Below are 72,089 nucleotides of genomic sequence, written 5' to 3'. Positions count from 1 at the left end.
CGAGGCCGCAGCAGGGCCCGCGTCTGCCAAGGCTCCACGACCTTCCCATGCAGCTGCCAGCTCAACCAGCTGGGACGAGCTTCCTTGTCGTCCCCGATAAAGCGAGAGGGGCACGTCGGCAGTGCATTAAATGCGTCTGTCCAACGGGGCCAGGGGATAGACTCATCCACTGTACACCTTTCCACCTCCTGTGTGCCACTGTGGCGACCCCTTTTGTCTATAAAAGGAGGCCCAAGGCGACCAGGAGAAGGATTCGGATCTTTTGGACTAGGGACACACCGTAGCTAGTTCAAGAACTCAAGAACACTCAAATACATACACCAAAGCAGGACTAGGGTTTTACGCGTCCTCGCGGCCCGAACCTGGGTAAACGATCCTTGTGCTGACCGCCAAACCCGCTCTTTGCAGAACCCCGCGCCCGCCAACCGTAGAAGGGATTCCAGTGATCCCATAGGTGTCATTTCCACCGACATCTTTGGCGCTCCAGGTAGGGGGCGCAGTTGTGGAAATCTGGTCTAGCGGTTAGCCTAGAAGTTCCTCATTGCCATGCCTCCCAAGAAGAAGATGACCACGGTGGTCGGTTCATCCGGAGCCGGACGGCCCGTACCGGTGCGGGCGAGTAGCGGGCCGGTCGCGGACAGAACCTGAGGCGCGGCCCACGAGCACCAACATCGCTCTGGCAGTCGGAGCCTAGCGAGTGGCGTCGTTCGTGCGAAAGACGACGGGTTGCACGTCGCCGAACCCAAGGACAGAGCTGGGCCCCCCGCAGGCGGCACGGGGCCCTCCAGGGGTGGCGCCATGCCACCTACGGGCGGCACAGCAACCTCCAAGACGCCTACGCCGGCGCCCACAATGCGCTCTTCCCAGGGTGTGCGCGACGAGTAGCGTCACCACGCTGGTGACCCCAGACGCCGCTGTGAGAGGAGTCATGTGCATCATTCGCGGGAGGAAGGAGGCCAGCATGCCCGCCGAAGTGCTAGCAAAAATGGCGCGCAGCCGCCAGGCCATGATAGAGCTCCTTCTAACGTGGTTAAAAGTCGGAGCACGTCACGGTCCACACAGCTTTCGCTGCCACCCACGCCAGCAGAAGCTTTGGCGCGCGTGCATCTGCTCCTCGACTTCCCTCCTGCCGCGGCAAAGCTCAATGAGTGGAAAGCCACCATCCAGAGCCTCGTCGGCGTCGCCAACAAAGATGAACCGCGACCAACAGGGCCCTCGGGCCGACGCTCCGTCGAGCCACCACATGCCAGCGGTGGAAGGACCGGAGGTGTTGCAGCCACGGTGCACTCTCCTCCCCCACGCCAGTTGTGGCGGGTGCCGGTCCGTCATGATGACGCTTGTGATAACATTTCCATAGCGTCGTCCGACCCACGGACGCACCGCGATTAGCGCCAAGTTCTTCGGGAGCGAGCCCATGAAGACGCTCGAACCACCATTGAGCGCCAGCGTGATGCGCGCCACCAGTCAGATAGGCGGGCAGGGCCCACTATGGACCACCCAGCGCCGGGAGGCTCCGGTGGCCTACCCTACGAGGTGGGTTGCCCTGGCTTCACCCGTGAGCTGCGGTAGTTCCAGTGGCCGTCCCACCACACGTTCAAGCCCAACGTCGGCGAGAAGTACAACGGCAAGACCCACCCGTCGGAGTTCCTCAGCATCTACACCATCGCGACGCAAGCCGCTGGAGCTCGCGACGACAAGGTGCTAGCCAATTACTTCCCGTTGGCACTGAAACCCAACGTCATGTCTTGGTTGATGCACTTGCCGGCGGATTCCATTTCTTCTTGGTCGGATCTGTGTCATGAGTTCGTTGGTGCCTTCACTGGAGGCCACCAAGCTCATGGCCAGGCCAGCGATTTGCATATCGTTCCCCAGAAGGAAGGTGAAAACCTGCGCAAGTACATACAGAGGTTCAGCCGGGTGCAATACAACATCCCAGATGTTCACCCCGCCGCTGTGATCAGCGCATTCCATCAGAATGTGCGCAACTGCAAGATGCGTGAAGAGCTGGCGATGAACAAGGTTAAAGATGTGGCCGAACTTTATGTTTTGGCCGATAGATGCGCCCGAGCTGAAGAGGGAAGGAAGTACCCCGGCGAGGATGCCGGCGCGGAAACCGACTCTACGGGCGAAGACACTGCTGCCCCATTGAAAAAGGGTCGGCGCCGCAACAGGAAGCGTAAGGGCAAGGCCGTGCTTGCCGTCGAGGGATCCGATGACACCGGTGCTGCCAGGAAGTCCAAGGCAGACGACCCCGGCAAGGAGATTGCCGGGTGCGCCGCTTGCCGGGCCTTGGCGGCTGCCAACAAGCCAGGGGGCTCCGACAAGCAGTATTGCAAGATCCACCGCACCAAGGGCCACGACCTCCAAAATTGCCGACAAGTTGAGCTGCTTGCTAAAAAGCAAAAAGCCGAGTACGAGAGGTGGGACAAGGAGAAGGGTCAGGATGGTGCCGAAGGATCCGGAAAGAAGCATGGCAGCCAAGGAGGCCGCGGCAGCAAGGATAACCAGCAAGAGAGGCCCGCTTGGGGCCGCGACAAGAAGCAGGAACACGATGATCATGATGAGGACGACGAGTCCGGCGAGCATGAGTTCCAGAAGGCTACAGAGGCCATGTGCGTCGATGGTGGTGCCTCGCTGCATACTTCTCACCGCCAGCTCAAGCAGTGGGCGCGTGAGATCACAGCAGCGGAGCCGTCGTTCGACGCTCAAAAGCCGCTGAAGTGGTCCAGCACGCCTATCATCTTTGACACCGAGGACCACCCTGATCGCACAACTGCAGTCGGGTGTTTGCCGTTGTTGGTTTCACCAACGATACGCAACCTCAAGGTGACAAAGATGCTAGTTGACGGCGGGGCCAGTCTGAACTTGATCTCGCCCATTGTGATCAAAAGGCTGCAGATTCCTAATGGAGACCTCATGGAGACGGGCACGTTTCAAGGGGTCAACCCGAGAAGAAGTCAGCCAAAGGGTAAAGTCACACTGCCTGTGACATTCGGAGGCGAGTTGAACTACAGGACGGAGAGGATTGTCTTCGATGTAGCCGAGATCGCCTTGCCTTACAATGAGATCCTCGGCCGCCCGACACTAGCCAAGTTCATGGCGGCGTCGCATTACGCCTACAACACGCTGAAGATGCCTGAGCCGATGACCATCATCACCGTCCCCTGCGACAAGAAGGATGCGCTGATCTGCACCAACCAACTCTACCAGGAAGCAGTTGCAGCGACTGCCGCTAAGGCACTTGCTCCTGCCGCTGGAGCTCCGGGAGGGAAGAAGAAGACCGGCAAGACCTCTCGCAGCAACTCCAGCAAGCGCACCTCTTTGGAGTGTTGTGCTCCCGTCGAGGACGTGCCAGAGAGCTCCACCGGCAAGAGCAAGAAATCCAGAGCTGCACCGCCAGAGACCAAGAAGGTGTCTATCAAGGAGGATGGCACGGGAGGGGCTTGCACCTTAAGCTCCACTCTCGACAGCAAATAGGAAGGTGCGCTCATCACCTTCCTGCGGGGGAATGTCGATGTGTTTGCGTGGCAAGCATCTGACATCCCCGGCGTTCCCAGGGAGGTGATTGAGCACCACCTTTCTGTCTGTCCTCATGCGCGGCCCGTCAAGCAGAAGGTCAGGAAGCAGGCTTTGGAAAGGCAAGAGTTCATCACAGAGGAGATCAAGAAGTTGGAAGTGGCAGCCTTGGTGAGAGGAGTACTCCATCCGACATGGTTGGCCAATCCGGTGGTGGTGCGCAAGGAAAATGGGAAGTGGAGGCTGTGTATTGACTACATAGGTATCAATAAGGCTTGTCCCAAGTACCCTTTTCCGTTGCCGCGCATCGACCAGATTGTTGACTCCACGGCCGGGTATGATCTGTTATCATTCCTTGACGCCTACTCAGGATACCACCAGATCTTCATGACAAGAGAAGACGAAGAAAAGACAGCATTCATCACCCCATGTGGTACGTATTGTTTTTTACGGATGCCTTTCGGGTTGAAGAGTGCTGGCTCAACGTTTGCAAGAGCAGTCCAAATTTGTTTTGAGCCCCAGCTACATAGATATATGGAAGCATATATGGATGACATAGTGGTCAAAACCAAGGACAAGGCAACACTTGTCCAAGACTTAGAAGAGACGTTTGCAAACCTACGCAAGATCAACCTCAAGTTGAACCCTGAGAAGTGTGTCTTCGGTGTTCCGTCCGGCAAACTTCTCGGGTTCTTTGTGTCATAGCGTGGGATCGAGGCAAACCCAGACAAGATCAAGGCTATCGAGCAAATTGAGGCGCCCAAGCAGATCAAGGATGCGCGTCGGCTCACTGGCTGTGTTGCCGCCATGAGCAGATTCATCTCCAAGTCTGCCGAGTGCACCATTCCCTTTTTCAAAATCTTGAAAAAGGCGGGACCAATGGAATGGACCCCAGAGGCCGAAGCTGCGCTACTAGATTTGAAGAAATACCTCTCCTCTACGCCGATATTAGTTGCGCCTAAACCACAAGAGCCATTGCTGCTGTACCTAGCGGCAACGAATCAAGTGGTCAGCGCCATGCTAGTGGCACAGAGGGAGGTCGATGAAGAGGTAGTGGCAATGATAGGACTGGAGGATGGCGAGCCAGGCGCCCCCCCCGGCAGGGCTTGGTGCCGGCAAGGCAAGGCCCTCGGCAGAGCCTGATGCCATCAGGACGGGGCCCGCGCAACCAAATGAAGTGGTGCAGAAGAAGAAAATGATGCAACACCCGGTTTACTTCGTCATCTCCCTCTTGCAGGGGGCTAGGTCAAGGTACTCCGGTGTGCAGAAATTGCTCTTCAGCCTCCTTATGGCCTCGAGGAAGCTGTGTCATTACTTCCAAGCCCACGAAATCACCGTCGTCACCCGCCACCGATTGCAACTGATATTGCATAACCCAGACGCAACCGGGAGGATTGTGGAGTGGGCCTTGGAGCTGTCGAGCTTTGGTTTGAAGTTTGAAAGTACTTCGACGATCCAGAGCAGATTCTTGGCAGAGTTCATTGCGGAATGGACTTCAATGCCCGATGAAGAAATTCAGGAGACCACTCTCCCCGGCAAGGAAGCAAGTCGCAACTGGATCATGTACTTTGACAGGGTTTTCTCGCTGCAAGGCGCCGGTGCTGGTGTGCTGCTCGTCGCACCCACCGGAGAGCACCTCAAGTATGTAATCCAAATGCACTTTCCCAGGGAGATGTCCACAAACAACACTGCTGAATACGAGGGGTTGCTTGCCGGTCTCAGGATCGCAGCAGACCTCGGGGTTAAGAATCTCATCGTCAGGGGTGATTCACAGCTTGTCGTCAGGCAAGTCAACAAAGATTATCAGAGCCCGTTGATGGAGGCCTACGTAGATGAGGTGAGGAAGCTGGAAGAGCGCTTTGACGGTATACAAGCAGAGCACGTTCCCCAAGCGAAGAACGACATCGCCGATTACCTGTCGAAGCGCGCTGCCTTCAAACTACCTATGGAACTAGGTACTTTTGTGCTTCGGTTAACTCAGCCATCCGTTGAACCATCAACAGAGCAGAACAAGCGGAGGAAATCAGGCCCCGGCAAGTACTTTCCCGCCGAGCTCCCAGGAGCCGCCGGCAAGGATGCTGCCGTGGACGTTGAGCCTGCCATGGGGCAACCGACTCCGGCAGGGCGTCAAGCCGTGGCCGTAGAGACAGCCGCTCCCATGGCGGAGGAAATGCCTTTAGTCCTTGCCGTCAAGCCCCAGGCTCCGGCATGGGCACAGCATACCGTCCCGTTCCTCCAGACAAGGTAACTTCCTGAGGAGCAGGAAGAAGTGGAGAAAGTAGCCCGTCGGTCTGCCATGTATCAGTTCGTCGACGACGTCCTGTACAGAAAAAGACCGAACGGTGTGAAATTGAAGTGCATTCCCAGGGAGGAAGGACTGGAGCTGTTGGCTGAGATACATGGAGGCATATGTGGCTCCCACATAGGGTCGAGGGCCCTTACCGGCAAGGCATTCCGGCAAGGTTTCTTCTGGCCCACTACCCTCCAGGATGCAACGACACTAGTAACCAGGTGTGAAGCGTGCCAGTTCCATTCGAAGAAGCTTCATCAACTAGCTCAAGCCCTTCAAACAATTCCTCTCTCCTGGCCATTTTCGGTCTGGGGGCTCGACATACTGGGCCCTTTCCCCCGCGCTGTCGGGGGCTTTGAGTACTTGTACGTTGCAATCGACAAGTTCACAAAGTGGCCGGAGGTGGAGGCAATGAGGAAGGTGACAGCACAGTCAGCCGTCATGTTCTTCAAGGGGCTAGTCTGCCGTTTTGGTGTGCCAAATAGAGTCATCACCGACAACGGCACGCAGTTCACAAGCCACACCTTCATGCAATACATCCAGGACCTCGGCAACAAGGTCTGTTTTGCTTCCGTGGCACACCCACAGAGCAACGGCCAGGCGGAGAGGGCAAATGCTGAAGTACTGGGAGGCCTGAGAACAAAGACTTTTGACAAACTGCACAAGAGTGGAAGGCACTGGATTGATGAGTTGCTGGCGGTTCTTTGGTCAATCAGAACGACACCAAATCGAGCCACCAGCCAGACACCCTTTGCCCAGGTATACGGGGCAGAAGCAGTTCTCCCCATGGAACTCACATACGGGTCACCTCGAGTGCTCGCTTATGACGAGTTTGAGCAAGAGCAATTGCGGCAAGATGACGCAATGCTCCTCAAGGAAGATCGTCTCCGGGCGGCTGTGAGAGCAGCGCGCTACCAGCAAGCCTTGCGCCGCTACCATAGCCGCAAGGTTCATGCCCGAAGCTTTGAGGAAGGCGACCTTGTTCTTTGGCGCGTTAAGTCGGCCAAGAATTCCAACAAGTTGACGCCGAAGTGGGAAGGCCCTTATCGGGTAATACGAGTCATCAGGCCTGGTGCAGTCCGCCTGGAGACCGGAGATGATATTCCAGTGAGTAACTCCTGGAACATCGAACATCTTCATAAGTTTTACCCATAAGGCGCGGTTGCCGGGGCCCCCGGCAAACCACCTTTTGTACAAGCCTTGCCGGCGAGGCATGTAACCCTCTGTACAAAGTCAGGCGCAGACCCTGAGCATAAATAAATGAAGCGCTGGCGCCCTAAGTTTTAGCATGCATGCTAGGTCAGGTCTCTCCCTCGGTTAGGGTTGATAGTGCTTAGCGGCGACTAACCCATAGCATAGAGGTCGAGTGTCTCTGTTCCTTTCCGTCCCCTTTGGTTCGCAGGGTACATGGACGTTTCTGCTGCGCTGTTTGGAAGAAAGAGAACGAGCCGGCGCTCCGGCCTCGGCAAGCCAAGGTTGCCAGGGGCTGCGGATACAAGAATCCAACCACGGCAAGCCAAGGCTGCCGGGGGCTGCAGATTCAGATAAGTCTTTTGTCCTCTATTGTGCATTTCCGTATGAAGTTGGGACATATGAAACCTCGTTTTGCTGCTAGACCACCGTGCTCCCCCTTTTTCCTGTACCCAAGTCCCTGGGTCGGAACCGGGTCGTAGTCGCGATGGCAAGGAAATAAACGAAGGGCCTAACTCTACTTCGCCCCTGCCTCCGCCAAGAGCATGAGAATGGTCGACTGAAGTAAGGGGATGGCAAGGCTTGTTGCCGGGCGACAATGTTTATCTTAAAAATAACAAGGATTCATTCCTTGGCATGGGCCTCGCTCACGCACAAAGAACCCGGCAAGCACCCTTTTTCATTAAAAACATCCCATACAGGTACAGTTTATACGGAATAAAAAACATGAGCAAGGGGATTACATGTCTTAAAATTAGCAAGTGCCCGCAGGCTTACAACCTAAGAAGAGATAAGATGCCCGTAATCCTTTTCTTATCCCTCTCTTCAGGAGGTGGAACAAGATAGCAGGAGGGCAAAAAGAGCGCCTAGGCGAGGTACGAGGAGCAGAAGGCACCAAGGGAACATCCCGGTGCCGGGAGGGGAGCTGGAAGATGAGGCAGCGGGCCAACAATACGCGACGAAGGTGTCGGTGCCCGCGTACTCCGACTTGATGGCCGCCACCCGCCTTCTTCGCCTTCTCCGACCCTCCTACGCCAGCCGCCCAAGGAGGCGACGGGGAACGCGCCGATGGAGAGCTTGACGTGGAAGGCCCTCGGCAGGGCGCGTGGCCGAGGGAGGGACGACGCGGTCAGTCGGAGTCGAGGTCAGCGTCCCACCGTTCGACGCCCTCGTCGTTGTTGTCGCTGTCCTCCTCGTCACTCCCGCTTGAGGAGGAATCTTCATCGTTGGAGGAGCTCTCCACGCAGCACTTTAGGCGAGTTCCAAGATCTCCAAAGACCTTGACGGAGAGCAGGCCATTCTCCATTAACTTGAAATAGAGAACGAGCCCCGCCGTCAGGCTGTGGACACGAGCGAACGTCTTCCATCCGCGACAGAGGTACATGACGGGAGGAGCGGGGAAGTCGATGTCGACCAGCGTGCCGCCGTTCCCGCTGCCCCTCATGTGCAACCTGAGGGTCTGGGGCGGATCGAGCTCCATCTCCTGAGAAAATGGGGTAGGGAGACGAAGTCGACGACGCGGTGGCCGGCGCAGCCTGATGAAGAACTCACAGGGCTGGTCCCCAACATGGCCCTCCATCGGGGGAGGCGTCGTTGGCGGAGGCAAGGCCGGTGCGCCGCACCGTCCGCCTCTTCCCCGAGCGCCAGGACAACCTCGGCCTCGCCCCTCCCCTTCCTCTCGTGGCCGGCTTCGCCGCCGCGAGCTTTTGGGAAAGAGGGACGCGCTGTCAAGCAGCGACCCTCGCCGCCACCATTGAAGGGCTGGCGCCCCCTCTCACCATGGCAGATGGAAGAAAGAAGCCGAAGTGAATGGAGGCGGATGATGAAAGGATGTGGGATGCCATCCCCCTCCCCCTTGTTATAAAGGGGCGGGGTCGGGGCTCGGCTGCCCCACTTGGCCAATCCGGACATCGGGGGCGCAGGGAATCGAGACTGACCCGCTGCCCCAATCAGCGAAGGCCCGGTTTCCCGCCTCCACCGCCTGCCACCTGCATTGGGGACACATGGCGAGCAAGCAGAATCGAGGGGACGGGTGAGGCAACGGTTCCCCACCCCGTGATCGTGGGGCGCGGACGCCTTGAAGGCCACAACCCGAGTCCACTAAGTAAATGAGCCGCGCCTCTGCGTATCCCTCTTTTTATGGGGAAGGCGCGAGCCGCCTCTTTACCATGATGTGACGCATATGCGGGAACCGCCCCACGCATGACCCCCACGTCACGCACGACCCCCCACGTCGCGCGTTCAACGCGGGTCGTGGGGAAGCGCAGCGGACGAAAGTTACTGCGATGAAGAAAATCCGCCCCACCTGCCCGCGCACCGTTCTGGGCCTAGCCCAACAACGCGTCGCGCTTATGTGTGGCCCGGGCCTGGGGGCTCCTGTCGGTGTACAAAAGTAGGGACTCTCCTTTTGACCCCTTTACTTGTGCACGGGCAGTCAGAGCCGCGCCCGCGGCCACACTGAGTAGGTCATGAAAAGGAAGCCAGGGCACAAGGCAATCAGAGCAACGCCAAGACCAGAGACCGCAAAGAGCAAAGGGGCGAGGCGGACTCCCCTGGCAAGACCCTTGCCGGGTGGCTCCATGGCCCCGGCAAGAGTCTTGCCGGGGCAACTTGCCCAATGCCAGCGGGGCGCGCCACCCTTGAGCCCAAGCGTTTCTGACAACCACATTGGGACCAGGGCTCGGGAGGCACTTCCGTGGTGGCATGCAGATCTTCGTCAAGATCATAAACACACGAGATCAGATGAGGACCAGAAGACGACGATCCTCGGCGGGATCCTAGCCAAGGAAATCCACGAGACCCCCGCCAAGATGCTTGCCGGGGAAGATAACGATGCCACGGTAAGACCCTTGCCGGGGCCCCGGCAAGGCCCTTGCCGAAGACACCTACGGGGCCGCAGCAGGGCCCGCGTCTGCCAAGGCTCCACCGCCGTCCCCATGCAGCTGCCAGCTCAACCAGCTGGGCAGGCACCTGCATGGCGATGGGCGGCCTCCATGACCGACTCAGCAAGCACCTGCGTGGTGGCATGCAGATCTTCATGAAGAATCCACTACCGCGCTAGCCCAGCAGCCAGCCAACGTAGCGCAACGACGCCTGGTCAGCTCGGACGCGTGTCGAAGCCAGGCGAGGCGGCGACAGTTGGGACGAGCTTCCTTGCCGTCCCCGATAGAGCGAGAGGGGCACGTCGGCAGTGCATTAAATGCGTTTGTCCGAAGGTGCCAGAGGATAGACTCATCCACTATACATCTTTCCACCTCCTGTGTGCCACTGTGGTGACCCCTTTTGTCTATAAAAGGAGGCCCGAGGCGACTAGAAGAAGGATTCGGATCTTTTGCACTAGGGACACACCGTAGCTACTTCAAGAACTCAAGAACACTCAAATACATACACCAAAGCAGGACTAGGGTTTTATGCATCCTTGCAGCCCGAACCTGGGTAAACGATCCCTGTGCTGACCGCCAGACCCGCTCTTTGCACAACCCCGCACCCGCCAACCGTAGAAGGGATTCCAGTGATCCCATAGGTGTCGTTTCCACCGACACGGTGGCCTCGCCGTAGTCTAGCACATCGGTTAAATCATCGACCGTGGCGACTAGGTGGGTAGTGAGTGGGATGTAAATTTCCTGATCGTCGGCTTTAAGTCCGACCTGATCATAAATCGAACTCTTATCGTCCGAGATGGACATGCTCTGGATACAGTCAAGCATTTCATTGAGGTGAGATAGCTCTTCGGGGTTCATCACTAGTTCATAAGCGGGGCTGACTTGAAGTATGCCTGGCGTGTAACTTGACGCATCTTCGGGGCGAGGGCGCCTAGGAGTGATTCTGGATTCTACGCCGAGGTCAGTTCTAACCCTGACATAATTTCAAATGTAGCAGCTGGATCTACGTCCGGACTGGAGATTCGAAGGAGACTGGCCGGAGCGGTTATGTTAGGGGTCTCTAGTGACGCCGCGGAGGAGATCGGTTCCGGAGTCAAACCTCCAGAGCCGAACAAGTTCTCAATTTGGCCGGGGGCCCATTCCGACAGGACAAGCTCGCCGCGGGAATCCATCATGTACTCAAGGCCACCGAAGGTCACGATCCGACCTTGGACATAGTTTTCGACACAGATCAGATGGCCCGTCAAGTCGGTGCAAAAGACCATGCTCCCGAACACAAAAAGTTGGTCGGGGGAGTAAAGCTCCCGTGGCTGTTGGCGCAGTTGATCTGCAGGTGAGCCATCGATCATTCTGGTGATCACACAATGGAACTCTCAATGAAAGCACCAGTGCCGATGTCAAAACTGGCAGACCTCGGGGTAGGGATCCCGAGCTGTGGATCTCGGGCAGATGGTAACAGGGAGCAAAGAGACGATGTTTACCCAGGTTCGAGCCCTCCTGATGGAGGTAAAACCCTACTTCCTGCTCTTGTTTATATCAATGGAGTTATATCAAGTATAGAGTTGATCTACCTCGAGATTGTGTGGTCTAACTCTAGAGCTAGGTGAATGACTTTGCGTTGATATCTCCCCCCTCTACGGGGTAAACCCTATGGCTTATATACACGCCAGGGAGGGTACCTAGGGTTACATGGTTGGTATCTAGGAGCTAGGCGGCAGCAGCAATCTCGGAGTATACGTCAAGTCTTCAGAGAGGCAGTCTTGATCATGCCTCCTGCGTATGGCCTCCGGAGTCCATCTTGACCATGAATGAGGGCCCATCATCCCAACTCAAGGAGAATGGGCCACTGGGTTAGGACCCCCTAATCCATGACACCATCAGCATCGTCGTGCTAGCCTGATGATAGGCACCATGCAACTGCTCCACCTGTATGTCGACGGCTGCCAACATGCGGCCAAGGCGACCCTCGACCTCGTCCTGCTCGGCCCGCTCGCGCTACAGCCAGCTCACCATAATGCCAACCTTCTTGCCAGGCCAATCTGTCACGGCCTCCATCGTCGCCTTCTCCACCCGGAGCTGCTCGGTTGTGGATTCCAGCCACTCTCGTAGCTCCGCATTCTCCTACTGATGGCAGAGGAGCACATCACTTGTCCACTCCCTCAACTCATGCAGCTGATACGTCTCCAATGTATCTATAGTTTTTTATTGTTGCATGCTATTATATTATCTGTTTTGGATTTTTATAAGCATTAATATGCTATTTTATATTATTTTTGGGAGTAACCTATTAACCTAGAGCCCAGTGCCAGTTTCTGTTTTTTCCTAGTTTTAGAGTTTCATAGAAAAGGAATACCAAACCGAGTCCAAACGGAATAAAACTTTCTCGATGATCTTTCTTGGACCAGAAGGAAACCAGGACACTTGGAGATGAAGTCGGAGAAGCCGCTAGGCGGCCATAAGGACGGAGGGTGCGCCCAGGAGGTAGGGCACGCCGCCCACCCTTGTGGGCCCCTCGTGCACCCCCTGACCTAATTCTTACGCCTATATATACTCTCATATGCCCAAACCACCAGAGGAATCCATGAAAATACTTTTCCACCGCCGCAACCTTCTGTACCCGTGAGATCCCATCTAGGGGCCTTTTCTTGCGTCTTGCCGGAGGGGGATTCGATCACGGAGGGCTTCTACATCAACACCATTGCCCTTCCGATGAAGCGTGAGTAGTTTACCACAGACCTACGAGTCCATAGCTAGTAGCTAGATGGCTTCTTCTCTCTCTTTGATTCTCAATAGCATGTTCTCCTCAATGTTCTGGGAGATCTATTCGATGTAATACTCTTTTGCGGTGTGTTTGCCGAGATCCAATGAATTTTGGATTCATGATCAACTTATCTATGAATATGATTTGAATCTTCTCTGAATTCTTATATGCATGATTTGATATATGTGCAAGTCTCTTCGAACTATTTATTTGGTTTGGCCAACTAGATTGGTTTTTCTTGCAATGGGAGAAGTGCTTAGCTTTGGGTTCAATCTTGCGGTGTCCTTTCCCAGTGACAGTAGGGGCAGCAAGGCACGTATTGTATTGTTGCCATCGAGGATAAAAAGATGGGGTTTATATCATATTGCTTGAGTTTATTCCTCTACATCATGTCATCTTACTTAATATGTTACTCTATTCTTCATGAACTTAATACTCTATATGCAGGCAGGAATCGGTCGATGTGTGGAGTAATAGTAGTAGATGCAGGCAGGAGTCGGTCTACTTGACACGGACGTGATTCCTATATTCATGATCATTGCCTTAGATATTGTCATAATGATGCGCTTTTCTATCAATTGCTCGGCAGTAATTTGTTCACCCACCGTAATACTTTCTATCTTGAGAGAAGCCTCTAGTGAAACATATGGCCCCCGGGTCTATTTTCCATCATATAAGTTTCTGATCTATAATTTTAGTTTCCTATTTACTTCCTTTGCAGTCTTTTACTTTCCGATTTATAAACCAAAAATATGTACTTTACCGTTTATCTATCTCTATCAGATCTCACTTTGCAAATAACCGTGAAGGGATTGACAACCCCTTTATCATGTTGGGTGCAAGTTGGTGTTTGTTTGTGCAGGTATTCGGTGGCTTGTGCATTGTCTCCTACTGGATTGGTACCTTGGTTCTCAAAACTGAGGGAAATACTTACTCTACTTTGTTGCATCACCCTTTACTCTTCAAGGGAAAAACCAACGCAAGCTCAAGAAGTAGCAGGAAGAATTTCTGGCGCCATTGCCGGGGAGATCTACACCAAGTCTAGACATACCAAGTACCCATCATAAACTCTCATCTCTTGCCTTACATTATTCGCCATTCACCTCTCGTTTTCCTCTCCCCCACTTCTAAAATGATTTTCAAAAATATTTGCCTTTTCTTCGCCCCTCTTTCGTTCATCTTCTTCGCTTGCTTTTTGTGTGCTCGTGTGTTGGATTGCTTGCTTTGTCACGATGACTCAAGAGAATACCAAATTGTGTGACTTTTCCAACACCAATGATAATTATTTTATTAGTACTCCGATTGCTCCCGCTACTAATGCGGAATCTCTTGAAATTAATGTTGCTTTGCTGAATCTTGTTATGAAAGATCAATTTTCCGGCCTTCCTAATGAAGATGCCGCATCCCATCTAAACAATTTCATTGATTTGTGTGATATGCAAAAGAAAAAAGATGTGGATAATGATATTGTTAAATTGAAGCTATTTCCCTTCTCGCTTCGAGATCGTGCTAGAACTTGGTTTTCATCTTTGCCTAAAAATAGTATTGATTCATGGAATAAGTGTAAAGATGCTTTTATTTCCAAGTATTTTCCTCTCGCTAAGATCATCTCCCTTAGGAACGATATTATGAATTTTAAGCAACTTGATCATGAACATGTTGCACAATCTTGGGAGAGGATGAAATTGATGATACGAAATTGCCTTACGCTTGGTTTGAATTTGTGGATGATTATACAAAAATTTATGCCGGATTGAATTTTGCTTCTAGAAATCTTTTAGATTCGGCCGGGGGAGGTACTTTTATGGAAATTACTTTAGGAGAAGCTACTAAACTCCTAGATAATATTATGGTTAAATTATTCTCAATGGCATACCGAAAGATCTTCCACTAGTAAAAAGGTGCATGCGATTGAAGAGATTAATGTTTTGAGTGGAAAGATGGATGAGCTTATGAAATTATTTGCTAGCAAGAGTGCTCCTATTGATCCTAACGATATGCCTTTGTCTACTTTGATTGAGAATAATAATGAATCTATGGATGTGAATTTTGTTGGTAGGAACAATTTTGGTAATAACGCGTATAGAGGTAATTTTAATCCTAGGCCGTTTCCTAGTAATTCCTCTAATAATTATGGTAGTTCTTACAACTATTATTATGGAAATTATAATAAGATGCCCTCTGATTTTGAGAATAGTGTTAAAGAATTTATGAGTTTGCAAAAGAATTTCAATGTTTTGATTGAAGAAAAAGTGCTTAGATTGATGATTTGGCTAGGAACGTGGATAGAATTTATCTTGATGTTGATTATTTGAAACTTAGATCTATTCCACCCAAGCATGATATCAATGAGTCTCTCAAAGCTATGAGAATTTCCATTGATGAGTGCAAGGAAAGAACCGCTAAGATGCGTGCTAAAAAAGATTGGTTTATAAAAGCGTGTTCTTCTAGTTTCCGTGAAAATAATGATGAAGATCTTCAAGTGATTGATGTGACTCCTATTGAATCTTTGTTTTCCAATATAAATCTTGATAAAGATGGGACTGGAGATGAGTCAATTTTAGCTAAAAGGCGTCCCAATGATTCAGAGTTTTTAGATCTTGATGCAAAAATTGATAAAAGTGGGATTGGAGAGGTCAAAACTTTAGGTAGCAATGAACCACTCTTTTGGAATTCAAGGAATTTAATTATGATAATTGTTATTTAATAGATTTTATTCCCTTGTTGCAATCCATGTTGAATTCTCCTCATGCTTATAATCAAAACAAAGCTTTTACTAAACATATCGTTGATGCTATGATGCAATCTTTTGAACAAAAGCTTGAATTGGAAGTTTCTATCCCTACAAAAAAATATGATGAGTGGGAACCTACTATTAAGATTAGGATTAAAGATTATGAGTGCCATGCTTTGTGTGATTTGGGTGCTAGTGTTTCCACGATTCCAAAAACTTTATGTGATGTGTTAGGTTTCCATGAATTTGATGATTGTTCTTTAAATTTGCATCTTGCGGATTCCACTATTAAGAAACCTATGGGAAGGATAAATGATGTTCTTATTGTTGCAAATAGGAATTATGTGCCCGTAGATTTCATTGTTCTTGATATAGATTGCAATCCTACATGTCCTATTATTCTTGGTAGACCTTTCCTTAGAACGATTGGTGCAATTATTGATATGAAAGAAGGAAACATTAGATTACAATTTCTGTTAAGGAAAGGTATGGAACACTTTCCAAGAAAGAAAATTAAATTATCTTATGAATCTATTATGACAGCCACTTATGGATTGCATGCCAAAGATGACAATAATTAGATCTATTCGTGTTTTATGCCTAGCTAAGGGCGTTAAACAATAGTGCTTGTTGGGAGGCAACCCAATTTTATTTTTGTTTTTGCTTTTTAGGTTCTGTTTTGCAATATATATTTCATCTAGCCTCTGGTTAGATGTGTTTTTGTGTTTTAATTAGTGTTTGTGCCAAGTAAGACCTTTGGGATAGCTTACGGTGGTAGTTGATTTGATCTTGCTGAAAAACAGAACCTTTTGTGCTCAGGAAAACAATTCTCGTTTTTAACAAAAGAGTACTTTTGATTTGATTCTTTTTGCAGAAGATTAATAAACAAATTTATTAGGTCATCCTATTTTTCAGAATTTTTGGAGTTACAGAAGTATTCGAAATATCCATATTTCTACAGACTGTTCTGTTTTTGACAGATTCTGTTTTCTACGTGTTGTTTGCTTATTTTGATAAATCTATGGCTAGTATCGGGGGGTATGAACCATGGAAAAGTTGGAATACAGTAGATATTACACCAATATAAATAAAGAATGAGTTCACAACAGTACCAAAAGTGGTGATTTATTTTCTTATACTAACGGAGCTTATGAGATTTTCTGTTGAGTTTTGTGTTGTGAAGTTTTCAAGTTTTGGGTAAGGATTTGATGTACTAGGGAATAAGGAGTGGCAAGAGTCTAATCTTGGGGATGCCCCGGAAGGCATCCCCTCTTTCGTCTTCGTCTATCGGTAACTTTACTTGAGGCTATATTTTTATTCACCACATGATATGTGTTTTGCTTGGAGCGTCTTGTATGATTTGAGTCTTTGCTTTTTAGTATTCCACAATCATCCTTTCTGTGCACAACTTTTGAGAGAGACACGCATGAATCGTGATTTATTAGAATACTCTATGTGCTTCACTTATATCTTTTGAGCTAGGCAATTTTGCTCTAGTGCTTCACTTATATCTTTTTAGAGCACGACGGTGGCTTTATGTTATAGAAACTGATGAACTCTCATGCTTCACTTATATTATTTTTGGAGTCTTTAAAACAGCATGGTAATTTGCTTTGGTTATAAATTTAGTCCTAATATAATAGGCATCCAAGTCGGATATAATAAAAACTTTCGTATAAAGTGCATTGAATACTATGAGAAGTTTGATTCCTTATGATTGTTTTGAGATATGAAGATGGTGATATTAGAGTCATGCTAGTAAGTAGTTGTGAACTTGAGAAATACTTGTGTTAAGGCTAGTGAGTCCTGTAGCATGCACGTATGGTGAACCGTTATGTAACGAAGTTGGAGCATGAGATATTTTTTGATTGTCTTCCTTATGAGTGGCGGTCAGGGCCGAGCGATGGTCTTTTCCTACCAATCTATCCCCCTAGGAGCATGCGCGTAGTACTTTGTTTCGATGACTAATAGATTTTTGCAATAAGTATGTGAGTTCTTTATGACTAATGTTGAGTCCATGGATTATACGCACCCTTCCACCATTGCTAGCCTCTCTAGAGCCGCGCAACTTTCGCCGGTGCCATAAACCCACCATATACCTTCCTCCAAACAGCCACCATAGCTACCTATTATGGCATTTCCATAGCCATTCCGAGATATATTGCCATGCAACTTTCCACCGTTCCGTTTATTATGACATGCATCATCGTTGTCATATTGCTTTGCATGATCATGTAGTTGACATCGTATTTGTGCAAAACCACCTTTCATCATTTTTTATACATGTCACTCTTGATTCATGGCACATCCCGGTACACTGCCGGAGGCATTCATATAGAGTCATATTTTGTTCTAAGTATTGAGTTGTAATTTTTGGGTTATAAGTAAATAGAAGTATGATGATCTTCTTTATTAGAGCATTGTCCCATGTGAGGAAATAAAATAAAATAAAAATACAGAAAGAAATAAAGAAATAAAAAATAAAAAAAGAGAGAAAAAAAGAAAAGAAAAAAGAAAAATAAAGAGAAAAAGAGAGAAGGGGCAATGTTACTATCCTTTTTCCATACTTGTGCTTCAAAGTAGCACCATGATTTTCATGATAGAGAGTCTCCTATGATTGTCACTTTCATATACTAGTGGGAATTTTTCATTATAGAACTTGGCTTGTATATTCCAACGATGGGCTTCCTCAAATTGCCCTAGATCTTCATGAGCAATCAAGTTAGATGCACACCCACTTAGTTTTCTCTTTGAGCTTTCATAAACTTACAGCTCTAGTGCATCCATTTCATAGCAATCCCTACTCACTCACATTGATATCTATTGATGGGCATCTCCATAGCCCGTTAATACGCCTAGTTGATGTGAGACTATCTCCCTCTTTTTGTCTTCCCCACAACCACCTTCTACTCCACCTATAGTGATATGTCCATGGCTCATGCTCATGTATTGCGGAAAAGGTTTGAGAAGGTCAAAAGTATGAAATAATTGCTTGGCTGGTCATTCGGGTTGTGCATGATTTGAATATTTTGTGTGATGAAGATGGAGCATAGCTAGACTATATGATTTTGTAGGGATAAACTTTCTTTGGCCATGTTATTTTGAGAAGACATAATTATCTTGTTAGTATGCTTGAAGTATTATTTTTTTATGTCAATATTAAACTTTTGTTTTGAATCATATGATCTGAACATTCATGCCACAATAAAGAAATTACATGGATAAATATGTTAGGTACATTCCACATCAAAAATTCTGTTTTTATCATTTACCTACTCGAGGACAAGTAGGAATTAAGCTTGGGGATGCTTGATACATCTCCAACGTATCTATAATTTTTTATTGTTCCATGCTATTATATTATCTGTTTTGGATGTTCTATATGCATTAATATGCTATTTTATAAGATTTTTGGGACTAACCTATTAACCTAGAGCCCAGTGCCAGTTTTTGTTTTCTCCTTGTTTTAGAGTTTCGCAGAAAAGGAATACCAAACGGAGTCCAAACGGAATAAAATTTTCGCGATGATCTTTCTTGGACCAGAAGGAAACCAGGAACTTGGAGATGAAGCCGGAGAAGCCACGAGGCGGCCACAAGGACGGAGGGCGCGCCCAGGGGTGTAGGGCGCGCCCCCAGCCATGTGGGCACCTCGTGCACCCCCTAAGCTAATTCTTTCGCCTATATATACTCCTATATGCCCAAACCACCAGAGGCATCCACGAAAACACTTTTCCACCGCCGCAACCTTCTCTTCCCGTGAGATCCCATCTTGGGGCCTTTTCCGGCATCCTGCCGGAGGGGGATTCGATCACGGAGGGCACCTACATCAACTCTATTGCCCTTCCGATGAAGCGTCAGTAGTTTACCACAGACCTACGGGTCCATAACTAGTAGCTAGATGGCTTCTTCTCTCTCTTTGATTCTCAATACCATGTTCTCCTTGATGTTCTTGGAGATCTATTCGATGTAATACTCTTTTGTGGCGTGTTTGCCGAGATCCGATGAATTGTGGATTTATGATCAGCTTATCTATGAATATTATTTGAATCTTCTCTGAATTCTTATATGCCTGATTTGATATCTTTGCAAGTCTCTTCGAACTATCGATTTGGTTTGGCCAACTAGATTGGTTTTTCCTGAATTGGGAGAAGTGCTTCGCTTTGGGTTCAATCTTGCGGTGTCCTTTCCCAATGACAGTAGGGGCAGGAAGGCACGTATTGTATTGTTGCCATCGAGGATAAAAAGATGGGGTTTACATCATATTGCTTGAGTTTATTCCTCTACATCATGTCATCTTACTTAATGCGTTACTCTGTTCTTCATGAACTTAATACTCTAGATGCAGGCAGGAGTCGGCCGATGTGTGGAGTAATAGTAGTAGATGGAGGCAGGAGTCGGTCTACTTGACACGGACGTGATTCCTATATTCATGATCAATGCCTTAGATATTGTCATAATTAAGCACTTTTCTATCAATTGCTCGGCAGTAATTTGTTCACCCATCGTAATACTTTCTATGTTGAGAAAAGCCTCTAGTGAAACCTATGGCCCCCGGGTCTATTTTCCATCATACAAGTTTTCGATCTATAATTTTAGTTACCTATTTACTTCCTTTGCAATATTTTACTCTCCGATCTATAAACCAAAAATACCAAAAATATTTACTTTACCGTTTATCTATCTCTATCAAATCTCACTTTGCAAATAACCGTGAAGGGATTGACAACCCCTGTATCGCGTTGGGTGCAAGTTGGTGTTTGTTTGTGCAGGTATTCGGTGACTTGTGCGTTGTCTCCTACTGGATTGATACCTTGGTTCTCAAAACTGAGGGAAATACTTACTCTACTTTGTTGCATCACCCTTTCCTCTTCCAGGGAAAAACCAACGCAAGCTCAAGAAGTAGCAGCAGGTCCTCATACTTGTCTTGAAGGTCCTCCCCCCCCCCCCCCAATGCCTCACTTAAAACTCGGGTATCTCCCGCGCCGCCATGGGGGCAAGGAGGGAGGTAGGAAAGGGTAAGATGCGGCAGTCGGGCATAGCGGTCTGCAGCGAGATGGAAGGGTAGGAGAAGAAGCTGGTGCCTGGGCAACTCGCCCCTCCCCATTCTTATAGGGTAGAGGAGCGATGATTAAAATCCCTAATCCAATAGGCATACCATTAAAGGATCGGTTGAACCTTTGGTTTTACCCATGGGAAACCCCGCCCGATGCATTTTCACATTATAGGGCCGTGTGTTTTAATGGCGGAATCATCATGACTGGTTCATGCCGTGCTCAAGGACCTAAGCAATGCAGTGCCGATTTGTCAATGCAAGCGGTCACGCGCGTTACAAATCCGGGGCAAAAGCGCGTGAGGGATTTGGTCACCACTGCCTATGGAAACAAGGCATCCATTGGTGACCGCGGAGTAGCACACAAGGCTTGCAGTCATTTCATGTCGCGTGTTAGAGGCGCATGTTGTTTGAGCCTAGCCCTAGCTATTAATGAAGGTGCATGCCATTCCGAGGTCCGGGGGCTACTATTGGTACCGTGGATAAGAGGTACCCACTAACCTCCTGCACGTAGGCCACCCTATCTCATTGTCAGGAACTCCCTGAAGACAATGGTCCAAGTACCAAGACCCGTTCGGATCTCACAACAGGGATTCAAGCAAGGCAAAAGTCTAGGGACCCCCAGGCGAAGCCCCAACAAGACATCAACTGTTTCGCCAAGCAAGAATACGCCAGGGATGATCTAGTAGTGATTTCCCTGGGTATGCTCAAGGCTCGTAGCGACTCCCGGGAATGACCATGGGGCCTCGGGCCGAGCCCGTCCCACTAAGGAGACAACTCCACAGAAGCTTGGTCTCGTGGCTGAGCAGGCTGCAACCTTTTCAAACAAGTGGCTCGTGGTGGCACCCCCTCTACTTGGGCGACGGCAAGACGTCGCACGCTCTCACCACAATTCGGCACCTGTCATGATGCGTGGCATGATAATAATAAGTAGGTAGGATCATGAATTGACGATGGGACATGCGTTCATTCCCGGACTTGCCTTAGAACGACACCTGTGAGTGCATCAAGTGCCCCCTTAGTGGTTTTGGAGTATTGAAGACAAATAGGTTGAGGATCTAATGTGTTTGTGAGTATACACAGGAAACAGAGTCCCTGAAGATTTGGTTTAACACATGGAAGACGACCCCTAAAAATGGATTTCTTCAAGTGAAGAATTTTGTGATGAAATTGGTACGGCCTTTGAAGAAATTGATGTGAATACTTTGAAGCTTGAAGACTTTTGTTTTCATAGTTTCTTTCTTCATCTTTGAGTCATAGGAAAAATCGTACTGTTAAAGGGGGTCTAGGTGAAACATATTTCACATTTCCAAAGTGATGCTCATACTTACTCAAAACCTATACTATACTAGCCACTTCGAGTGAAGCCTTTGGAAATCTCCAGAACAACTGACACATTTTCTAGAGATAGTGACGAAGTTCATCTGGTCGTTGACGGGTTAGGCTGAGGAGTTAGGAGTTCGCTTGTGCGATCTGCCTAAAAGTGAGAAAATTGAGTGCCCCAACGAATTTGAGAGTTCAAAGTCCGACCGTTGCTGCGCCACGGGCCAGCTGTCGAGTGGATCCTTATCCTGACAAGGGTAGAATCAGAGAAGGGCATTTATGAAAATTCATGTCGGGTTGCCCCCTGGCTATAAATAGACGCCCCCCACAACCACTTGTTGGTTGGCTACTTCGAGAGAACTTAACACTTGTTGATGTCTACTACCCAACTTTATTCTTGTAGACTCGTGTTGGGCTTCCAAGCGCAAAGTTTTGTAGGATAGTAGCAATTTCTCCTCAAGTGGATGACCTAAGGTTTATCAATCTGTGGGAGGCGTAGGATCAAGATGGTCTCTCTCAAACAACCCTGCAACCAAAGACAAGAAATCCCTTGTGTCCCCAACACACCCAATACAATGGCAAATTGTATAGGTGCACTAATTCGGCGAAGAGATGGTGATACAAGTGTAGAACAGATAGTAGATATAGGTTTTTGTAATCTGAAATTATAAAAACAGCAAGGTAGCGATTGATAAAACGAAGAACAAACGGTATTGCAATGCTTGAAAACAAGGCCTAGGGTTCATACTTTAACTAGTGCGATCTCTCAATAGTGCTAACATATTTAAATCATATGGAAATCCCTCAACGTGCGACAAAGAGTCATTCCAAAGTTCTTATCTAGCGAAGAACATAAGACGAAATTGTTTGTAAGGTACGAAACCACCTCAAAGTTATCTTTTACGATCATTCTATTGAGTCATCCCTATAAGTGTTACAAACAAAACTAGAGTTCATACTAAAATAACACCATATGATACACATCAACCAACTCTAATGTCACAACAAGTTTCCGTGAGTTGATTATTCGATATGCATCAAACAACTTCAGCTTCATAATATTCAATCTGATACGTTGCCAACGTATCTATAATTATTGTTCCTTGCTGTTATATTATCATTCTTGGATGTTTTAATTACAATCATTTTATAGCAACCTTATATCATTTTTTGGGACTAACCTATTGACATAGTGCCCAGTGCTAGTTGTTGTTTTTTGCTTGTTTCTTACTTCGCAGAATATCAGTACCAAACTGAGTCCAAATGCAGCGAAACTTTTTGGAGATTTTTTTGTACCAGAAGACAACTTGGGAACCAAGAAACCACCTGGGAAGGTCTCTGGGGACCACAACCCACCATGGAACGCCTAGGGGGTTGTGGGGCCCACGGGGCTCTCCTCCACTGCCTCTTCGCCCTATAATTTCCCAAATATTCCAGAAACCATAGGGGAGTCGACAAAAAACAATTCATGCCGCCGCAAGTTCCAGAACCATGAGATGAAATCTAGAGCCCTATTCCGGCACCTTGCCGGAGGGGAACACGATCATGGAGGGGTTCATCATCCTCATTGGTACCCTTCCGATGAAGCGTAAAAGTTCACCATAGACCTATGGGTCCGTAGGCAGTAGCTAGATGGCTTCTTCTCTCTTTTTGATTCTCAATACAATGGTCTCCTGGATATCTATTTGATGTAATGACTTTTTGCGGTGTGTTTGTTGGGATCCGATGAAGTTTGAGTTTATGATCAGATTTTTATCCATGAATATTATTTGAGTCTTCTTTGATCTCTTATATGCATGATTTTTATAGCTCATATTTCTTCTCTGAATCTTTGGTTTAGTTAGGTCGACTAGATTGATTTTTCTTGCCATGGGAAGAGGTGCTTTGTGATGGGTTCGATCTTGCGATGTCCTCTCCCAGTGACAGAAGGGGCAGCGAGGCACGCATGTATCATTTCTATTGAGGATAACAAGATGGGGGCTATTCCTACATGAGTAGATCTACATCATGTCATCGTTCTTATTGCATTACTCCATTTCTCCATGAACTTAATACACTAGATGCATGCTGGATAGTGGTCGATGTGTGGAGTAATAGTAGTAGATGTAGAATCATTTCGGTCTACTAATCTTCGACGTGATGCCTATATATTGATCGTTGCCTTGGATATCGTCATAATTATTTGATCTTCTAACAATTGCCCAACAGTAATTTGCTTACCCGCCGTATGCTATTTCTCGAGAGAAGCCACTAGTGAAATCTACGACCCCCGGGTCTATTATTTATCGTATTTTCTTTCCAATCTATTATTTGCCACTTTTATTTTTAGATCTATTATCCCAAAAACCCAAAAATACCTTGCTGCACTTTTTATTTGTATCTTTTATTCGTGTTTTGTCGAGATCTATTTATCCAAACTACCACAAAATTATCTATCTTTTACCGTGGAGGGATTGACAACCCCTCTCACGCGTCGGATTGCAAGTATTTGTTCTTTGTGTGCAGGTACCGTTTACATAGTGTTGATTGGTTCTCCTACTGGATTGATACCTTGGTTTCACAACTGAGGGAAATACCTACCGTAGTTGTGCTGCATCATCCCTTCCTCTTTGGGGAAATATCAACGCAGTTTCTAGCTGCATCACTATCCAACACAAAGAACTTCAAAGAGTGCCCCAAGATTTCTACCGGAGAAAGTAGGACGAAAACATGCATCAACCCCTATGCATAGATTACCCCAATGTCACATCAGGAATCCGCGAGTTGAGTGCCAAAAATACATCAAGTGAATCAATATATTACCCCATTGTCACCATGAGTATTCATATGCAAGACATACATCAAGTGTTCTCAAATCCATAAAAGTATTCAATCCGGTAATAGTGAAACCTCAAAGGTAAAAATTCAATTCAAAACAACAAGATAGAGAGGGGAAACACCATATGATCCAACTATATTAACAAAGCTCACAGTACATCAAGATCGTGCCAAATCAAGAACACGAGAGAGAGAGAGAGAGAGAGAGAGAGAGAGAGAGATCAAACACATAGCTACTTGTACATACCCCTAGCCTCGAGGGTGAACTACTCCCTCCTCATCATGGCGGTCGCCGAGATGATGAAGATGGCCTCTGGTGATGATTTCCCTCTGTCAGGGTGCCGGAACCGGGCTCCAGATGGTATTTCGAAGGTACAGAGGCGTGCAACGGCGAAGTTGAAGTTCTAGGGTTACTTCTGGTGGTTTGCTCTATTTATAGGATTTTTTGGCGTCGGTCCCACGCTAGATGGGCCACAGGGAGCCCACCACCCACCAGCGCACCACCTCCCCCCCCCCCCAGGCATGCTCTGGTGGGTGGTGGCCACCTCGTGACTTTTCTGGCCTTCCAACGAATATTCTAGTGTCTCTTTTCTTCCAAAAAAATCGTCAAAAAGTTTCGTTGCATTTGGAGAACTTTTATTTCTGCACAAAAAACAACACCACGGTAGTTCTGCTGAAAACAGCGTCAGTCAAGGTTAGTTCCATTTAAATCATAAAAATGCACCCAAACCATATAAAATTGTTGTAAACATGGCATGAATACTTCATAAATTATAGATACATTGGAGACGTATCAACATCCCCAAGCCTAATTCCTACTCGTCCTCGAGTAGGTAAATGATAAAAGAAATAATTTATGAAGTGTGAATGCTAGAATAGTGTATAAGTTTGATCAATGATAATTTCAATCACTTTTCCTAGCATCATAATAGGAACTCTTTCTCGTAAAACTCATCATGATAAAGTAGCAATTAAAAACAAAAAATGATGTATAATTCTACTTATCATATTCATCATGTACTCTTTCTTTTGTAGCATGGACATTTGGACTTGAATAATTCAAAGCAACAGTCTACAATTTTACATGAAGACATCAATACTCAAGCATACTAATAAGCAACCATGTCTTTCAAAATATCAACGCTAAAGAAAGTTATCCCTAGCCCATTATGCTCAATCATTGATCCATTCATGAAACACACTCAACATTAGCTACATCCAATCCAAAAGTATGACAATAGTGCTCTCTAGTTGGTGCTTTATAAGAGAATGTGGAGACTCAAAATAAAAATAAAAATTGCATAAAAGTAAATAGATAGGCCCTTCGCAGAGGAAAGCAGAGATTTGCAGAGGTGCCAGAGCTCAAAGCTTAAATTAGAGATAAACTTATTTCTGAGGCATGATTTTCCTGTCAACGAAAACGACCTAGCATTCCCAAACTCTTCCATGATAGACAAATTATAGGCGGTTCCCAAACAGAAAGTAAATTTATTTCCTTTCCACCATTCTTTCACAATCCATGGCTAGCCATATCCACGGGTGCCTTCCATACCAACACTTTTTAAGGAATTTATTATTATCATCATTTTTCTTTGTTCGGGACTGGGCATCCCTATTACCTGCCACACTCTCGTGCAATGACAAGTGAATAAACACTCATCGTGAGAATAAAATACCTAGCATGGAAAATATTGGCCACCCCTTGCCGCCTCATGAGCGGTACGGGCACACAAAACAGGGATTTATTTCAAAAAATTAGAGTTGGCACATGCAAATTTTCTTGGAACGGCATGGAAATACCGCTTATAGGTTGGTATGGTGGACTCATTTGGCACAACTTTGGGTTTAAGGAGTTGGATGCACAAGCAACATTCCTGCTTAGTGCAAATGAAGGTGGCAAATAGATTGAGAAGCGACCAACCAAAAAGCAAAAACAGTCACAAACATGCATTGAACATAACTAACATTGAATAATGCACCATAAGTAGGATGTAACTTCGTTGCACAATTATTGACTTTATGTGCATGCATAGGGAATCACAAACCTTAACGCCAATATTCTTACTAAATCACAATAACTCACTAGCATAACTCACATATTATCATCTCCATATCGCAAAATTATTGCAAGGAATCAAACTTATCATATCCAATGATTTAGATGAAAGTTTTTACTATATCCTTCTTGGATATTCATCATATTAGGACCAATTTCATAGCTTCTGCAAATTGTCATCACTATTATTAACTCTCAAAATAATATAAGTGAAGCATGAGAGTGTTCGACAAACTACTCCAAAAAGGTATAAGTGAAGATCAAATGAGTAATTAAGTAATTAAGTAGCTAAGTGAGGACTCTCTCTCATTTAAAAACTTCAAATCTTAAGTATTTTATTCAAACAACAAACAAAACAAAATAAAATGATATTCGAAGAATAACACATCTCATGCGAAGAAGCAAAAACTTAGGCTAAACCGATACTAATCGATAATTATAGATCAAGAAAGGTGGGATGCCTTCCGGGGCATCCCCAAGCTTAGAAGCTTGAGACTTATTCGAATATTATCTTGGGATGCCTTGGACATCCCCAAAGCTTGAGCTCTTGTGTCTCCTTAACTCCTCTCATATCACGATTTCCCTAAATATCAAAAAACTTCATCCACACAAAACTCAACAAGAACTCGTGAGATAAGTTAGTATAAATTAATGCAAAACCTTATCATTCCCTACTATAGAAAATCACTAAAATTATAATTTAACATTGCATACTAAATGCCTCTTCATATTTAATACTCCTGTCCTCAAATAGAATCATTAAACAAGCAAACATATACAAACAATGCAAACGTAACAGCAATTTGTCTAAACAAAACAATCTGTAAAGGATGCAAGAAGATTCATACTTCTTTAACTCGGAAAATTTTGGAAAATTACCACACTGTAGAAAACTTATCATAGCATACTCTGTAAAAAATTTAAGATTCTATCACGTTCCGAATTTCCAGAAGAATTCAGACAATGATAGAAAAATTTCTGTTTTTAAACAGCAACATATGGACTTGCAAAATAAGCATGGTAAAGGCTATACTTGACATTTTTATTGAAATAAAAGATACAAAACACTATTATAAATAACAGCAAGCAAATCAAAACAAAATAAAATGACGCCCCAAGCAAAACTCATATTATGTGACGAATAAAATATAGCTCCAAGTAAGGTTACCGATAATGTTGAAGACGAAAGAGGGGATGCCTTCCGGGGCATCCCCAAGCTTAGTTGATTCGTTATTCCTTGAATATTGCCTTGGGGGTTCCTTGGGCATCCTCTTGCCACTCCTTATTCTCCTCATGTCGATATCTCACCCTAAACTTGAAAACTTCAATCACACAAAACTTAACAGAACTTCGTGAGATAGGTTAGTATGATAAAGAGCAAATTATTCACTTTGGTACTGTCAAAGACAAGATTCATAATTGTTCTCACACAATTCCTACTGTATGCTACAATTTCTACAATTTATATTGACCAATATAAGCCGTAGAAACTATAAACAAGCAAACTATGCATTCAAAACAGAATCTATCAAAAACAAAACAATCTGTAATGATCTGAACAATGACCATACCTCTGTAAATCCAACAATTCGGAAAAATTAGGACAATTTAGGCAATCTGTATATCAATCATGTGCAAAACATTCAGAATTTTATCACGTTCCAGGGAATCACATTATTCCACAACTGGGCGCAAAAGTTTCTGTTTTTGGCCAAAATCAAGTCAACTATCATCCACAATATCCCAAAGGCTTTAATTAGTTGGCACTTTATTGAAACAAAAGCTATAAACCATGATTACTACAGTAGCTTAATCATGTGAACACACAAAAAAGTAAGGGTAAATGTTGGGTTGTCTCCCAACAAGCGCTTTTCTTTAATGCCTTTTTAGCTAGGCATGATGATTTCAATGATGCTCACAAAAAAGATATGAATTGAAACATAAAGGGAGCATCACGAAGCATATGACTAGCACATTTAAGCCTAACCAACTTCCTATGCATTGGGATTTTTTGAGCAAACAATTTATGGGAGAAAGAATCAGCTAGCATAGGTAGACAAAACAAGCATAACTTCAAAAATTTCAACACATAGATAGGAAACTTGGTATTATTGAGAAGCCTACAAGCATATGTTCCTCTGTTATAATAATTTTCAGTAGAATCATGAATGAATTCAACAATATAGCTATCACATAAAGCATTATTTTCATGATCCACAAGCATAGAAAATTTATAACTCTCCACATAAGCAAATTTCTTCCCATTCATAATAGTGGGAGCAATTTCAACAAAATAACTATGATGAGATACTTGATTGACACAATCAAATTGAACATCAAAATCATGATGACAAGTTTCATGGTTATCATTACTCTTTATAGAATACATGTCATCACCATAATCATCATAAATAGGAACTGTGTTGTCATAATCAATTGAATCCTCTTCTAAAATAATGGATTCATCATTAAATAAAGTCATGACCTCTCCAAATACACTTTCATAATTATTACAATAAGATTCAACACTGTCCAAAATAGTGGGATCATTAGTACCTAGAGTTGACACTCTTCCAAACCCACTTTCGTCAATATAATCATCATAAATAGGAGGCATGATATCATCAGAATAAATTTTCTCATCAAAACTTGGGGCACTAAAATTATCATCTTCATCAAATATAGCATCCCCAAGCTTATGGCTTTGCATATCATTAGCATCATGGATATTCATAGCAAGCATACTAACAACATTGCGATCATGATTGTCATTCAAAGATTTTATGCTAAACATTTTATTAAATTCTTCCTCTAACAATTGAGCACAATTTTCCTTTCCATCATTTTCAAGAAAGACATGATAAAGATGAATAATATGAGGCAACCTCAATTCCATATTTTTTATAACTTTCATTTATAGACCAAACTAGTGATAAAACAAAAAACTAAAAGGTTCAATTGCAAGATCTAAAGATATACCTTCAAGCACTCACCTCCCCGGCAACGGCGCCAGAAAAGAGCTTGATGTCTTCTATGCAACTTTATTCTTGTAGACTCGTGTTGGGCCTCCAAGCGCAGAGTTTTGTATGACATTAGCAATTTTCCCTCAAGTGGATGACCTAAGATCTATTAATCCGTGGGAGGCGTAGGATGAAGATGGTCTCTCTCAAACAACCCTGCAACCAAATACAAGAAATCTCTTGTGTCCCCAACACACCCAATACAATGGCAAATTGTATAGGTGCACTAGTTCAGCAAAGAGATGGTGATACAAGTGTAGTACGGATAGTAGATATAGGTTTTTGTAATCTGAAATTATAAAAACAGCAAGGTAGCAATTGATAAAACAAAGCACAGACGGTATTGCAATACTTGAAAACAAGGCCTAGGGTTCATACTTTCACTAGTGAAATCTCTCAACAATGCTAACATAATTAAATCATATGGCAATCCCTCAATGTGCGACAATGAGTCACTCCAAAGTTCTTGTCTAGCGGAGAACATAAGACGAAATTGTTTGTAGGGTACGAAACCACCTCAAAGTTATCTTTTTCGATCAATCTATTGAGCCATCCCTATAAGTGTCACAAACAGCCCTAGAGTTCGTACTAAAATAACACCATATGATACACATCAACCAACTCTAATGTCACCTAGATACTTGAATGTCACCACAAGTATCCGTGAGTTGATTATTCGATATGCATCAAACAACTTCAGATTCATAATATTCAATCCAACACAAAGAACTTCAAAGAGTGCCCCAAGATTTCTACCGGAGAAAGTAGGACAAAAACGTGCATCAACCCCTATGCATAGATTACCCCAATGTCACCTCGAGAATCTATGAGTTGAGTGCCAAAACATACATAAGTGAATCAATATAATACCCCATTGTCACCACGAGTATTCATATGCAAGACATACATCAAGTGTTCCGATAAAAGTGAAACCTCAAAGGTAAACTCCATTCATCACAATAAGATAGAGAGGGAAAACACCATATGACTCAACTATATTAACAAAGCTCGCGGTACATCAAAATCCTGCCAAATCAAGAACACGAGAGGGGGAGAGAGAGAGAGAGAGATCAACACATAGCTACTTGTACATACCCCTAGACTCGAGGGTGAACTACTCCCTCCTCATCATGGTGGCCGCCAGGATGATGAAGATGGCCTCCGGTGATTATTTTCCCCTCCGACATGATGCCGGAATAGGGCCCCAGATGGTATTTCAAAGGTACAGAGGCGTGCGGCGGCGGAGTCGAAGTTCTAGGGTTTTTTCTGGTGGTTCCTCTATTTATAGGATTTTTTGGCGTCAGTCTCGCGCTAAGATGGGCCACAGGGAGCCCACCACCCACCAGCGCACCACCTTGATATGTCTCCAACGAATCTATAATATTTGATTGTTCCATGCTATTATATTATCTGTTTTGGATGTTTAATATGCATTAATATGTTGTTTGATATTATTTCTGGGACTAACTTATTAACCTAGAGCCTAGTGCCAGTTTCTATTTTTTTCCTTGCTTTTGAGCTTCTTTGAAAAGGAATACCAAATGGAGTCCAAACGGAATAAAACCTCTGTGATGATTTTTCTTGGACCGGAAGACACCCAGGAGACTTGGAGTGCAAGTCAGAAGAGCCACGAGGTGGCCACAAGGGTGTAGGGCGCGCCCCCTACCTTGTGGGCCCCTCAGTGACCCCCTTACCTAGATCTTCCTCCTGTATATTCACATATATTCCCAAACCACCAGAAGCATCCATGAAAACTCTTTTCCACCGCCGCAACCTTCTGTTCCCCTGAGATCTCATCTTGGGGCCTTTTCCGGCATCCTGTCGGAGGGGGATTCGATCACGAAGGGCTTCTACATCAACTCTATTGCCCTTCGGATGAAGCGTGAGTAGTTTACCACAGACCTACGGGTCCATAGCTAGTAGCTAGATGGCTTCTTCTCTCTCTTTGATTCTCAATACCATGTTCTCCTCGATGGTCTTGGAGATCTATCCGATGTAATCTTCTTTTGCGGCGTGTTTGTCGAGATTCGATGAATTGTGGATTTATGATCAGCTTATCTATGAATATTATTTGAATCTTCTCTGACTTCTTTTATGCATGATTTGATATCTTTGTAATTCTCTTCGAACTATCGGTTTAGTTTGGCCAACTAGATTGGTTTTTCTTTCAATGGGAAAAGTGCTTAGCTTTGGGTTCAATCTTGCGGTGTCCTCTCCCAGTGACAGAAGGGGCGGCGAGGCATGTTTTGTATTGTTGCCATCGAGGATAAAAAGATGGGGTTTACATCATATTGCTTGAGTTTATTCCTCTACATCATGTCATCTTACTTAAAGTGTTACTCTGATCTTCACAAACTTAATACTCTAGATGCAGGCAGGAGTCGGTCGATGTGTGGAGTAATAGTAGTAGATTCAGGCAGGAGTCGGTCTACTTGCCACGGACGTGATGCCTATATTTCATAATCATTGCCTTATATATCGTCATAACTTTGTGCTTTTCTATCAATTGCTCGACAGTAATTTGTTGACCCACCGTATTATTTGCTATCTTGAGAGAAGCCTCTAGTGAAACCTATGGCCCCAGGGTCTATTTTCCATCATATTAGTTTCCGATGTACTATTTTGCAATCTTTTACTTTCAGATCTATACAACAAAAAAACCAAAATATTTACTTTATCTTTTGTTTAGTTTTATCTATCTCTATCAGATCTCACTTTTGGAAGTGACCATGAAGGGATTGACAACCCCTTTATCGCGTTGGGTGCAACTGTTTGATTGTTTGTGCAGGTATTGGTGATTTGTGCGTTGTCTCCTACTAGATTGATACCTTGGTTCTTTAACTGAGGGAAATACTTATCTCTACTTTGTTGCATCACCCTTTCCTCTTCAAGGGAAAAACCAACGCAAGCTCAAGAAGTAGAAGTAAGAATTTCTGGCGCCGTTGCCGGGGAGATCTACGCCAAGTCAAGACATACCAAGTACCCATCATAAATTCTCATCTATTGCACCACATTATTCGTCATTTGCCTCTCGTTTTCCTCTCCCCCACTTCTAAAACGATTTTCAAAAAGATTTGCCTTTTTATTCGCCCTTCTTCCATTCGTCTTTTCGTTTGCCTCTATGTCTTACTTAGCTTGTTTGCTTGTTTTCTTGGTATATTTGTGTATTTATTGAAATTCAGAAACAAAAGTCTATGGATCCTCATCAAGTTGCTAATCTTTTTAAGAGATCCAATTATGTTGAACCAATTGCTAGTGAGTTTTGTGCACTAGATTATCTTCATGAAGTTTTGCTTGAAATTCGTGAAGCTAAGAATTGTGATGAAGAAATTTATGAACTGATTCACGATAGCTCCTTGAATAAAAAGCATGATTGCAAGTGTATTACTATAAATTCTATTGATGTCAATTGTTCTAATAATATGCAAAACCCTAAGCTTGGGGATGCTAGTTTTACTATGTCCACTACCTATTGCAATGATCATGATTGGGGTGATTCTTCTTATGATCTTGAATTATTTAAGCCTCATGATAATAGTGTTTGCAATAATATTGAAAGTGTGTTTGGAAGAGTGTCAACTCTAGGTAATAATGATCCCACTACTTTGGAGTTTGATCAATCTTATGGAATTTTTGATAAAAGTGAGCTTGGAGATGTCATGACTTTATTTGATGATAATCCCACTATTTTGGAAGAGTGTCAACTTTGCATGCATGTGGATCATGAAGAGAAATTTTTATGTGATAGCTACATTGTTGAATTTGATTATGACCCTACTTGTAATTATTATGAGAGAGGAAAATACGGTTGTAGAAATTTTCATGTTACAAAATTTTCTCTTGTTATGTTGAGATTGCTATTATTTCTTTCTTCTTCCTTGCATATGGTAGTTTTTGCTTGTCTTGATAATTTGTTTTCTTATGAAATCCCTATGCATGGGAATCATGTTAGACTTAAACTTGTTTGTCACATGTTTTGTGATGCTCTATTTGTGTTTCAATTGCTATCTTTCATGTGAGCATCATTAAAATTATCAATGCCTAGCTAAAAGGCTTTAAAGAAAAGTGCTTGTTGGAGACAACCCAATATATTTACTTTCTGTTTTTGAATAAAGAATTCATATAGACTCTGGTTAGATGTTTTTTGGTGTTTTAATTAGTGTTTGTGCCAAGTAAGACCTTTGGGGTGGCTTACGGTGATAGTTGTTTTGATCTTGCTGAAAAAAAGAAATTTTTGCGCCTAGGAAAATAATTTTCATTTTTTACAGAAGCGTGCTTTTGATCTGGTTCTTTTACCACAAGATTGGTACACAAATTTTCCAGGTTGTTCTAATTTTTCAGAATTTTTGGAATTACACAAGTATTCGAGAGTTACACATTACTACAGATTGTTCTGTTTTTGACAGATTCTGTTTTCTATGTGTTGTTTGCTTCTTTTGCTGAATCTATGGGTAGTATCGGGGGGTATGAACCATGGAAAAGTTGGAATACAGTAGATATTACACAAATATAAATAAAGAATGAGTTCACAACAGTACCAAAAGTGCTGATTTATTTTCTTATACTAACGGAGCTTATGAGATTTTCTGTTGAGTTTTGTGTTGTGAAGTTTTCAAGTTTTGGGTCAGGATTTGATGGACTATGGAATTACGAGTGGCAAGAGCCTAAGCTTGGGGATTCTCAAGGCACCCCAAGGTAATATTCAAGGACAACCAAGAGCCTATGCTTGGGGATGCCCCGGAAGGCATCCCCTCTTTCCTCTTCGTCTATCGGTAACTTTGCTTGAGGCTATATTTTTATTCACCTCATGATATGTGTTTTGCTTGGAGCATCTTGTATGATATGAGTCTTTACTTTTTAGTTTGCCGCAATCATCCTTGCTGTACACACCTTTTGAGAGGGACACGCATGAATCGTGATTTATTACAATACTCTATGTGCTTCACTTATATCTTTTGAGCTACGCAATTTTGCTCTAGTGCTTCACTTACATCTTTTTAGAGCACGGCGGTGGCTTTATTTTATAGAAATTGTGGAACTCTCATGCTTCACTTATATTATTTCGAGAGTCTTTTTAAACAGAATGGTAATTTACTTTGGTTATAAATTTAGTCCTAATATGATAGACATCCAAGAGGGATATAGTAAAAACTTTCATATAAAGTGCATTGAATACTATGAGAAGTTTGATTCCTTATGATTGTTTTGAGATATAAAGATGGTGATATTAGAGTCATGCTAGTGAGTAATTGTGGATTGTAGAAATACTTGTGTTAAAGTTTGTGATTCTCGTAGCATGCACGTATGGTGAACCATTATGTGATGAAGTAGGAGCATGATTTATTTATTGATTGTCTTCCTTATGAGTAGCGGTCGGGGACGAGCGATGGTCTTTTCCTACCAATCTATCCCCCTAGGAGCATGCGCGTAGTACTTCATTTTGATGACTAATAGATTTTAGCAATAAGTGTGTGAGTTCTTTATGACTAATGTTGAGTCCATGGATTATACGCACTCTCACCCTTCCACCATTGGTAGCCTCTCTAGTACCGCGCAACTTTCGCCGGTACCATACACACACCATATACCTTCCTCAAAATAGCCACCATACCTACCTATTATGGTATTTCCATAGACATTCCGAGATATATTGCCATGCAACTTTCCACCGTTCCATTTTATAATGACACGTTCCATTATTGTCATATTGCTTTGCATGACCATGTAGTTTACATCGTATTTGTGGCAAAGACACCTTTCATAATTCTTTCATCCATGTCACCCGTGATCCATTGCACATCCCGGTTCACCGTTGGAGGCATTCCTATAGAGTCATATTTTGTTCTGAGTATCGAGTTGTAATTCTTGAGTTGTAAGTAAATAAAAGTGTGATGATCTTCATTATTAGAGTATTGTCCCATGTGAGGAAAGGATGATGGAGACTATGATGCCCCCACAAGTCGGGATGAGACTCCGGACGAAAAATAGAAAAAAAATAGAAATGAAAAGAGGCCAAAGAGCCCAAAATAAAAAAATGATGAGAGAAACGAGAAGGGGCAATGTTACTATCCTTTTACCACACTTGTGCATCAAAGTAGCACCATGATCTTCATGATAGATAGTCTCCGAGGTTGTCACTTTCATATTGTAGCGACCCGACCTCAGACGGTCAAGTCTCTGTGCTTAAGTGTCATCCCTGGATCGGTATGCTGACACACACAGTACTCGAGGATTTATAACAGAGGTAAATCACATGTATAAAATAACGTAAATACTATTACCTCAATCCATATAGCGGAAGTAACAAAGGTTGTGGATTCCCATCAACACCAACGGCAAAGTTGAGTGTAGAAATCGTAACCCTAACGTATCACTTACTCGTCGTAAGATTCCTACAACATGAGACGTTGCAGCCACAAGGGTCAGTACATTGAATGTACTGCAAATTCACACCATAGGATAATGATGAATAAAGGTTATCACTACATGCATATTTGGCTGGTGGAAAAGCTCTATGGTTATAATGTTTTTGCGAAAAGCCAATTTTTCCCTACTACAAAGGAATATATTTTATTTAACTACAAAAGTTGATTGATAAATATTGAGAAGGTTCCTCCAACTCAATCCCAAAATAATAATCATTAACCCAATCAAATTAATTTAAATAGAGTGTTGGGATCAACATGATAATCCAAGAACCAGAGACTCAAAATTGTCCATAACCGGGGACACGGCTAACCATGATTAGTTTGTACACTCTGTAGAGATTTGCGCACTTTTCCCCACAAGACTCGATCTCCTCCGTTTGATTTCTCGCACTACATGGTGTTTGAGAAACGGATGACCGAGACACAGTCTTTCAGAAACAATAACTCTTTACTCCGGGTGGACAGTTACACCTACTTTCCCCTACATCTGCAAGCCCACCTCTTCAAGAGGTCATGTAACCTACTCAACTATGCTAGAGCCCATAATAGCTTGTGGCTGCACACGGAAGTTTCTAGCATGAATAACCTTATGATCCCTTTGAGCTTGGGTGGCATTTCATAGGGTGATCACACGGGTCCTCCGGGATCCCCTTGGGCAAGCACTGGGTTCTCCAGGTGCCCGAACATACCACTGGGTGCTCCAGGATGCCCCAACCAATCCACCCAGATGTGTGTTAAAGTAACCACCTTAAGTTGAACCATTAATTAACATCCTCACATCTGTCATGGAAATTCACTCAAACCCAATCCACGTCTACGAGCATAGCATAGCAATATAAGCATAACGTAGTACCTCCCAAGGGTTGAATGCAAGTCAATAGGTTCCTACCTCATCAACTACTTCCCCATACCCACATGTTATCAAATCCTAACCATGCAATGTTTGAGGGTGAATCTAATGCATAAAAAACTGGGTATGAAAGGGATATGATCAAAGTGTGAACTTGCCTGCAATGTTGATGAAGATGATTCGCACTCAACACTCTTGATAGATCTACTCGTCACACTCCGGTCAATCTATCGTAAGCAAGCAATAGTAACCACACATAAGCAATCACTCAAAAGATCAGAAAGATCGAAGAAGACGATTCGGAAAACATCAAAACCAAGCAAATAACTCGTGCAACATAAGACAATTTCTAACAGTACCAAAATTATGTGAATTTGGCCTTATCAGAACGTTTAGGTCAAGAGCTTTAATTTGCAAAAAGAATCAACTCAAACGGAGCTACGAAACTCAAATTACGACCAAACGAAGTTTGAATTAAAATCTGGTCTAAATCAAATTTTAAACTTTCAAAAACATGTTTGAGTTGGATTACTAGATAGAGGGGATCATAATGAAGAAGTGGGCGTTGGTTTCGTTGGATTTGGACAAACGAGTAAAAAGTAGTGATCGTTTGAAGTACAGGGACTAATCTGCAAAAACTTTAATCACAGACGGGTCCCTGGCAGAAATAAAATAAAACGAAAAGGCTACTAAACGAACGTACGCTAACGAACGCTAACGAACAAAAACCGTTCGGTGCAAACCCTAACTAACGAACGTTCGTCAAATAACTAGACAAAAAAGAAAAACCGCGTTTTAAAGAAAAACCGAGAAACCCAAAAATAACCGATCTAGGGTTCGGTTTTTTTTATACCGGTCCTTGGCGGTTCGGCGGCCTGCAGCAGAAAACCGGCAACTCTCCGGCGAGGCTGCGGACTCCGGCAGGTCCGGCGAGCTCCGGCGTTCGCGGCGGGGTGCGGCAGTGGGCGGCAGCAGCGGCGAGGCGAGGCGGAACGGCGGCGCGCGTGGAGCGGCGGTGGCGGCGGCAACAGCAGCAGCAGTATGAGGCGGCGGCGAACTAGAGCTGCGGCGGCGGCGGAAAGCGAGGAGCGGCGCAGCGGAGCAGAGAGAGAGGCGGGGGTCGGGCGGCGGCTTAAATAGGCGGAGGGGGCGACGGGTGGCGTGGAAGAGGGGTCAAGGGGAGAGGCAGCGAGGAGGAGTCCGCGGCAGGGACGGCTCGGACGCCGAGACGGTGGCGGTGGCGTGCGGGATCCGGCCTCCTGCGTGAGGTCGGGGACGGCGCGGCTGGGCTGGGCTTGCCCTGGCCCGGTTGGGTGCTGGGCCGGCCCAGTCGGCGAAGGAGAAGATCTTTTTTTTTAAACACAGACAAGCGAAAATAATAAACAAAATAACAAAATATTATATAGGCATATAATATATCAAAATTTTCAGAAAAAGATTTCCTACAACCTGAACATTTTCCTAACGTCAAATAAAATCCACACAAATTCAAATAATTCAAAGAGTGCTACTGGCCTACTAAAATCCAAAGAAAAATCATTTTAAAAATACCAAAATGATTTCAAACTTATTTATCTCCAATTTTCTGATGTAGGGAATCATGTTACCCTATTTTCCATGTATTTTATTTTTGGAGAAAAATAATTTGAATAAAATCCAAATAACTCCAAATTGAAAAATAATTCCAAAAGGACTTTGAATTTGATCCTTTGAAACTCCCAACTCATATTTCATATTCTTTGAAGAAGTCATTTTATCTTCGCTCGTTAAAATCATTGAGTTGCATAAAGTTTCAGAATTGGAAATATTCTCAAATGAAATTCAAATATTTTCAACACCCCTTGTCATTTAAATAAATGGAAGAAGTCATGTCATCATCTCTCCAGGGTTTTGTGGTGAAAAGAATTTGAATTCACGGAAATCATAAAAGCAAAAAATGAAAGTTTGGGAAAGCCCTTTTATTCCCTCTCATTCAACTTTCAAAAAGTTTCGGATTCCACTCCAATTCACTCATCACAATCAAGCAACAATCAAATCTATCTATTTAATATAACATTCCAAAATTTAGAATTTTGGGATGTTACAAACCTACCACCCTTAAAATGAATCTCGTCCTCGAGATTCGGAGAGGCTAGAAAGAAATAGGTTAGGTTCGGGGTCTCCTCAAAAATCCATCAATCGACTCCGGGGGTCTAGGGTGCTACCACCCTTAAAAGCATGGTTATGGTTCCATCAATACTCATATACTCCATCCTTATCCTTGACAGTGTCGGTCTTCTCATATTTTCAGGAAAATTCCTTCTCTGGCTCTTTCGGTAGCGGCATAACCTTTTCCTTAATTCTTCTGTCCTTTCATCTTGGTAGGATTCTGCCGAGGCTGGGTCTTCATAGCTGACGAGTCTGACACCAATACTAAACAACTATCGATATCTCATGGGGGTCAACAATTTATGGTTTCTTCTACAAAAAACGGGTCTGGGATGAACCTCACCGTATGTCCTATGATTGGCAACAACTGCCTTGTATAGGGGAAAATACTTATACCATTCTAGGGTTTAAACAAGGTGTTTTTTATCGTCGTCTCTCTACTATTGGTAAGTCACTCAGATTTACCATCCCACATAGCAAGGCGAATAATAAGAGTAAGTCGGTATGGTGATCAATCCATCCCGCACCCAAATCATTACCCTGTATATGGTTTAGTGAATCTCGCATTCTAACACTCGGTCATCCTCACAAGCATTGCAGAATTTCTCTTGTCGACGAACCAATGTTCGGATAAATCCATGGATTCTGCAAGCCAAACAAAAATCTATCATTCCTTCACAACTCTCAGGTTTTGCGTTACTCCTATAAGATGGTCTATCGATAAAAGTCGTAACTTCTTCCAGGGTTTTTTCTTCAGCAAGAGTGTGCTTGCTTCTTGGCAGGTCCTGGAGCCTGTGGGTTATGGCCCATCTCATCACTTGTAAACCTTGAACTCATCATCGGGGAAACTGATCCTTAATCCAACGTCCAACTTCCTAGTATTCTTAAATCCATCCAATTGTACTGTCTTCCTTCTATTGGCACCAAACTAGGACATGATTACTCAGACTCATCATGGAATTTCCATTGATCCATATTTCCAACATCATACCTCCTTTATATCCAATAGTAATTCATCTCTTCATCCTCGTGGGATATCCCACATACCGAGATAAAACTTATACTTATGAAATCCATACTCCACTTCGTGGAACATCATTATCCTTTCCAGGGTCAGGCATCCTTACAGGGGAATATTGGCCATCTCTGCGTGGCACTCTTCAATTGGGAAACATGAAACACGTCATGAACTCCTGACAGTCCTTCGGGTGACTCCAACTTGTTGGCCACTTCTCCCATACGCTCCAAAACTCGGTATGGTCCTACAAATCTCGGGGCTAACTTTTCCTTAACTCCAAATCGTTTAACTCCTCGCGGAGGTGGCACACGAAGATATGCTCTGTCTCCGATTTCATAGACTACCTCCTTGCATTTTGAGTATGCATAACTCTTCTGCCTGGATTGAGCTACCTTCAGTCTATCTCGAATCAACTTAACCCTCTCTTCTGACTCTTTGATCAAATCTGGTCCAAACAACTGACGATCTCCAACTTCATCCCACATCAACGGTGTCCTGCACCTTTCCCATACAAAGCTTCAAAAGGGGCCATCTTCAAACTGGCTTGGTAAGTGTTGTTGTATGAGAACTCCGCGTAAGGCAAATTATTATCCCAACCGGATCCATAATCTAATGCACAAGCTCTCAACATGTCCTCCAGAATCTGATTGACTCTCTCGATCTATCCATCTGTCTACGGATGAAAAGCTGTACTAAACTCTAGCCTGGTACCCAAAGTCTGATGCAACTGATGCCAAAACTTTGAGGTAAACAGTGTTCCTCTATCTGATACAATGGTCCTCGGAACTCCATGCAGACATACGATCCTGGTCATATATATCTTGGCCAACTTCGCACTTGTATAGGTGGTTTTCACGGGGATAAAGTGAGCCACTTTGGTCAAGCGAATCAACTACTACCCAGATAGAATCATATCCCGATCGGGTTCTAGGGAATCCGGTAATGAAATCCATGCCAAGCTTATCCCACTTCCATTTGGGTATCGGCATAGGCTGTAGTAATCCGGCTGGCTTCTGATGCTCTGCCTTTACTCTCTGCCATACATCACCTACGACTACATACTCCGCAATATCCTTCGTCATACCAGTCCACCAGAAACGCTCCTTCAAATCCAAATACATCTTGGTGTTTCCAGGGCGAATCGAGTATGGTGAGTCATGAGCCTCCTAAAGTATTAACTTCCTGATCTTTCCAGGGCGTTGGTTTCGTTGGATTTGGACAAACGAGTAAAAGGTAGTGATCGTTTGAAGTACCGGGACTAATCTGTAAAAACTTTAATCACAGACGGGTCCCTGGCAGAAATAAAATAAAACGAAAAGGCTACTAAACGAACGTTCGCTAACGAACACTAACGAACAAAAAACCGTTCGGTGCAAACCCTAACTAACGAACGGTCGTCAAATAACTAGACTAAAAAGAAAAACCGCATTTTAAAGAAAAACCGAGAAACCCAAAAATAACCGATCTAGGGTTCGGTTTTTTTATACCGGTCCTTGGCGGTTCGGCGGTCTTCAGCGGAAAACCGGCAACTCTCCGGCGAGGCTGCGGACTCCGACGGGTCCGGCGAGCTCCGGCGTTCGCGGCGGGGCGCGGCGGTGGGCGGCAGCAGCGGCGAGGCGAGGCAGAACGGCGGCGCGCGTGCAGCGGCGGTGGCGGCGGCAACAGCAGCAGCAGTATGCGGCGGCGGCGGCGAACTAGAGCTGCGGTGGCGGCGGAAAGCGAGGAGCGGCGTGGCGGAGCAGAGAGAGGCGGGGGTCGGGCGGCGGCTTAAATAGGCGGAGGGGGCGACGGGTGGCGTGGAGGAGGGGTCAAGGGGAGAGGCGGCGAGGAGGAGTCCGCGGCGGGGACGGCTCGGACGCCGAGGCGGCGGCGGTGGCGTGCGGGATCCGGCCTCCTGCGTGAGGTCGGGGACGACGCGGCTGGGCTGGGCTTGCCCTGGCCCGGTTGGGTGCTGGGCCGGCCCAGTCGGCGAAGGAGAAGATCTTTTTTTTCTTTTTTTTAAACACAGACAAGCGAAAGTAATAAACAAAATAACAAAATATTATATAGGCATATAATATATCAAAATTTTCAGAAAAAGATTTCGTACAACCTGAACATTTTCCTAACGTCAAATAAAATCCACACAAATTCAAATAATTCAAAGAGTAATACTGCCCTACTAAAATCCAAATAAAAATCATTTTAAAAATACCAAAATGATTTCAAACTTATTTATCTCCAATTTTCGGATGTAGGGAATCATGTTACCCTATTTTCCATGTATTTTATTTTTGGAGAAAAATAATTTGAATAAAATCCAAATAACTCCAAATTTAAAATAATTCCAAAGGACTTTGAATTTGATCCTTTGAAACTCCCAACTCATATTTCATATGCTTTGAAGAAGTCATTTTATCTTCGCTCGTGAAAATCATTGAGTTGCATAAAATTTCAGAATTGGAAATATTCTCAAAAGAATTTCAAATATTTTCAACACCCCTTGTCATTTAAATAAATGGAAGAAGTCATGTCATCTTCTCTCCAGGGTTTTGTGGTGAAAAGAATTTGAATTCACGGAAATCATAAAAGCAAAAAATGAAAGTTTGGGAAAGCCCTTTTATTCCCTCTCATTCAACTTTCAAAAAGTTTCGAATTCCACTCAAATTCACTCATCACAATCAAGCAACAATCAAATCTATCTATTTAATATAACATTCCAAAATTTAGAATTTTGGGATGTTTCACATATTCTAGTGGGCATTTTTCATTATAGAACTTGGCTTGTATATTCCAATGATGGGCTTCCTCAAATTGCCCTAGGTCTTCGTGAGCAAACGAGTTGGATGCACACCCACATAGTTTCTTTTTGAGCTTTCATAAACTTATAGCTCTAGTGCATCTGTTGCATGGCAATCCCTACTCACTCACAATTATATCTATTGATGGGCATCTCCATGGCCCTTTAATACGCCTAGTTGATGTGAGACTATCTCCTTCTTTTTGTCTTCTCCACAACCACCATATTCTATTCCACCTATAGTTCTATGTCCATGGCTCACGCTCATGTATTGCGTGAGAGTTGAGAAAGTTTGAGAACATCAAAAGTATGAAACAATTTCTTGGCTTGTCATTGGGGCTGTGCATGATCCAAATACTTTGTGTGATGAAGATGGAGCATAGCCAGACTATATGATTTTATAGGGATAAGATTTCTTTGGCCATGTTATTTTGAGAAGACATAATTGCCTTCTTAGTATGCTTGAAGTATTATTGTTTTTATGTCAATATTAAACTTTTGCTTCGAATCTTATGGATTTGAACATTCATGCCACAATAAAGAAAAATTACATTGATAAATATGTTAGGTAGCATTCCACATCAAAAATTCCGTTTTTATCATTTACCTACTCGAGCACGAGCAGGAATTAAGCTTGGGGATGCTTGATACATCTCGAACGTATCTATATTTTTTTTATTGTTCCATGCTATTATATTATCGGTTTTGGATGTTTGATATGCATTTATAAGCTATTTTATATTATTTTTTAGACTAAATTATTAACCTAGAGTCCAGTGCGAGTTTCTGTTTTTTCCTTGATTTTGAGCTTCGCAGAAAAGGAATACCAAATGGAATAAAACCTTCGCGATCATTTTTCTTGGACCAGAAGACACCCAGGAGACTTGGAGCGCAAGTCAGAAGAGCCATGAGGCGGCCACGAGGGTGGAGGGCGCGCCCCCCTACCTTGTGGGCTCCTCGCTGTAACGCCCCGAGACCGACGCTTCAGAAGACTTCCATATTTCGTGATCGCTATGTGTTTCTTTTGTGCTTGCTCTTTTATTTTATTTTTGCATTGCATCATGGCATCATCCGCATTGCATCGGCACTCGTTGCCGTCATTGTTTTTAAGACTTGCATCCGCTCGTAGTTGCCGTGTCCCCCTTGCTTTCGTTGACCGTTCCGAGACCAACCTTGTTATTCGTTTGTCCTCTTGCCTAAACCGGAGTCTCACTGTACAGTGCACAGACCCCCCCCCTCCCTGTGTGCGCGTCCGAAGTTGTCCCGAACCCGAACCGGACTTTCGTTACCGTTGAATCCGGATCATCCCCAAACATCTATAAAATATCTCCGTTTTGTTATTTGGACGCCCATAGCCTGTTTTTTCTCGACCGTTGATTTCGATCGGAGGGACTAGGTAGCCCCTAACCTAATCCCCTGCTATATATACTCGAGGTCCAACCCTAGAAATTAGGAGATTTGTCCCATCCCCATTCGGCCGCCGCCACTCCAAGATCTTCATCGGGATCCCCATTCCACCAACCACCACAGCCTGAGCTTCCTCCTCGTTTTCCCCATCACACCAATCCGCCCGCAGCCTGCCCTCCTTGCTACGCGAGCTGCCTCCCGAGCTCGTCCTCCTGTGGATCCCCTCGATCCCTGCCTTGCCGCGTCTGCCTCCCGCTCCAACCTCATCCACCAGCAGCTCCGAACGCCGCAGATGAGTACAACGCCGCCCCTTCCCTCCCTTCTACCTCTGCCTTCCTCGCTCTCTCAACTCGCTCTCTCTGCTTGTCAACAGGAGCTCCGCCATGGCCGCCCAGGGCCTTCTCTTGCCTCGATCCGTCAAGCCCGCCGCCGGGAACGACCTCCACCTCCCAGGGCCCCGGCGACCTCACCGTCCGGGCCTCCTCCGCCGCGCCCGCCGCTGCAAGTCCCTCGCCACGCCGCTCCTCTGTTTCGTTGGAGCAGAGACGAGGCGACTGCTTCAGCCGCTGCCCTGATCCGGTCGCTCCGCCTTGGGTCCGGCCGGATCCCCTTTGACTTCGCCGTCTCCCGCAAGTTCCAGGGTGCCGCTGCTCTGCCTCGTCCTCGCTGGAGTCCAAGCCGCGCCTGCTGCCTCCCCTGCTTGGCGTCGAACCGCTCCAGCCCGCTCGCGTTGACCAAGCCAAGCGAGCGCCTCGGCCTAGCCTCCCGCGCAAGTCGGCCCAGCCCCAGCTCCAGCCGCGGCCTGCCAGCTCCTTCACCAAGCCGGCCCATCTTCTCCTCTGGGCGCAATGTGAGCAGCGCACCAGTTCCAGCCCGATCTATTTTTTTTCGGCTCTGGACGATTTATCTAATTTTCCAGAGAAACTGCATGTTTACAGCAAAACCCTCCATGTTCATGCTTTAATAACTCCACAACCGTGCATCGGAATAAAATAATTTATATATGAGAAATGTCTAGAATTTCATCTAGTTTCATAATATGCTGCTCTCATCCATGTTTAAAATGTTTAACTTGCTGTTTGTTTAATTTTGCCTAAATAACATGCTAAAATGATTTATTTCATAACTAAATAACCGTAGCTCGGATTTTATTAAACTTTATATGTAAATGGGGTAGAAAAATGCCTAGTTTAACATGGTGCACTTTATTTTGCTGTTTAACAACATTAAAATTGCGTTTATGGCAGAACAGTACCAAATTCAAAATATGCATATGAGGATTTTCCGGAATTGTTGTTTGTTGTTCCGGCCTCATTTAAATTGCCTAAAATGTGTAGTTTACTTATGTCTCGCCTCTTGCCATGTTAATAAACATTTAATATTGTTGGGTACATAAATGAGAGAGAACTAAATAATTGATGTGGTGTTTCGTCAATATGCAACTCGTTGCATATTGAGCTCCACTTAACTTGTAGTGTTGTTTGTTGCACTTTGCCATGCCATGCCTCATTAAACCGGACATGCATCATATTTGTTTTTGCATCATGTCATGTGTATGTGGTGGTTGTTTACTATGTTGTTTGTTTCTTTCCGGGTTGCTTCTCTCGTTACCTTCGGTTTCGTTCCGGAGTTGTGAGGATTCGTTCGACTACGTCCGCTTGTCTTCTTCATGGACTCGTTCTTCTTCCTTGCGGGATTTCAGGCAAGATGACCATACCCTCGAAATCACTTCTATCTTTGCTTGCTAGTTGTTCGCTCTATTGCTATGCTACGCTACCTATTCACTTGCTCTTCAAGCCTCCCAAACTGCCATGAACCTCTAACCTTTGTCACCCTTCCTAGCAAACCGTTGTTTGGCTATGTTACCGCTTTGCTCAGCCCCTCTTATAGCGTTGCTAGCTGCAGGTGAAGATGAAGATTGCTCCATGTTGGATTATGTTTATGTTGGGATATCACAATATCTTTTATATTATTAATGCATCTATATACTTGGTAAAGGGTGGAAGGCTCGGCCTTATGCCTGGTGTTTTGTTCCACTCTTGCCGCCCTAGTTTCCGTCTTACCAGTGTTATGTTCCTTGATTTTGCGTCCCTTACGCGGTTGGGTGATTTATGGGACCCCCTTGACAGTTCGCTTTGAATAAAACTCCTCCAGCAAGGCCCAACCTTGGTTTTACATTTGCCTCACCTAGCCTTTTTCCCTTGGGAGTCGCGCTCCCGAGGGTCATCTTATTTTACCCCCCCCCCCCGGGCCAGTGCTCCTCGGAGTGTTGGTCCAAACTAGAGCCACTTGCAGCGCCACCTCGGGGAAACTTGGGGGCTGGTTTTAGTTGTACGTAGTGTTCATCCGGTGTGTCCTGAGAACGAGGTACGTGCGACTCCTATCGGGATTGTCGACACATCGGGCGGCTTTGCTTGTAAACCGGGATTCCGAGACTGATCGGGTCTTCCTGGGAGAAGGAATATCCTTCGTTGACCGTCAGAGCTTATAATGGGCTAAGTTGGGACACCCCTGCAGGGTATAAACTTTCGAGAGCCGTGCCCGCGGTTATGTGGCAGATGGGAATTTGTTAATATCCGGTTGTAGAGAACTTGACACTTGACCTTAATTAAAATGCATCAACCGCGTGTGTAGCCGTGATGGTCTCTTCTCGGCGGAGTCCGGGAAGTGAACACGGTTTTTGGGTTATGTTTGACGTAAGTAGGAGTTCAGGATCACTTCTTGATCATTACTAGTTGACGACCGTTCCGTTGCTCCTCTTCTCGCTCTTATTTGCGTATGTTAGCCACCATATATGCTAGTGCTTGCTGCAGCTCCACCTCATTACCCCATCCTTTCCTTTAAGCTTAAATAGTCTTGATCTCGCTGGTGTGAGATTGCTGAGTCATCGTGACTCACAGATACTTCCAAAACAGTTGCAGGTGCCCAGGATAACAGTACAGGTGACGCAACTGAGCTCAAGTGGGAGCTCGATGAAGATCTTGTTCGTTGTGTTGTTTCTGTTCTTGTTGATCAGTAGTGGAGCCCAGTTGGGACGATCGGGGATCTAGAATTTGGGGTTGTCTTCTTTTCTTTTGGCTTTGACCGTAGTCGGTCTATGTGTGTACTCTAATTGATGTTTGATTTATTATGTATTGTGTGAAGTGGCGATTGTAAGCCAACTCTTTATCCCATTCTTGATTCATTACATGGGATTGTGTGAAGATGACCCTTCTTGTGACAAAACCACAATGCGGTTATGCCTCTAAGGCGTGCCTCGACACGTGGGAGATATAGCCGCATCGTGGGCGTTACAAGTTGGTAATTAGAGCCATCCCGACTTACGAGCCCCCTGCTTGATCGAATCGCTGGCGTTGTTGAGTCTAGAAAAAAATGTTTTGAGTCTTAGGATTATATATATCGGAGAGTAGGATTCTTTTTACTCCTCAGTCCCTTCGTCGCTCTGGTGAAGCCTCCTGACGTAGAAGTTTTGACTTTTCTCTCCTCAAATTTCACTAAAAAAAATTTAGGATCACGCGGGTATCTTGGAATTGTTCTGATGGTTTTGTGACAAGAACATTGTTCTTGGTGCCTCCTGACATTTAGGGGTTGTGGCAGTGTCCCGGGGAGTTGAGCTCCGAGGTGTTGTCGTCACAATTTTATCGTTGCAGTTCTGGAATACCTGAGTTTCGCCGACATCGAAAATCTCTTTTATGCAGTTGTTGGTGAGATCACCTCGACGCCACCCAGTACTGGGGCGGGAGTTCGGGAGTATTGCCATAACTCGTATAACGGATGCTTTTCGAAGGTTGAGGTAAATGATTTCCGAAGGTTTCTTGGTTATGTGTTGAAGGATGGATACAGCTGGATCTAGGTATTGTTAGTTTGGGTGATATATTTTGTGTCCCCTGTATCCCCAACACCTGATTGCATAACCAGAAAGTTTCGGGAGTTTATAAGTGGGAATTCAAGTAGCTCCTAGGATATCTTTCCGACAGATGCATGATATGAGATTGGGGTTCGACGTCTAGTGGTCCGCCTTTCCACGGTTGGTTTTACAGTGGTCTCGTAGTGTCTTAAAGAGTCCTTGGCTATGCCGACTCGGGGACGCTTCGTATGTCATGTGCACTGCCTTGTACATGATGGTGCTGTACGATCGAGCCCGTGTGGGCCCCACCATGAAAACTTCGGACGAAATCTCTATCATATGTTTGTTCCGGCTTATTCTGCAAGCCAATCCTTTGTTTTTGTTTTGTTTTGTGGTATTCGAGTTGCTTCAATGCCAAGTGTTGATCCCATACCTTATTCTAAGCGGTGTTCTCATATTTCTATGTGGATGCTAATCCTTCTTGTTCATCAAGGTTGTCTTTTCAATCCTTTTCCAACCGGCGTGCTTCTCTTCAAGTGGATCCGATCATTTTCAACATTCGCAAGATCAATTATAAGCTTTTTCTCAACGGTGTTCGTTTCATCCGACCCAAGTTGCATTTGTTTTTCCCACCCTCCCACCCTTTTTCTTGAAACACTCAGATTTCTTAATCAAGTATCCATCTTATGGATGTGAAGTCCCTTCATTCTTTTCCTCCATGTTCTTAACCGGTGTTTTCTCATGGAGATGCTCACGAAGCTTCAAGTTCATCATTCTTCGTTTTTCATTTTTCTTCTCCGGTGGATTCAATTCAAGTAAACGGTGTTAATCACATTCCTTTCCTTGTTTCAAATGCTTTTCCATGCCGATGCACCTCTTAATCGTTCATCTCTCTTTATTCATATCCGAAGTGACGAAGATATCTCAAAAGATTCGCGTTTCCATTCTCGATCCGTTCAAGGGATTTTAAGGTTGTTATCTCATTCAAGCCATTTAATTCAACCGGTGCTATCTCCTTTTCAAGTAATCTTTTCAATGGTGTTTCTTTTCAGTGGGCCCTAACCCACAGGTCTTTTCCCAGGATCTTACCTGACTCTTCTAATTTTTCTGGAGTTATTCCCAAATTCTTTTCGAAGTTTGACGTAAGAATGAATTATCATCAGTCAAATGTCTTTCTCCAAGATCTTTCAAATTCTTTCATCGTTGGTTCATCATTTTTATTATCCATTGTTCCGGAGTGCCTCAATAATTCATGCTGGTGTTTCTCGTCATGATTGTCAACATTTGAAGACCGAAGAAGGATTTCTCCTAAATCTTGGTCCGTTCTCTTGAAGATTCATGGTTCTAGCTTGATGCCATCCTCTCATAATTGTTTTTGATTGTGAGAATTCTTTTCACCCATCCGGAGCATTTCAGGAGTCTTTTCAGTTTGATTCTCCGAAGGCCATCATTTCAGAAGATTTCTTCGTTCTAAGTTCTCAGCCTCGTTCTCCAATTATTCTAAATTGATGTCTCTTCGTTCATCTCCATATTCTTCCGGTGCATCATTCATGTATTCTCTAATCAGCTCGTGATCTATTCGTTCTCATGTATCTATTTCCCCTCGAGTATTTTCGCGCGTTCTTTAATTCTTACGGTGTTTCGTCATTTTTTTCTTCAATTGTTTTCAATTCTCGCGGTGGTTCGTTCAAGATTTTCTCTTCCTTCATTATCATATCAATTTATTCGTTGTTTCAATCCTACCGGTGGTTCGATGAAGTCCTTCTCAAGTTTGAGCAATATCTATCTTAATCATTTCTACGAGAATAAGTAGTATGCAAAAATCCGTTGCTTGTCATCAATCTAAATTGGTGAAGGATACGCATATTGTAATTCTTATTTTTGTTTCATCCAAGTGATTAATTCCTTATTCCGGAGATTCATCAAAATTCTTGATCTCATTTGTTCATTTTCATTCCGGAGTTCCAAGTTTTTCTCGGTTATATCATTTCAAACCTCCACCCAAATCATTGCAAGGCTTCACCTTGTGTTGTCAACTTCTCTTTCTTTCTATCATCCTTTTATTACCGGAGTTCTTCATGGAGGCTCTACATGGTGGCTCATCAAGGATTCGTTTCATTCTTCAATTGTTCTTCAAGATTTCTCTCGAAGTTAAGATCCGCCAAGCTATACTCTAAAATTAACATGGTGTTCAACACATGTCTTGTTTTGAGGAGTTCAAGCATTCTTCATCTTGCATTCCGTAGTGCAATTCTTCCTACCTTATCTTTTGAGGTGGTGTTATGTCATTCTCGATAATTTTCCTTCGGGTTTCATGATTCACAAAGTTTTCAAGAGTGACATATTTAAATCCATCATTTTATCTTCGTTCAAGAGATCTTTCAACCAATCAATCTTTTTGTTGGAGTTGTATTGGGTTATATTTCACCTATAGCCTTCCCTAAGGAATGTAGCTATTTGTGGAGTTTATCAATGATCAAGTTTTCTCCTTCTCCTCTTGGTGGTAGAAGATTTCATCTCTTCGTTGATCTCAAACAAGCAATTGTTTTCGTTAGTGGCAAAAATTTCACCTCATAATTTTGAGAAGTTTTCCATAAGCCCACTACAAGCTTATTCTTTTCGTTGTTGGTTTTAACAACTCCGTTCAATCCTACTTCGTAAGGATGCGCTTTAAAGTTCATTTATGGTAGGAGATGTTGGTTTCATTCTTCGTTCTATTCACTCCAACTATCTAACTATCATGCATTGTTTCCGGAGGCTTTGTGATGTTGCTCTCTTCGGCCAATCATCTTGTTTTGTCAAGATCATGTAATTTTTCCTTTCTTATCCGTTTAGCCGGAGTGTCGTGTTTTCATTCGAGTTTTCTCACCTTATCAAGTTTTGTCTCCTTCCTCAACAGGAGGGCTGTCTGAAATCTTTCTTACCCCTTGTGCCATTCTTTCATTAGTTACGGAGGCAGTGTGTTGTTAAATTCATCGAGTATCCTCTCATCTTGTCAAGATCATGTTCAGTTCCTTCCATTTTCAGTCGGAGTGCTATCCAAATTATATCATTCTTATTCCTTCCTTATCTTGTTTTAACCGGAGTGTTGTATCTATTATTCCTCTTCTAAACGGAGTCTCATCCAAGTGCTTTCTTTTTGCCAAGTTCATATTCTATGCCTTCCATTTCCAACCGGAGTGTTGTCGTAATTGATCATTATTGTTCCTTGTACATCTCGTTTCAACCGGAGTGCTCGCATGTACTTCTCGTCCATTGTTCTCGTCATTCATAGCTTTGCAAACTCCAAGGTTCACATGGAGTTCCTTGTTCCTCTTTTCTACTGGTGTGCTTTCATATTCCTTTTGATCCGTTAAGCCCTTGTTCCATATTCTTCAACCTACAAGGTTCTTGTAATGTTCCTTGTTCCTCTTGCTGAACGGAGTGCTTTAAATTTTGTTGACCTCCGTCGTGTCATTTCTTCAAGCTTTGCGACCTCTCAAGGTTCTTTGGTTTCACTCGTTTGTCGAAGAAGCAATTAGTTTTACCTCTTCTCTTCCTCTTCCGTTTTTCTGCGGTGCCATCCTAGATCTCGGGACGAGATCCTCTTGTAGTGGTGGAGTGTTGTAACGCCCCGAGACCGACGCTTCAGAAGACTTCCATATTTCGTGATCGTTGTGTGTTTCTTTTGTGCTTGCTCTTTTATTTTATTTTGCATTGCATCATGGCATCATCCGCATTGCATCGGCACTCGTTGTTGTCATTGTTTTTAAAACTTGCATCCGCTCGTAGTTGCCGTGTCCCCCTTGCTTTCGTTGACCATTCCGAGACCAACCTTGTTATTCGTTTGTCCTCTTGCCTAAACCGGAGTCTCATTGTACAGTGCACAGACCCCCCCCCCCCTTGTGTGCGCATCCGAAGTTGTCCCGAACCCGAATCGGACTTTCGTTACCGTTGAATCCGGATCATCCCCAAACATCTATAAAATATCTCCGTTTTGTTATTTGGACGCACATAGCCTATTTTTTCTCGACCGTTGATTTCGATCGGAGGGACTAGGTAGCCCCTAACCTAATCCCCTGCTATATATACTCGAGGTCCAACCCTAGAAATTAGGAGCCTTGTCCCATCCCCATTCGGCCGCCGCCACTCCAAGATCTTCATCGGGATCCCCATTCCACCAACCACCATAGCCCGAGCTTCCTCCTTGTTTTCCCCATCACACCAATCCGCCCGCAGCCTGCCCTCCTTGCTACGCGAGCTGCCTCCCGAGCTCGTCCTCCTGTGGATCCCCTCGATCTCTGCCTTGCCGCATCTGCCTCCCGCTCCAACCTCGTCCACCAGCAGCTCCGAACGCCACAGATGAGTACAACGCCGCCCCTTCCCTTCCTTCTACCTCTGCCTTCCTCGCTCTCTCAACTCGCTCTCTCTGCTTGTTAACAGGAGCTCCGCCATGGCCGCCCAGGGCCTTCTCTTGCCTCGATCCGTCAAGCCCGCCGCCGGGAACGACCTCCACCTCCCAGGGCCCCGGCGACCTCACCGTCCGGGCCTCCTCCTCCGCGCCCGCCGCTGCAAGTCCCTCGCCACGCCGCTCCTCTGTTTCGTTGGAGCAGAGACGAGGCGACTGCTTCAGCCGCTGCCCTGATCCGGTCGCTCCGCCTTGGGTCCGGCCGGATCCCCTTTGACTTCGCCGTCTCCCGCAAGTTCCAGGGTGCCGCTGCTCTGCCTCGTCCTCGCTGGAGTCCAAGCCGCGCCTGCTGCCTCCCCTGCTTGGCGTCGAACCGCTCCAGCCCGCTCGCGTTGACCAAGCCAAGCGAGCGCCTCGGCCTAGCCTCCCGCGCAAGTCGGCCCAGCCCCAGCTCCAGCCGCGGCCTGCCAGCTCCTTCACCAAGCCGGCCCATCTTCTCCTCTGGGCGCAATGTGAGCAGCGCACCAGTTCCAGCCCGATCTATTTTTTTCGGCTCTGGACGATTTATCTAATTTTCCAGAGAAACTGCATGTTTACAGCAAAACCCTCCATGTTCATGCTTTAATAACTCCACAACCGTGCATCGGAATAAAATAATTTATATATGAGAAATGTCTAGAATTTCATCTAGTTTCATAATATGCTGCTCTCATCCATGTTTAAAATGTTTAACTTGCTGTTTGTTTAATTTTGCCTAAATAACATGCTAAAATGATTTATTTCATAACTAAATAACCGTAGCTCGGATTTTATTAAACTTTATATGTAAATGGGGTAGAAAAATGCCTAGTTTAACATGGTGCACTTTATTTTGCTGTTTAACAACATTAAAATTGCGTTTATGGCAGAACAGTACCAAATTCAAAATATGCATATGAGGATTTTCCGGAATTGTTGTTTGTTGTTCCGGCCTCATTTAAATTGCCTAAAATGTGTAGTTTACTTATGTCTCGCCTCTTGCCATGTTAATAAACATTTAATATTGTTGGGTACATAAATGAGAGAGAACTAAATAATTGATGTGGTGTTTCGTCAATATGCAACTCGTTGCATATTGAGCTCCACTTAACTTGTAGTGTTGTTTGTTGCACTTTGCCATGCCATGCCTCATTAAACCGGACATGCATCATATTTGTTTTTGCATCATGTCATGTGTATGTGGTGGTTGTTTACTATGTTGTTTGTTTCTTTCCGGGTTGCTTCTCTCGTTACCTTCGGTTTCGTTCCGGAGTTGTGAGGATTCGTTCGACTACGTCCGCTTGTCTTCTTCATGGACTCGTTCTTCTTCCTTGCGGGATTTCAGGCAAGATGACCATACCCTCGAAATCACTTCTATCTTTGCTTGCTAGTTGTTCGCTCTATTGCTATGCTACGCTACCTATTCACTTGCTCTTCAAGCCTCCCAAACTGCCATGAACCTCTAACCTTTGTCACCCTTCCTAGCAAACCGTTGTTTGGCTATGTTACCGCTTTGCTCAGCCCCTCTTATAGCGTTGCTAGCTGCAGGTGAAGATGAAGATTGCTCCATGTTGGATTATGTTTATGTTGGGATATCACAATATCTCTTATATTATTAATGCATCTATATACTTGGTAAAGGGTGGAAGGCTCGGCCTTATGCCTGGTGTTTTGTTCCACTCTTGCCGCCCTAGTTTCCGTTATACCGGTGTTATGTTCCTTGATTTTGCGTCCCTTACGCGGTTGGGTGATTTATGGGACCCCCTTGACAGTTCGCTTTGAATAAAACTCCTCCAGCAAGGCCCAACCTTGGTTTTACATTTGCCTCACCTAGCCTTTTTCCCTTGGGGGTCGCGCTCTTGAGGGTCATCTTATTTTACCCCCCCCCCCCCGGGGCTAATGCTCCTCGGAGTGTTGGTCCAAACTAGAGCCACTTGCAGCGCCACCTCGGGGAAACTTGAGGGCTGGTTTTAGTTGTACGTAGTGTTCATCCGGTGTGTCCAGAGAACGAGGTACGTGCGACTCCTATCGGGATTGTCGACACATCGGGCGGCTTTGCTTGTAAACCGGGATTCCGAGACTGATCGGGTCTTCCTAGGAGAAGGAATACCCTTCCTTGACCGTGAGAGCTTATAATGGGCTAAGTTGGGACACCCCTGCAGGGTATAAACTTTCGAGAGCCGTGCCCGCGGTTATGTGGCAGACGGGAATTTGTTAATATCCGGTTGTAGAGAACTTGACACTTGACCTTAATTAAAACACATCACTCGCATGTGTAGCCGTGATGGTCTCTTCTCGGCGGAGTCCGGGAAGTGAACACGGTTTTTGGGTTATGTTTGACGTAAGTAGGAGTTCAGGATCACTTCTTGATCATTACTAGTTGACGACCGTTCCGTTGCTCCTCTTCTCGCTCTTATTTGCGTATGTTAGCCACCATATATGCTAGTGCTTGCTGCAGCTCCACCTCATTACCCCATCCTTTCCTTTAAGCTTAAATAGTCTTGATCTCACGGGTGTGAGATTGCTGAGTCCTCGTGACTCACAGATACTTCCAAAACAATTGCAGGTGCCGAGGATAACAGTATAGGTGAGGCAACTGAGCTCAAGTGGGAGCTCGATGAAGATCTTGTTCATTGTGTTGTTTCTGTTCTTGTTGATCAGTAGTGGAGCCCAGTTGGGACGATCGGGGATCTAGCATTTGGGGTTGTCTTCTTTTCTTTTGGCTTTGACCGTAGTCGGTCTATGTGTGTACTCTAATTTATGTTTTATTTATTTATGTATTGTGTGAAGTGGAGATTGTAAGCCAACTCTTTATCCCATTCTTGATTCATTACATGGGATTGTGTGAAGATGACCCTTCTTGCGACAAAACCACAATGCGGTTATGCCTCTAAGTCGTGCCTCGACACGTGGGAGATATAGCCGCATCGTGGGCGTTACACTCGCTGACCCCCTGGCCTAGATCTTCCTCCTATATATTCACATATATTCCCAAACCACCAGAAGCATCCACGAAAACACTTTTCCACCGCCGCAACCTTCTGTTCCCGTCAGATCCCATCTTGGGGCCTTTTCCGGCATCCTGGCGGAGGGGGATTCGATCACTGGGGGCTTCTACATCAACTCTATTGCCCTTCCAATGAAGCGTGAGTAGTTTACCATAGACCTACGGGCATATAGCTAGTAGCTATATGGCTTCTTATCTCTCTTTGATTCTCAATACCATGTTCTCCTCGATGTTCTTGAAGATCTATCGGATGTAATCTTCTTTTGCGGTGTGTTTGTCGAGATCCGATGAATTGTGGATTTATGATCAGCTTATCTATGAATATTATTTGAATCTTCTCTAAATTCATTTATGCATGATTTGATATCTTTGTAATTCTCTTCGAACTATCGGTTTAGTTTGGCCAACTAGATTGGTTTTTCTTGCAATGGGGAAGTGCTTAGCTTTGGGTTTAATCTTGCGGTGTCCTCACACAGTGACAAAAGGGGCGGTGAGGCACGTATTGTATTGTTGCCATCAAGGATAAAAAGATGGGGTTTACATCATATTGCTTGAATTTATTCCTCTACATCATGTCATCTTACTTAAAGCGTTACTCTGTTCTTCATGAACTTAATACTCTAGATGCAGGCAGGAGTCGGTCGATGTGTGGAGTAATAGTAGTAGATGCAGGCAGGAGTCGGTCTACTTGACACGGACATGATGCCTATATTTCATAATCATTGCCTTAGATATCGTCATAACTTTGTGCTTTTCTATCAATTGCTCGACAGTAATTTGTTCACCCACCGTAATATTTGCTATCTTGAGAGGCCTCTAGGGAAACCTATGGCCCCCGGGTCTATTTTCCATCGTATTTATTTCCGATCTACTATTTTGCAATCTTTTACTTTCAAATCTATACAACAAAAAACTCCAAAAAATTACTTTATCTTTTGTTTAGTTTTATCTATTTCTATCAGATCTCACTTTTGCAGGTGACCTTGAAGGGATTGACAACCGCTTTATGCGTTGGGTGCAAGTGTTTGATTGTTTGTGCAGGTATTGGTGATTTGTGCGTTGTCTCCTACTGGATTGATACATTGGTTATCTAACTGAGGGAAATACTTATCTCTACTTTGCTGCATCACTGTCCGATTACGGGTTCCGGCAAAACCCTTGAGGTTCGAACTCTGGGGTGCGCACGAAGATCTCTCTCCCCCTCGCTCACGCTCTCACCACGATCTCAAAGCTCAGCTCGCCGAACCCGATGAACAAGGGACACAAGAGCTTATACTGGTTCGGGCCACCGATGTGGTGTAATACCCTACTCTAGTGTGGTGTGGTCGATTGCCTTGTAGGCTGGGGTGAACAAGTACAAGGGAAGAACTACCTCCTGAGGAGAGGTGTTCTTGAGATCGGTGAGCTTGTGTGTGTGTGTGGATGGAATGGATCTGATCCAAGATCAGTTGGGGCCGAATCAGTTGCCTCCTACGATGGTGTAGTCCTATTTATAGAGGCCCGGGTCCTCTTCCCAAATGTTAGGCGGGAAGGGATCCCACAACGGCCAATTTGAAGGGGGACAGCTAGTACAAGCTATCCTGACAAAAGGTGGTCTTCGCCTGCCAAAGGCTCTGGTGGTGACGCCGTCGTGGGCTCCGTGATGACCTCTGTCCTGCTGTCCTGTTGGTCTTGGTCTTGGTGCACCGATATGGAAACCTTTGCCTAATGCCTCGGGACTCCTCACCTGCGCCTGCTCCTTTAGCACCGAAGAGGAAACCAGTACTTTGCGCCCGCTGGCGCCCGCCTGGCCTTGGTCGTCATCGCTCACGTCACGGGAACCTCACGAGGTGCCACTCACCTTGATCTCTCCGCTCCTCGCGAGCCGGCCTAGTGAGGCTGCCCCTGAGGAGGTCTTGTGCCGCCCGCCTCGCGAGGGTCTTGAGTGTTTGCTGGTGTAGATGGGCCATACCAGGCCGCTAGTGGAGCCACGCCGTGGGCCGCAGGCAGGCAAGTCTAGGGACCCCCGTTCCCAGAACGCCGACAGTAGCCCCCAGGCCCAAGGCGCGCTCGGGCTTGGCTTTGAGGCGAAGCCAAGGTGCAAGTGCGGAGCGCCGTGGGGCCCAACCACCTGCGGCCTTGATTGACGCGTGGCGACCAATGGGACGTGGGCGTCTCCGCTTCCCCACGCTGCCTCGGCAACTGCCCGACTTGACGAGTCCCTGGTGCATGCAGAAAAGCCATCATTACCTGCGGTTGTGGGGGTCACTGGTTGGCATCCTCCTGCTATAAATGGGGAGGGGGGCGAAGCCCCCGTCGCCCATCTCTTCCTCCGTTCCGCTTGCTTCTTCTTCCTTGCTCCTTGTTTCACTGCTAGCAGCGTACCCATGGCGCCAACGAAGAGGTTCTCGGCCGCGGAGAAAGGGAAGGCTCGCCAAGAGGGGCCCGGCTCTCCTCTGCCCATGAGGGGGTGCGGTCGCCCTCGTAAGCATGCTGCGACCTCTGCTGTGGTTCCTCGCGGGCGAGGACGAGTCTCTTCGGGGTCCAGTGCCGCTCCGGGCGCCCGAGGCGGCGTTTCTCCTCCTGGTGGAAGCCGCTTGGGGCGTGGTGGTCTCGTCGACAAGGGGAGGCGCGCCGTGGTTGCTAGGCCTCCCCGGCCACGCTTCCACTCAGCGGAGGTGCTAGCGGAGTTCGTTGTGTGGTCGGAGAACCCGACCGGCACCTGGCTCCAGCTTCCGCGCTCCTTCGCCGGTGAGCTGGCGACCACGGGTCCCGACGGCCTCTGGTTGCAGGCGGACGGTTGCTGCAGCAAGGCCTCGTGGATCATGGAGGAGACCTCCGTCACGGGAAACGTAGCCCTGACCCGCGGCTGGCAGACTTTCGTCCCGCGCTCGCCGCCTGAGCACGCGGTGCACCCTCCACTTCAAGTACGACGGCGCCGCGACCCTCTTCGTGAGGGTGTTCGGGGAAGACGGCCGCCGCGCCGGGTGTTGCCCTGAAGACATCGAAGGCGACAAAGTGCTCGGCCTTGGCGACGGCCGCATCGAGGACGAGGGCGGGCTCGCCCTCGGTGATGGCCGCGGCTCGTCCAGCAGTGGCAGTTCTTCCTCCGGTGAAAGCTCCAGCAGCGGCGGCTACGACCAGCCGCGCCGTCGTCAGGCTCGCTTAGAGGGCGGTTGCGGGTCCTCCCGTCGTCGCGCCCCAGTGAAGCGCGAGGAGGGCTCCGGCTGAGTTTAGGGAAGCGTTGGGAACTGATTCTCGGGAGTAGTCGCGGGCGTAGGGGCCGCTTTTGCCTGTTTTTTCTTTCTTTTCTTCCCGCATCACAAGAAACAAGTACGGGGCCCCGCAGGGGCGTATGATGAACCGTAATGCTTTTTCTGCCTTACACTCTGTTTATCGCTTTTGAGTTGTGTTGTGGTATCAGTGCTTTACGTAGGCATGTAAGGATAACTTACCTCGATGCGTCTGAAGCAGTTTCCACCTCGTGAGGCGCACATCCCCCGGCACCTGATGAGACCTCCTTACTGCGGACTTGGGAGGCATCGAGATACTGCAAAAATTTGTTAAGAAACCCTTATTTTACCTTGCTCGGGACCCCCGGCGTGGCCGGTCATGGCCTGGTGCACCACGTCGCGGTACCCGTGGGGCACGGACTTAAAAAAGGGGGTGCGCCGGTCGCGAGCTTGAACAAGGGTGCCTCGAGAAGACCAAGGAAAGCGCTTACGCGCGCGCCTGTCCAGCCCCTTCGCGAGGCATGCGAGGGAGAGTGTTAGGCAAAACATAGAACCGAGGGAACAAACAGGGAGAAAAGGGGATCGAACCAAGCCAGCGAGAAACACCAGAATTCAAATCTTCCATTAAAGAGAGGCAAGCCAACTATGGAAAGCAAATGAATAGCCGCATCCGGCACCTAGTCTAGTCTTCTCACCAGCGGCGGAGCTAAGTGTTGCCACTAGGACGTGGGAGGGAGCCCCCGAGGCCCGAGGGCGGCACTCCGCAGACTCCGGGGCGTGTACTGCCCCACTCATTATTACGTGAGAGTGTCACGAGCGGAGACCTTCACAGGCACTGGGCCTTGCTTCATGGGTAGAACTTCCGGAGGTGCTGGATGTTCCAGGCGTTCTAGATGGGGATCCCGTCCTGCGTCTCCAGGCGCGCGGCGCCAGGGCTGGAGACGCGGGCGATCCTAAACGGGCCCTCCCACATGGTCGAGAGCTTGTGCAGCCCTTCCCTGGAGAGCACCTGCCTCAGGACGAAATCACCCACCTCGAGCGTCCTGCAGCGGACGCTGCGACAGTGGTACTGTCACAGCACCTGCTGGTATCTTGCCGCTTGGAGTGAGGCTTCACGGCGGCGTTCCTCCCCCAGCACAAGGTCCATCCCCCGCATGGCATCCTGCTGCGTCTCATCAAACGCCAGGACCCGCGCGGAGCGATGCCTGACCTCGTGAGGGAGAACCGCTTCTGCTCCGTAGACGAGGAAGAACGGGGTCTCGCCTGTTGGCTTGGTGGCGGTGGTGCGGATGGACCACAGCACGGACTGGAGCTTGTCGTGCCAGCCCCTGCCACAGGACTCGAGCTTCTTCTTGAAGGTCCTGGTCTTGAGGCCCCTCAGGACCTCCGCGTTGGCGCGTTTGGCTTGGCCATTGCTCCTGGGGTGTGCCACCGAAGCGTAGCAGATCTGCATTGCAAGGTTAGCACAATATGTCTTGAAGAGATAGCTAGTGAACCGCGAGCTATTGTCGGTGATGATGCGGTTAGGGACCCCGAACCGGCTCACGAGGCCCTTGATGAACTTAACTGCCGACCCGGCTGGGATGGTGCGCACAGCTTCCACCTCTGTACATTTGCCTCACCTAGCCTTTTTCCCTTGGGAGTCGCGCTCCCGAGGGTCATCTTATTTTACCCCCCCCCCCGGGCCAGTGCTCCTCGGAGTGTTGGTCCAAGCTAGAGCCACATGCAGCGCCACCTCGGGGAAACTTGAGGGCTAGTTTTAGTTGTACGTAGTGTTCATCCGGTGTGTCCTGAGAACGAGGTACGTGCGACTCCTATCGGGATTGTCGACACATCGGGCGGCTTTGCTGGTCTTGTTTTACCATTGTCGAAATGTCTTGTAAACCGGGATTCCGAGACTGATCGGGTCTTCCCAGGAGAAGGAATATCCTTCGTTGACCGTGAGAGCTTATAATGGGCTAAGTTGGGACACCCCTGCAGGGTATAAACTTTCGAGAGTCGTGCCCGCGGTTATGTGGCAGATGGGAATTTGTTAATATCCGGTTGTAGAGAACTTGACACTTGACTTAACTAAAACGCATCAACCGCGTGTGTAGCCGTGATGGTCTCTTTTCGGCAGAGTCCGGGAAGTGAACACGGTTTGGGTTATGTATGAACGTAAGTAGTTTCATGATCACTTCTTGATCATTGCTAGCTTCACGACCGTTCTGTTGCTTCTCTTCTCGCTCTTATTTGCGTATGTTAGCCACCATATATGCTTAGTCGCTGCTGCAACCTCATCACCTTACCCCTTTCCTACCCATAAGCTTAAATAGTCTTGATCTCGCGGGTGTGAGATTGCTGAGTCCTCGTGACTCTCAGATTCTACCAAAACAGTTGCAGGTGCCGACGATACCAGTGCAGGTGATGCTACCGAACTCAAGTGGGAGTTCGACGAGGACCTTGGTCGTTACTATGTTTCGTTTCCTGATGATCAGTAGTGGAGCCCAGTTGGGACGATCGGGGATCTAGTATTTGGGGTTGTCTTCTTTTATTTTGGTTCCGTAGTCGGACCTATGTGTGTACTCTGATTGATGTATGATTTATTTATGTATTGTGTGAAGTGGCGATTGTAAGCCAACTCTTTATCCCATTCTTGTTCATTACATGGGATTGTGTGAAGATGACCCTTCTTGCGACAAAACCACAATGCGGTTATGCCTCTAAGTCGTGCCTCGACACGTGGGAGATATAGCCGCATCGTGGGCGTTACAAGTTGGTAATCAGAGCCATCCCCGACTTAGGAGCCCCCTGCTTGATCGAATCGCTGGCGTTGTTGAGTCTAGAAAAAAATGTTTTGAGTCTTAGGATTATATATATCGGAGAGTAAGATTCTTTTTACTCCTCAGTCCCTTCGTCGCTCTGGTCAAGCCTCCTGACGTAGAAGTTTTGACTTTTCTCTCCTCAAATTTCACTAAAAAAATTTAGGATCACGCGGGTATCTTGGAATCGTTCCGATGGTTTTCTGACGAGAACATTGTTCTTGGTGCCTCCTGACATTTAGGGGTTGTGGCAGTGTCCCGGGGAGTTGAGCTCCGAGGTGTTGTCGTCACAATTTTATCGTTGCAGTTCTGGAATACCTGAGTTTCGCCGACATCGAAAATCTCTTTTATGCAGTTGTTGGTGAGATCACCTCGACGCCACCCAGTACTGGGGCGGGAGTTCGGGAGTATTGCCATAACTCGTATAACGGATGCTTTTTGAAGGTTGAGGTACATGATTTCTGAAGGTTTCTTGGTTATGTGTTGAAGGATGGATACAGCTGGATCTAGGTATTGTTAGTTTGGGTGAGATATATTGCGTCCCCTGTATCCCCAACACCAGATTTCATAACCAGAAAGTTTCGGGAGTTTATAAGTGGGAATTCAAGTATCTCGTAGGATATCTTTCCAACACACACATGATACGATATGGGATCTATCATATGTTTGTTTCCGGCTTATTCTACGAGCCAATCCTTTGTTTTGTTTTAATTTGTGGTATTCGAGTTGCTTCAATGCCAAGTGTTGATTCCATACATTCCCTAAGCGGTGTTCCCCTATTTCTATGTGGATACTAAGCCTTCTTGATCATCGAGATTGTCATGCCAATTCTTTTCCAACCGACGTGCTTCTCTTCAAGTGGATCTGATCATTTCAACATTTGCGAGATCAATTCTTAGTTCTTTGCAACGGTGTTTATTCCATCTGCCCCAAGTTGCCTTTGTTTTCCCGCCCTCCCACCCTCTTTCTTCAAGGACTCAGATTTCTTAATCATGTATCCATCTTATGGATGTGAAGTTTCTCCATTCTTTTCCATCAATGTTCTTATCTGGTGATTCTCAGGAAGATGCTCAGGAAGCTTCAAGGTTATCATTCTTCATTCTCGTATTCTTTTTCGGTGGATTCAATTGAAGCTTTCAGTGTTGATTATAGCCCTTTCCTCCTTACAAATGCTTTCTCATGCCGGTATATCTCTTAATCATTCCCCGCTTGCTATTCAATTGTTCCGGAGTGCTGAAGATATCTCTGAAGATTCGTGTTTCCACTCCGCATCAATTCTAACTATTTAGAGGTTGTTCCCTCATTCAAGCCATTTAATTCAACCGGTGTTGTCTCCTTTTCAAGTAATCATTTCAACGGTGTTTCTTTTGAGTGGACCCTAACCCACAGGTCTTTTTCCAGGATCTTACCTGACTCTTCTAATTCTTTTCGGAGTTATTCTCAAATTCATTGCAAAGTTTGACGTAAGAATGAATTATCATCAGTCATATGTCTTTCTCCAAGATCTTTCAAATTCTTTTCATTGTTGATTCAACCTTTCTATTCTTCATGGTTCCAGAGTGCCTCAATAATTCATGGTGGTGTTTCTCATCATCATTCTCAACATTTGAAGACCGAAGAAGAATTTTTCCTCCAAATCCTTACCTGTATTTCCAAAGATTCATAGTTCTAGCTTATGCCATCCTCTCATAATTGTTTTTCGATTGTGAGAATTCTTTTCATACCCATCCGGAGCATTTCATGAGTTGTTTTTGCTTCTTGATCATCCAAAGGCCATCATTTCAGAAGATTTCTTCGTCCTAAGTTTTCAGATTCGTTCTTCAATCATTCTATATTCGTGCCTTTTCGTTCGTCTCCATATTTTTCCGGTGCTTTGCTCTTTAATCAGTTTGCGATCTCTTCCTTCTCTTGTCTCTAGATTCCCTCAAGTATCTTCGTGCTTTTCTAATTCTTTCCGGTGATTCATTCTCTTTTCGTCATTCGTTTCAATTCCTACGGTGGCTCGTTCAAGATTCTTTCTGTTGTTATCGTATCAATTCATTCGTTCTTTCCAGCCCTACCGGTGGTTCACGAAGACTTTCTCAAGTTTTGTGCTATATCCCCCCTTAATCTTTCCAACGAGAATAAGTAGTATGCAAATCCATTGTTTCTCATCAATTTAATTGGTGGAGGATAAGCATAACGTAATCCTTATTCTTCTTTCTTCAAGTGGTTATCTCTTCTTTTTGGAGTTTGTTCATCTTATCACATTCTCGGTTCAAAGTGTTTTCATCTTTTCTTTTCCGGAGTTCTAAGCTTCTCGCCGATTTCGTCACGAACCTCCGTCCAAATCATCGCAAGGATTTAATCTTATCCCTTTCATCCTTCAATTTTATCTCGTCATTCGTTTGTTACCGGAGTTCATCATGGTGGCTCATCATGATTTAATTCACTCTTCAAGTGTTCATCAAGATTCTTGTAGGCGTAGCTCAAGTATCTTCTTGTTGCTTCTCAAAGTGCAATTAATTCTCCATATTCTTCTGAAGTGGAGTTTTGCATTTCCTCATTCTTCTCAGCTTTTCAATCTTTTCCGCTTGTGGTAGGTTACCACCTCATAATTTTGAGATGTTACCCATAAGTCCACAACAAGCTTATTCTTTTGTTGTTGAATTTCCAACAACTCCGTTCAATGTTTCCTTCTAAGGATGCTCTCTATTTCATTCATGGTAGAAGTTGTCATTTTCTTCTCCGTTCTTTTAATTCCACTCTTTCGATTCTTCCAGAGGTGTTGTGTTGTCCCTCTCGTCAAGTATCGTTCCATCTTGTCAAGCTCATGCTTTATTCCATTCCATGTTCAACAGGGATGCTATCACAATTCTATCGTTCTTATTCCTTTTCTATCTTCTTCCAACCGCAGTGGTTTCAGAGTCTATCTTGTCATTCAGCTTGTGATTCTCTTCATATTCGCCGTTCCTCTTATCTACTCGAGTGTTCTCGACTTTCTTAATCTTCTTTCTTGCACTCTTGATTACTTCATCCTCTTTTCTTCCGTCTCGTTCCTAAGATCTCGGGACGAGATCTCTTGTTAGTGGAGGAGAGTTGTAACGCCCCGAGACCGATGCTCCAGATGCCTTCTATTTATTTTAGTTGTTGCCGTGTGTTTATTATGTTTGTTGCATTATCACAATTGTTTTGCATATTTCATTCCTCTATGTTGATGCCATGATCACGATGAGTGTCATTGCCATATTTTGCTTCTTGCATCATGTTCATATTTTATTATATTGTTTTGTGCCACCTTTGTTTGTTTTCCATGTTCATATCACTTTGTTATATGCTATATGCTGTGATATTGCATTTGTCATTGTTGTTGCATTTGCATCATGATCATCTTTGTAGTGTGCAAATTTATCATGTGCATATTTGTTGTATGTTTGTCATCTTTTTGAACTCCTTCTCCTCATCTTCCTTGCTGTTCCATCTTGCCCTCCCAGCTAAACCATCATCAAGCGCAACACCCAATCACTAGCTTCTTCCTTTCAATTCTCACACATTTATTGCAAGTGGCATTTTCCTGTCCGAGTAAAATGTTCACTTATTTGCTGTAAATCCTACACCATGTCAACAACCCTTCTGTCAATTTTCATCTCTTTTGGGTTTGATTTGGTTGGGTTCAAAAATGACTCAAGTTTGGATTTAATTATTTTTCTATCTATAAAATTTCCAAGCCAATTTATTAAAATGGCGCATAATTCAAGCATTCCTGAGATATTCGTATTCCAGCCTACTCCCTCTCCAAAGTCCCTGTGATTTTTCTCTTTGTTTTTCTGCCTCAAGAAATTCGAAAAACAGAATTTGGAGAAGGAAGAGCAGCCCGCAGCAGCCCACCTAGCCCTCCAGATCCTTTTTCCACCTGAAACCCACGTACCCCTCTCTCTCACCTGTCCCACGTGGCCCATCTGGACCCACGCGTCAGTGGCTGGTCTATAGCTCTCACCCACCTTTCTCCTACCTCTCCCCTCTCCTTTACACGCACGCCATGGCCACCGTGGCCGAGCCGCTCGCCCGCGCCCCCTCTATATAAGCCCCAGCCGAGCGCCCTAGGGTTTCCCTCTCCCCTCTCCTCGCCGCCGCCACCCAGTAGGTCCTAGCCCCACCACCATAGCCGTCGCCCCCTTCCACGGGAGAGCTTCTGAAGCACTCCCATGGCTCCGCCGCAGCCATAGCCCTCCTTCGTCGTTGTCTTCGCTCCTGGTCGGCTCGCCGATGGCGTCTTCTTCGACTACAAGCAGTCCAGGAGCCAGATGGGGACAAGGGCGACGCGATCGTCTTCTTCCACGACGTCCTTTGCTTCCTCTACTTCGTCTTCTGCTCGGATCAGGGAAACGCCAAGTTCAGCGAGCCCCCTCGTCGTCTCCCTCGAGCCCTCTGTGAGCAGCCGCGCCTCCCCGTCTTCTTTCCTCGTTGTTACCATCGCTGTAGTACTCGATCCATGCTGCCCAAGTTCGTCCGCCATGGACGGCCTCGAGTTCATGCTCGTGTTTATGCAGTTGCTCTGCTCGTGGATCCACACACACACCCACGTACCGCGCCACCTGCAGCTCGCGCACTTTCTCCACACGCCCCTGTAGTATCTACCCGCATGTTCTCGCACGCCCACGGCTTGCCCTGCTTCTCACCCCGTGCCGCCAAGCTGTTGTCGTCGCTTGCCGAGCCGTGCCGTGCCCGGGTCGAGTGCGAGCTCGAGCTCGAGCAACCCCACGCGCACACCTCCCGTAGCTGCTCCACATGCACGAGCGCACCCACACTACATTCCCACGGGCCCGCTGCTGCTCTGCATCGCGGGTCGTCGCCTCCTAGCTTCTGCCGCACGCCATGCCAGAGGCAAGCACAGGCTCGTCCTCGAGGTCTCGCATCACCTAGCCTTTGCACGCACACGTTCAGGCACCCCGCACCCTCGCAAGTATCACGCACCTCCGCCGGTGCTCCTCTGCTCCGACGGTCGCCGTCTTGCTCGCCGGCATCATCACCCAGTTCCTCTGTGATCCACGAAGAAGAAGGCCTGGCCTTTGATTCGGTTCAAGTTCATACACGCCCTTGTTTTGCACCAACAAGTAGCAGTATCGCACTGGTCAGCGCTCCGCTCCTCTATCCAGGAGGTCGTGTGTTCGAGTCCCAGGTGCGCGCCCCTCGTTTTGCTCTGTTCTTTTATTTCTTTTGCACACACCACAGTCACATGGGCCGAATCCTCATCTGGGCCGCTGCGCCGTAATGCTTCGGGCCCGTGCTTACTTTTTCCCAATCTGTGTATTTTAGCATTTTCCAATGCATTCTTATTTACAGAAAATGCCCCTGTTTTGTATTTTTAATAACTAAGTATGCATGCATCCAAATTAAACAAACAATGTATGCAAAATGCTTAGAATTTTGTATAGTTTCACTATATGCTATTTTCATCCCTGTTTAAAATTTTGAAATTGTTGTTCGCATTAATTTGCATAATTGCCATGCTAAAATGTTTTATTTCATATCTAATTAACCGTAGCTCCGAATTAAATAAACTTTATATGTAAATGGGGTAGAAAAATGCCTAGTTTAACTTGGTGCACTTTATTTTGCTGTTTAACAACACTAAAATTGTGTTTATGGCAGAACAGTACCAAATCTAAAATATGCATGTGGGGATTTTCCGGAATTGTTGTTTGTTGTTCCGGCCTCATTTAAACTTGCCTAGATAGGTAGTTTTCTTATGCCTCACCTCTTGCCATGTTAATCAACATTTAATATTGTTGGGTACATAACCGAGAGAACTAAACAATTGATGTCGTGTTTCGTCAATATGCAACTCGTTGCATATTGAGCTCCACTTAACTTGTAGTTTTGTTTGTGCACTTTGCCATGCCATGCCTCTTTAAACCGGACATGCATCATACTTGATTGTGCATCATGCCATGTTTATGTGATGATTGTTTACTATGTTGCTTGCTTCTTTCCGGTTGCGCTTCTCCTTGATAGTTCCGGTTACGTTGCGATTGTGAGGATCCGTTCGACTACGTCCATTTGTCTACTTCATGGACTCGTTCTTCTTCCTTGCGGGATCTCGGGCAAGATGACCATACCCTCAAAATCACTTCTGTCTTTGCTTGCTAGTTGTTCGCTCTATTGCTATGCCGCGCTACCTACCACTTGCTATATCATGCCTCCCCTATTGCCATGTCAAGCCTCTAACCACCTTTCCTAGCAAACCGTTGTTTGGCTATGTTACCGCTTTTGCTCAGCCCCTCTTATAGCGTTGCTAGTTGCAGGTGAAGATGAAGTTTGTTCCATGTTGGAACATGGATATGTTGGGATATCACAATATATCTTATTTTAATTAATGCATCTATATACCTGGTAAAGGGTGGAAGGCTCGGCCTTATGCCTGGTGTTTTGTTCCACTCTTGCCGCCCTAGTTTCCGTCATACCGGTGTTATGTTCCTTGATTTTGTGTTCCTTACGCGGTTGGGTGATTTATGGGACCCCCTTGACAGTTCAGTTTGAATAAAACTCCTCCAGCAAGGCCCAACCTTGGTTTTACATTTGCCTCACCTAGCCTTTTTCCCTTGGGAGTCGCGCTCCCGAGGGTCATCTTATTTTACCCCCCCCCCCCGGGCCAGTGCTCCTCGGAGTGTTGGTCCAAGCTAGAGCCACATGCAGCGCCACCTCGGGGAAACTTGAGGGCTGGTTTTAGTTGTACGTAGTGTTCATCCGGTGTGTCCTGAGAACGAGGTACGTGCGACTCCTATCGGGATTGTCGACACATCGGGCGGCTTTGCTGGTCTTGTTTTACCATTGTCGAAATGTCTTGTAAACCGGGATTCCGAGACTGGTCGGGTCTTCCCGGGAGAAGGAATATCCTTCGTTGACCGTGAGAGCTTATAATGGGCTAAGTTGGGACACCCCTGCAGGGTATAAACTTTCGAGAGCCGTGCCCGCGGTTATGTGGCAGATGGGAATTTGTTAATATCCGGTTGTAGAGAACTTGACACTTGACTTAACTAAAACGCATCAACCGCGTGTGTAGCCGTTATGGTCTCTTTTCGGCGGAGTCCGGGAAGTGAACACGGTTTGGGTTATGTATGAACGTAAGTAGTTTCATGATCACTTCTTGATCATTGCTAGCTTCACGACCGTTCCGTTGCTTCTCTTCTCGCTCTTATTTGCGTATGTTAGCCACGATATATGCTTAGTCGCTGCTGCAACCTCATCACCTTACCCCTTTCCTACTCATAAGCTTAAATAGTCTTGATCTCGCGGGTGTGAGATTGCTGAGTCCTCGTGACTCACAGATTCTACCAAAACAGTTGCAGGTGCCGACGATACCAGTGCAGGTGATGCTACCGAACTCAAGTGGGAGTTCGACGAGGACCTTGGTCGTTACTATGTTTTGTTTCCTGATGATCAGTAGTGGAGCCCAGTTGGGACGATCGGGGATCTAGTATTTGGGGTTGTCTTCTTTTATTTTGGTTCCGTAGTCGGACCTATGTGTGTACTCTGATTGATGTATGATTTATTTATGTATTGTGTGAAGTGGCGATTGTAAGCCAACTCTTTATCCCATTCTTGTTCATTACATGGGATTGTGTGAAGATGACCCTTCTTGCGACAAAACCACAATGCGGTTATGCCTCTAAGTCGTGCCTCGACACGTGGGAGATATAGCCGCATCGTGGGCGTTACACGGGCCATGCACTCCGCGTCCTCCTCTTTCTCCGGCAGTGTCCCTCGTGTTAGGTACGCCTTGAACTCCTCGGTCCAGCACCCCTCCCGAGGCTCGAGCGCCAGGAGCAGGCGTGCTCCTGTGGTCGGGCCACGGGCGGGGGCTCCCGAGGCTGGTGGTTGGGGGAGCTCCTCCCAAGGTGACGCCAGCCCCGCAGATGGGGGTGCTGCTGATGGCTTGAAAAGCCGCTCTTCAAAGATGCCGGGCTCCTGGGGCAGGCACTTCGACGCCCTTCTGGCGATGTCGTCGACTTCCTTGTTCGTGCCGTGAGGCACATGTTGTAGCTCCAGGCCCAAGAACTGCTTCTACATCTTGCGCACCTCCGCGAGGTACGCCTCCATGTGCTCGTCCTTCGGCTCGTACAACTTGTTGGAGAAGCTGACGAGGAGCTACGAGTCGCCCTTGATGGTGAGACGTTTTACCCCCAAGGCCACGGCGGCCTTGAGGCCGGCGATCAACCCCTCGTACTCCGCAATGTTGTTGGAGACCTTCTCGCCCCACTGGAAGCTGAGCTGCACGGCGTAGTAGAGCTTGTCTTGGGTGGGCGAGATGAGCACGGCTCTAGCCCCCGCGCCTTGGCATGCAAAGGCGCCGTCGAAGTACATGACCCAACCATCTGGTGCTTCACTTCCGGGCGAGAGAGATAGGCTCCTGCTATCTTCAGGTTCCGGGACGTCGGTCCATTCAGCCATGAAGTCGGCTAGGGCGGCCCCCTTGATGACCCTGGTTGTGCTGAACTCGAGCTGAAATGCCTGAAGTTCGATGTTCCACTCAGCGACCCTTCCCGCGGCATTAGGGCTCTGGAGCACCCTCTCCAGTGGGTAAGCTGAGACGACTTTGATAGGGTGGCTTTGGAAGTAATGGCGCAGCTTGCATGAGGCCACCAAGAGCACGAGCAGAAGCTTCTGTGGCATGGGATATCGTGCCCTCGCATCCTGCAGTACCGTGCTGACGAAGTACACTGGGTGCTCGACGAGGGCGGGAGCGTCGATGGAGCCTGCGTATGCCGGAGGTTGGGGCATCTCCTGAGGTGATGGGTCCTCAGGGGCCTGGTCATCCATTGGGGCCTCTGCAGACCCAAGAACGCCGCCTTGCTGGGCCTGATCATTCATTGGCATTGTTGCAGCCTTTGCGGTATCCTCTTGGTGCCGTATCGCCCCGGCTGGAGGTGCGGCACGGTGCGGCGGACTCTTGGCCTGGCGCTCTTCCCGGACCGCCACTAGCGCTGCGCTGGCGGAGTAGGGAGTGGCGGCAAGGTAAAGCACCAGGGGCTCAAGGGGACGAGGCGCCACAATCACTGGAGGGCTGGTCAGGTATCTCTTGAGGTCTTGAAACGCCAGGTCGGCCTCCGGGGTCCACTCGAACGGGCCCTTCTTCTTCATCAGCTTGAAGAATGGCAGGGCGCGCTCCCCCAGCTTGGAGATGAAGCACCCTAGCGAGGTCACGCAGCCCGCAAGCTTCTACATTTCCTTGAGAGTTTGTGGTGGGCTCATGTCTTCTATCGCCTTGACCTGCTCTGGGTTAGCCTCGATCCCCCTGTGGGACACAAGGAAGCCCAGCAGCTTGCCGAAGAGAACACCGAACATGCACTTCTCTGGGTTAAACCACAGGTCCACCTGGCGCACGCTTGCGAAGATCCCTCCAGGTCCTGAATCAGAGTTCTCGCCTCCTGAGATTTTACTATGATGTCGTCGACGTAGGCTTCAGCGTTCCTCCCGAGCTGCTGACCTAGGGCAATGTGCATCAGCCGTTGGAAGGTCGCTCCCGCGTTGCGCAGCCCGAACGGCATGCAAGTGTAGCAGTACACCCCGCACGGGGTCAGGAAAGTCGTCTTCTCCATGTCCTCCACCGCCATCTTGATCTGGTGGTAGCCCGGGAATGCGTCCAGGAAACACAGCTGTCGGTGTCAAAACCGGCGGATCTCGGGTAGGGAGTCCCGAACTGTGCGTCTAAGGTCGATGGTAACAGGAGACAGGGGACACGATGTTTACCCAGGTTCGGGCCCTCTCTATGGAGGTAATACCCTACTTCCTACTTGATTGATCTTGATGAATATGAGTATTGCAAGAGTTGATCTACCACGAGATCGTAATGGCTAAAACCCTAGAGGCCTAGCCTGTATGACTATGGTAATGTCTCTCTCCCTCCTCCGGACTAAGTCCTCCGATTTATATAGACACCAAGAGGATCTAGGGTTACACAGGGTCAATTACAAAGAAGCGAATCTACATATTTGATCGCCAAGCTTGCCTTCCACGCCAAGGAGAGTCCCATCCTAACACGGGTGCAGTCTTCAGTCTTCGTTTCTTCACAGCCCATCAGTCCGGCCCATGGCTAACAGGCCGGATGCCCGAGGACCCCTTAGTCTAGGACTCCCTCAGTAGCCCCTGAACCTGGCTTCAATGAGAAGGTATCCGGCGCATAAATCTGTCTTCGGCATTGCAAGGCGGGTTCGTCCTTCCGAACTCCAAGATAGTCTTCGGACGTATTGAACGTGTCCGGACCTGTAACATACACACCACACACAATCGCAGAGAGAATATAATATTCCACGAGTCCAATCCGTTGACAACTTTTTGTAACATGACATTACGTCTGCCCGGTCGTAATTTCGAACTGTTTTTAGCCTGCAGCCCCGGGTTTCGAGGCGCGGCTTTATTGGCACGTCTTATCCAAGTCGAGGTCGTGTCCCCCTTATTAAGGGATTCTCATCAACACAGACGTGGGTAACCCAACCGTCTCTGTGGTACAACTCCTTGGAAACAGGCAAGCTTTAAGGCCCAGGAGTAGACATTTAGATACTCATGGC

This window comes from Triticum aestivum, chromosome 2D (genome assembly GCF_018294505.1).
Source record: "Triticum aestivum cultivar Chinese Spring chromosome 2D, IWGSC CS RefSeq v2.1, whole genome shotgun sequence".
In the NCBI taxonomy this organism is placed as follows: Eukaryota; Viridiplantae; Streptophyta; class Magnoliopsida; order Poales; family Poaceae; genus Triticum; species Triticum aestivum.
The sequence above is the reverse complement of the archived record's forward strand: the minus strand, read 5'-3'. Positions refer to the sequence as shown.